The sequence below is a fragment of the Idiotropiscis lumnitzeri genome, chromosome 1, assembly GCF_059441095.1.
Source record: "Idiotropiscis lumnitzeri isolate Australia: NSW breed Sydney's pygmy pipehorse chromosome 1, RoL_Ilum_1.0, whole genome shotgun sequence".
Taxonomy (NCBI): domain Eukaryota; kingdom Metazoa; phylum Chordata; class Actinopteri; order Syngnathiformes; family Syngnathidae; genus Idiotropiscis; species Idiotropiscis lumnitzeri.
In genome coordinates, this window is record NC_142391.1 from 23,901,813 (window position 1) to 23,973,159 (window position 71,347).

A 71,347-nucleotide genomic window follows, 5' to 3' on the forward strand; every position below is an offset into this window, starting at 1 on the left:
TATATATATAGCATATATATATATATATATATATATATATATATATATATATATAGTTGCAACTAAGCCATATGTCATCTAGTGGTGAATGGTGATATTACAATTTGAAAACAGTCTACCCTGCATCCTTGCGATTTGCATATTTTTATTTTTATTTTCAGTTTAACCTCCCCTCAACCGAACATTGTGAATGTTTAGCTGTTTTAAGGATTTGTGGGGGGCAGTTGTAGGTTAAAACATCAATTATTAGTATTTTTAATGAATCAAGGGGCCTCTCAGAGTGTAGTCGGGGGCCGCCAGTTGCTAATCTCTGGCATATGCAATGACACCAAGACGACCTGCTTACTTGAATGATTTATAGTGCTAAAATCTTTCATCATTGTCATAATCACAGCAGTTTTTTTGTGCATGTATCTTTTTATGCTTGACAAGGTTAAATTGGGTGAATAAATGTTTATAATGAGGGGAAAAAACAATGGTATAACGTTCAGCAATATCGCGAAGACTTGAGGTTAGCCAGCAGTGGTTCATGGTTTCTTCCTTGATCCAAACCCCCGCAGTAATCATTCATGTCTGACAGTCGTTGCATCCACGCAGCTTAGTGAATGCGGTCAGTGTGTCCTCTCACGCGTCAAGCGGTCACACTTACTGCTCTTATGTAATGTTTTGTTGGCAAACGTCATTCTATTCTATCATGATTCGCCAGCTAACACAGCATCTGCAGTATCCGCATGTCATTTGCAGGTCCATCCCCCCAGCCCCACTCCTATGATTACAACCTCCGCTTCAAAGTAACGCCCGCATGCTACTCCCCCCCAAAAAAAGGCTTGGCCACGGCTGCCACTTTGAGTCGTTTTACCTTGTCACGGACTGGTGCAGGTGTCTCCGCTGACTCTCCCATTTTCTCTGTATCCTTAGCTTGGCCCGACAGGAGCGGCGGGGGTCTGCCAACCTACTACAGAGTGCCCAGTAGGAGCGTAGCGGTGATACAGTGGCGGCCATGTTAGCGCGCGCGAGTGCGCGCGTGAGCGTTGTCATAGTGACATACTAGCGGGAAGCTAATACATGCTAGGTACCGCGCTAGCTGGCATAAAAAGCTGGCGTTCATGCGCAACCGTGGCACACCGTCGTCTCATTTAGCTACGATTAAATATAATTACAGATACTATAATTATTATACGGCTGTGAATAAAAATTAAATGGTCACATTAAAATACTACCATAAATTAAGCGCACGTTATTGATTTATAACGAGTGGTGATTGCATTTGGCTATGTTGAGAGATGCATTTTATTAATTTGCTATCTTTTCGTTTGCTTAAGAAACCATTATAATATTACCCCAATTCACATATTGGTATTCAGTGCATTGGTTCAAATTTTATTTTTGACCATATGCCATCGACATACAGTGGGTAGATAGCCAGAATAATTCAATGCTTTTCCACAAAATTGAATAAGGTGCCTTAAATACATAAATCTATGTACATTATCCCCAACAGATATTTTTGTGTCATTTTTGTTGGGAGGTGTGCCAAGACATTTTTCGCCATTGTAAAATACCGTTTGTGCCATGGCTCCACAACGGTTTGTAAAATGATTTAGGCACAATAGTGACTCATTCCATTTTGTATTAGTGTCACATTAACACGACTTGTCATACTGCTAGTTCACATTTTAGACCAGGGGTCTTCAACCCTGTTTCTCGAGGAACTGTGTCTTGCCTGTTTTCCAACTCTCCGAGCAGCAACACACCTGTTCCAAATAATCAGGATTGTTATCTAGCTTCCGCAGACATTGCTGATAGTCTGATCGTTGGAATCAGGTGTGTGGCATCAAGGAGCGACACTGGCCCTCGAGGAACAGGATTGAAGAGCCCTGTTTTAAACAATCTCGAATAGTTACCAACCTTTTGTGACTTACTGATGTAGTTTTTAATCATTTATTTTTAAACTTTATAGAGCAATCGCATCTCTATGGAACGTCAGCTAAAGTTGAGGCTATGGAATGAAATTTTTTTAGTTTTTAGTGTACTTTTCACATCTTATTGTCTCCAATTATTCATAGTCTTGCTTTTTTATTACTTAGAAATATGTTTATTGTGATCCAAACATACGGGACAAGTCATATTCCCCCCACTAGATGGCAACAAATATGTTGCCTTCAAGGAATGCTATCCAAGTCATCCTCCCTGGAGCATCAAGTTTCCCCTCTGAACACAATTTTGCCAACATGATCAGTTCAAATGGCCCAGAGGACATTTTTATGTTGTCGTTCATTGCCCATGAGAAAAACAAAATGGCAATTCAATTATCTGGGTGGAACAATCCAGACTTTGATTATAGCCCACTGCCCCACCTCCCCCCCCAAAAAACAACCTTTTCAGCATGCACTATGTCAAATGGCACAAAGGTACCAGTCTGTTTTCATGTTAAAACAAACCTTATATTTTCTTATATTCCGATTCCCCCGCAACCCTCGTGAAGAGAAGCGGCTCAGATAATGGTGGATGCTTATTCTGATTCCAGCAGGTGAGCTGGACCACAACAACCATTTGCAGTCACATTCACAATGGCCCAAAAAATGAGTCATGAATAAACCTAACGTTCAAGTTTTGGGAATCTGGGAGGAAGTGGGATTTCCTGGAGAAAACTCACGCAAGTACAGGGCGAACATGCTAACCCCGCACATGTTCTCTCCCAGAACCCGTCCGTCCTTTGTGAGACAGACATGCTGACCAAAAGCGCACAATGCTGCTAGAAGTCATAAACTGCTCTTTCCAATGTTTGTTTGACTTGAGCGTGAGAGCAATGTCGTCCATTGTGAGGTCTGTTTGAGGCTTGAGGTTGTTTTGACAAAAAAATAACCACCACACCCCAAAGGCTTGCCTCGACAAGAGACTTAGTAAAGGATGCTGGCAGTATTTGTCCTTGTGTGCGCAAGTACAGTAAAGCAGTCGTGATTACAAAAACATTCATATTTCTCTTTCAGATGGAGATGTTGCAATGTTGCTGCTGAGACATACCAGCGGGACTGTACAGTTACCAGAAAGAACTCCATATGCCTTCAGAAAAAGATGAATAAAAAGCAGGTCAATTTCCTGTATCTTGGGATATTTTCATTTAGACAGCACTCACCTCACCCTTGTGTTTTTTGGTTATACGGTGACATCAGGGCCACATTAGAACGATGGAAGCCATTCCCTTTAAACAATTCTAGTAAACAGGGAAAGTTGAGGTTTGCCTGAATAGGAAAAAAACATACTGTTTTCCAAGGGCTTTATTCCCTCAAAGCCTGACTCATTTTTGCCCTTTGACAAGTTTGCGCAGACCAGCGCGAGCTTGTTTTTTGAACTTGGGATGAACGTGACATCATGACACATCACGCTGCTTCTTCATTTTAGCACCACATGTTGATACTACATACAGTGGGCCGTATCGACTCTATTTAGTTTTTTTAAACTTTCCCACCAGACTGAATCCAAAAAGTGAAATCACTTGGAAGTAACTAACTGTGAAGAAAGAACAACAAAAACAATACAGAAAATATTATAATAATGTAGTGCCATGAAGAGAACAGACACACAATTTCAAATTGTTCCGTCTTTGTGTTATCAGTGGCCAAAAGTTGTACGCAAGTCAGAGAACTGTTACTTTAGAATATTCATTAAAGTTTTGATATTAGCGATCATTTTTCTATGTACTGCTTCTAGTATAAATTGGTTTGGAATATGAAACCATCAAAGTTGAATTATTTTATATGGCTGTTCAAAAATGAAATATTGCATAAATCAACAAAGTTATACATTGCTCACAGTTTGACCCTATAATGGATTAATTCTATTTCCAGTCCTTCATTTAGGGATTAAACAACAAAATGTTTTTTTCCCTTTATATTCAACATAATTTAGCTTTAAGATCTATTTGGTGCACGCATTTTGGCTGAAGCTCCCGGCACGTTGGAGTAATTAGACGTCTCGCTAAATCCCATGTGGAACTCGCCGGCCCAACAGGCGTGGGTGAATACTCATTGAGTAATTTGTTCCACCCAACTTCTGAATGGAACAAAGTCATGTCTCAACAAGACACTGGCTATATACAGTGAAAAGGGTGGTTTATGCTTTAGCCATTTTTATACTTTGTGTTTGGGAATTAGATGCGTTAATATATATTTTTAAAATGACTTTGTTGTTTTACCCCCTTCTAAACAATACCGTCTTGTGTTCACCCATTTCCTGAACTGTTTTTATTTGTTTCTTTCACATAACATAGCGGTCTAGCAGGCTAATGGGATAGCCAGGTAAATGATGATGATGCACAGTGCCCACATCGGCCAAAAAGGCCAAGTGAGTACTTGCGTTTTGTTTCCACGACGGGCAAAATATAAAACGGACAACTGAAATGGTGAAAAGGACTTTAACACTATATGGGGTCTATTTTTGTATACAGGTGCATGTGCGCTCGGAGTAAAAAAATAGCGCATCTTCATTTTCGTGCATTGGTAAGTCTAGTTTACCGTGTTTGGGAATTTGGCCCTATGCCACACTGCGCGTACCGGTGGACCGAGGGGTTTTTCGAGTACACACCCCTGCGGCCTATTACAATTTGGTGAAAAAAAATAAACTCTAACTTTAGTCCAGTTGAAACCAGGTCTAAGCTGTGCCACAGGTGTTATAACACATCTTTAATATATTTTCAAAAGCACACCCGCCGCAGTACAACGGGTGTCCGTGTGCATGCACGCGTGTGCGTGTGCATGTACATGTGCGTGCACATGTTTTCGCGTGCGTGCGTTGTCACACACAGAAGCAACTATTGAAGTTGGAAGGTGTTCTCCAAGTGCTCACGTCACAGCAGCAAACTTTACATTATCCGCCAGTGGAGAGCTTCTTATGATTCTTCATAAACTCATTTTGCCGGCCAATCTCCTGCGAGTGTGTTATGCTTCCGCCATGTAAAGCGTGTGCCTCTCCTGCAATGAATTGAAAGGGAATGAGTGGAGTTACTTTAACTGTCCAGGAATCAAGTTGGCTATGTTCACCCCCACAACGGCGCAGACACCCATTTATAACTGTGCCCATTTATAACAAAAACAAAAGAAAACTCCACCCTTGCGTCAATTGTTCATGTGCACTTATCTCCAAACAAAAAAAATAACTATACATGGTCATTTATCAGCACTGACTTCCTGAAAAAATAATTAGAGCTATCCCCTCACTCTTAGAAATTCTAATGAGTCATGTAATTAGTGCAACGCTGACATTAATTTGCGCCTCTCGCATACATGTTACATTTCAAAAGTACATGCTGATGCCGTCTAGTCATCAATTTAATTGCTGCTAACCAACTGACCCCCTCCTCTCTCCTCCCATCCCACTCACACTGTTGTTAGCCGGTTGAACTGGTTACGTAACACAAGAAGCCCCTGCACACATGTCTGCTACTATAATAGCTGCACGGCACATTTAGCAGGATTAAACAACATCATTCATGATTATTACCACGATCATATCGACCCACTAGGTAGCAAAGTGTTTTGCAGCCTCTGTATGCTAAAAACGGTGATTTTCTTCCAGTGAATTGGATTCAATTCACCTCTACGCATTACATGTGGCTTTATAAAAAGATATTACAGTCGTTTTGCTCGTAATTATCAGTCCCCTGAGCACTCGAGCAGAATGACCATTCATTCTCCGTCCACCGCTGACGCCACCCCCCCCCGCCCCTCCTCCTCCATCCATCCATCCCAAAGCTGTCATCCCGAGTGTGCTCGCCTCAATCCCCTGAACGCCCGGATGAGAGTCGAAGCGCAGAGCCAGGCGGCATAACGCGGCGTCGGCAACATGGTGGCGTGAGAGAGGCTCCGAGTGAAGGGGGCAAACAGACATCACTCACCCGAGACAGAAGCGAAGCGGGGCGGGGGAGGCGACCGACCGACCGCTGGAATCTGTGAAATTTTTTCCACCGGAACCTCTACGGAGGGAACATACGGACAGTGAGAGAGGCGAGAAGTGGCGTTGAATTCCTCCAGCTTCGAGGTGTTCTCCTGTTTGGTCGGTAAGTACCTTGTCCGAGCTTACCTTGAACCCGCCATTGTTGCTAAGGGGGCTGTTTCTTTTATTAGAAGCTAGCTTGTTGTGTGTCCGCGCTGCGTTCAAGGAGGAACGGGGCCCTGGGCCGTGTCTGTTGCACGCGTGTATTACATATCAGACGCCGTGGCCCAATGTCACGCAGCTTTTCCTCCACGCAATGACACGTTCGTGTTGTATTTCGGGATGTTCTCTCTTGTGTATGTCCGCTTGTCCCGTGGCAAGTCAAGCACGCCACTACTGGCACGTGCGGGACTTCCCAAACCCGAGTGTGCGCCCACAAAACCGCACATTTTGGATAAAAACGCCGGCTACTAGGACTTGGACCGGCAGCCGGTCCGAACCAATGTGGTTATGCGAACGCTCCAAGCGAGGGCGAACGCTCGGCTAGTTTGTTTGTTGGTTCGTTTAGGGGCGCCTGTTCGCTTGACTGTTAATCACACGAGTTCATTTCACTCTGCTGGAGCCGCTGAGGGTTCCGCGACGACGAGGCAAGTCGAATTCCGCGCATGCGCCGTGTGCGCTAGGGCAGACACTCATCCCCCGCATATACGCGAAATCGCATATTCGCGCTTTTCCTCTGTGGAACATCTGTTGGCACTAGGTTTGAACGACTTTGAAAAATAATCAAATTACGATTTATTATGCATTTAGATTTTCAAAGTCACGCTTCACGTTGTTTGTTTTTAACAAACACAATCAATAACATATATTGCATTACAATAAACTGTAAACTGTACAATATACATTTTATATTAAGCATAAATATTCTGCTCTTATATGTTCGGCCTATGCTAAAAATAAAGGTAAATGAACCATAATTGCACATCACATGTTAAACCTATGACTCAGCATATTCACCAGAGCGTACAATTTCCGACGCCACCTCTAGATGTCCTTGTCATCAGACAAGTCATTCATCTGGTTGTTTGGTCAGAGCAAAACCTCTTACAACAAATTCCACTAGTTAAAATGTCCGTAGAAATCACACATTCATACATTTAGCAATCATGATGGTGAGTATGATGTTTACTTTTTTATGTTTTTTTTTTTTCATTTGATGAGATCAATATTGATTCTGAACAGCTCCACAGGATGTACATGGAACTGTTGGCGTATTTATTTTTAATGGTAAAGTTGTAAGATGAGGTTAAAATTATGTTGAGCTGCTTGTGGATCATAGAGTAATTGTTTGTATACTGTGTTGATGGATTCAACTCTTAATGATGGCAATTATATAGATTTTGTTGCGTAAGAAATTTATTCAATATTTTGTTATCTGCGGCTGGGCTTGACATTTAATGTAATTTTGGGTTAACCTGTTTTGGGGTGGTTTTGTGGGTTCAGGTAACTTCTTTTTTGTGACCCTGTGCTAGCATGCTCCCTATTTTTTTAATGGAGTCCCTGTTGCTGTGAGGAGCCAGACACTCATTATGTTCCTCCTACTAAAGAGAGAGCCAATCCCATTGTCAACATGATAGATTTTCCACCACACAAAAGGAGTGAGTATGCAGGAGGTGGAAAGAATAGCGGGAACACCCTTCAAAACAAATCATCTAACAGCGTCATGAAAAATCAGAAAATGCAGAAATATTACGGTCTATTTATAGCAGTACATTTATACTGTGTTGGATCTTATTGAGACAAACAACCAAAGTGGAGACATACTGTATCTAGTTCCCTACTTGCTGGAACAAAATTTAACATTTTCAGCTACACCCTTTGTTGGACACCAGCCAAAAGGCAGATTTATTATTTCAAGTATTCTAACTCGTTTCTGTTTTATTTTTCAAAATAAATTCAAACACAACCGCTCACTGCAGGGTGATGTTTCGATCGTATGACATGGAGCGAAATCCCATTATTCGGGATATTAAAAAAAAAAAAAGCAGTTCCACAATAGCAGAAGGAAATGGTGGTCAGCATGGAGTTTGTGAGTTAATAATTAATCATCTAATGATAAGAGAGCAAGAAAAGGCACCGATGGCTTTTCGTGTTGTTTGCACCCAAAGAAAAAGGTGTGCCTGGAACGACGAATGTTTTAGGCTACTTGGAAACGTTTCCAGAACTGAGAGACACAGATTGTTGATTTTTGTTAAGCCAAAAATGTTTTAATGCAGACATTATAGCACATTCTGATAAGACAGGTAGATGAATGACTTTCTGCTTCATGGGCACATAATGCAACCACACACACACACACACCCACCCCCACACACGCACACACACACATGCTTTATGCGATGGAAAGCGGTGCGACTGAAATTGATATGATGAGGAAAATACCACTGCCCTGCCCCTTTCATTTCCTGCAAAACATCCATCTCTTTAACAGCAGTTAAGACATGATGAATGTATTTGCATTCCCCACACCCTTTCACCCTTGTTTGTTGAGCGGATTTGTGCGCACAAGTGAAGTTTGTCGCTGCCGAGATTCTTTGTTCGCTTGTGTATGCTCATGCATAGATTATTTTAATATTCTGGTCGAACACAATTTATTACGGCCATCATGAAGTTTTTATTAACTGCAGGCCATTTTAAAAACATGTGCTTTACATGTATAAATATATGGAGTTAACCACTTGATATGTAAATAAAGCACTGAATCTTTAAATCACAATGCAAAGCATGATAGATGTAATAATAAGTTATTTGTTGTCAACTGGAAAATTACATGGTGAGTGATAAATTTCGCTAGGATTTTAGATTAGTATAGAAATTATATATATATATATTTTAAATGTATTCATTCATCAACTATCATCCAAGTCACTTTTCCTCACAGGGGTCGCAGGTGTTTTCGAGCATATCGCAGCAGTCTTCCAACCTTCTTTTGTGGAGTTTGCATGTTCTACCCATGCCTGAGTGGGTTTCTTCCGGGTACTCCGGTTTCTTCCCACATTTCAAAAACATGCCTGATGGGTTGATTGGACACCCTGAATTGCCCCATGGTGTGTTTGTAAGTGCGGATGGTTGTTTGTCTTTGTGTACCTTGCGATTGGCTGGCAAGCAGTTCAAGGTGTACACCGCCTACTGCCCGAAGATAGCTGGGATAGGCTCCAGCATGCCCGTGACCGTGACCCGTTTAAAAAAAAAAAATGTTGAAACCTTCACAATGAGCTTCAGCTGAGACCATGTCAATGGCAGAGTTTCACACGTGGGTCCTACAACATAAAAGTGAGCAAATAGCTTTCTTAGTCATTTTTGGTAGTTAATTGTAAGAGCCGTTAACGGAATGTTGACAAAAAATAAAGTCACTTTTGGGAGGTTCAGGTGATGAAAGTCCATTCTGTAATGTTCTCATGTTCTACGCAACACTGAGAATGCAGAGTCAGGACAGTTTTCATGGAGGTGAGCTTTCTCAGGACCCTGCATGCTGACACGTTGGAGGAACTTTCCGCCATGGCGGCACATTGCTTGTTCACTTAAGAAAATACATAGAATGCAATACTTGATTCCTGAAGTTGCTTAGAACCTGATTTAACTCCTGGCAAAACAGGCTAGCATGTTTGATAGAAAAATAAATTGCATCTTGGTGCACAAATTCTTTACTCAACCTTGGACTAAGGCAAGTCAAGGCATACAGCATATGGCAAATTTTATACACAACGCCACGAAATGCGCTTCACACAACCAAAAGCACAACACCTAAAAGATACAAATATCTATAACTGTAAATGTAAAGCAAAGAGAACAAAACGAGTTAATTAACAATTATCAAAAGAACGTACATTGACAGCAATGCGTTTACAAGTCTTTAAAAGCAAAGTTAAGAAGCTTTCTAAAATTGCACTCATTGGAAATGCTTGAAATACCTGAAAAAGAGTTTTTAATCCCAGATTTAAAAGCATTTCCAATTGTGGCTGACTTCACTATTGTTGACCGTTTATATTCCACTTGTGTGCAGCATAACTGCTAAATGCCGCTTCACCATATTTGCTTTGAAAACTGGGCTCCACTAACAGCCAAATACAGTTTTATACACTGACGTGCGCATCACCCACCAGGTGAGAGCCGACATTTCACGCATTCATAGTCACAAATACTGCAGTGTAAAACATGAGGCTGGCAAACACCAAGTGGGCCAAAATAACATCCCATGTTTGGTGCGCACCGATGATCGCATTCACACTTAACTAACCACACTCTCAGAGCAATCGCACCAGACTTTGTTTTAACAAAAACAAACTTGACAAGTGTGAACACAGCCTCAGACATTTCAACTTCGGCTCTTGACAACGGTTGTTTTCTATTTATTTCTTGCTCTGACAGGTCTTGCTTGTCCTGTCAGACCTGTGGCTCTTTTCCTCTAAAAGTGAAGCGGATACTTCCGCCTTGCCGTTGTTTAGGTGTGACAGCGGTATGCCGGTTGCACAACTGTGTTGGTCAAACTTACCCTGTGATCATTCTTTTGCTTTCTTTTTTATTGCACCGAATATTATCCAGTAGAGTCAATATCAAAATCAGATGCCTTTGGGTGTTCCCCTTTTCACCTCCCAAAAGTTGACATTTCCGATTAAAATTCTTATTCATTGAAGTAAGTCAATGTTAAATTGATTTGAAATGCATTTTGGTCAGCCCCCCCCCCACTTTTTCAACAGGTATGAAATCATCTACAGCAAATGAAAAAAAAAAATGAAAATGAAGGAAGAACATTTTAGAGAATTATCATTGTACTGGTGTTTGTGCAAATGTTAGTCTACTTATAATAAGAAGTCATGTTTTTATTATTTTGCTAAATTTCATCATGACTGAGTGATTCTAATGGGTACACCAGCGGGCACGTTATAGTGTCCCAGGAACTCCTGTGAGGAATAGTACTCTATTTCATATTTGCAATCCATCCATGAAGGATCTGATACTTGCATTCACATTAAAGCAACAATTTGTTTACTTTTACATGGAAAGGTTCTTGTATGATCTTGCATATTGGTGGTTTGGATCCTTTGCTTTGTTATCTTAACTCAAGGCAAAACACGGATGACCTCCCTCATGTGGACTGACACATTTAGAAGAGGAAAGAAAAGGAGATGTATGGAAAAGGCAGTGGATTTCTCTTCTGGTTTCCATGACAATGCTGCAGGATGCTGGCGGGCTTCTAGTTGCTCGTGTCTGGCAGTGTCACGGAACAGTCTGTCTCTCTGGTCGTCCCACCTCGTCCTCGGAGCACAATCCCGCTGTTATGTCTTTGCCTGTCATTGCGATGACAACATCACATGACAGCGTAGGCGGGGAGGAATTTGTCATGCCGTGTTTATGTTTATATACTGTATGTCTGTGCATGCGTACTTCAACAGTTGACAGCAGGAAAGGTTTGCTACAAGTTGAAGGAAATGGCAACAACCCTGTCAAAACAAACATCTTTTTAAATTGGTCAGTCAAACGTGATGCAATCCACACTACTAGAATGTTTTATTTAAATGTGAAAAAAAAATCTATAACAACACATTGAAGAAATGTCAATCTGCATGAAAAGGGATACACAGATTAAGTAACAGATGACCTTTCACACCTTCATGAGGTGATTATTTTGTCCAATAAGCGTAAAGAAACTCCTTTCCGGAAAAAGCATGAATGGTGAATGGTGGTTTTTAATTTGCAAACAATGCGTACACCAACGAGACAAGTAGCAGAAAACGGTAATTGCCTTGTCTTCACAAAAACAAAAATTAAAACAGATTTTTGTCACTACTGTTGACCGACTTTTGCTAAATGTCATCTTTTTAATGCAGTTTGAATAAAGAATAAAAAAAGAGTCCGAGATAGCAAGATTGCCAAACTTCTTTTTTGCATTTTATCTTAAGAACTGCTCACCCTTCCTTGAACCATATGGGGATAGAACGCTATTGACCAACTGCGCAGACTTTAGGAAAAGTCCAATTTTCATATGGTGGACCATCTTGAGATGCTGGCGCATCATGAAAGGCGCGATCTGTTTGCGGTGACAGAAAAAGGCTGCAAACACACAGTGAGAACTTGTAGCTTTTTTTTTTTATTTCACTGACTTCAGGGTCAGGGCATTAATAAAATTAATCAAAACCATTTCAGCAAATCGGTTGTTTAAAGGTCTCTGTTCAGCTTTGCCTCAGCCTTAAATTGGATCCAATGGGCTTTTAATACAGTTAAATATTTGTGGTTTCCGCATGCTGTTGCTTCCAGGAAAATCTTTTAAGTGGCCCGTTTACAATCATCAACACTGTTTGTGTTCCTATTACCGCTGTCATTGTTTTTGCGTGATGATTCAAATGTGGGTGTGTGTGTGTGTGTGTGTGGGGATGGTGGGGTTGGATTCTCTCTCTATCTATACCCCTCTCTCTCTCTCTCTCTGTACAAATAATACAATAATTAACAGTAAGGTAGATATGCGTTGTCATGCTGGCGACAGTTGGCTTCCTGTTTGTGTCCTGTTCTTTTGATTGTATTCATCTAGAGAGCAAATGTTTTCTTCTAAAAGGTAACTGAGCATGACAGGAAAGGAAGCTGTTTTTTTTTTTTTTCTCCCCCGGTTACATCTTTTCTTGTTGTGTGTTATTGGCTCAATTTCACCTTGTTGACTTGGCCCTGGAGAGCTGTGATGCCGTGTTTAGTGTTGGCCTTCTGGGAGTTGCACGGTCCACCATCAAAGCGTGCTCACATAGAGCGTCTCTTGTTTGTCTGCTGATGTGGTGTTAGCCATGCTAATGACAACCCCCAATGCTGAACCATGAGCCAATCCAGTGAGGATCTTTTTTTTAATTTAATTTTATTTTTGTTATTTTGTTATTTTTTATTTTATTTTATTTATTTTTTTACTCTTTTTGCTGAATTATATTTGCTCTGGATAGCCAAAGGCTTGGTTGACTCACCACTCGAGCCCTGGATCATTTTTATGTGGGAGGTTTGAGGGAGCGGACAGGGTCGGGGGCGACAATTTTTATGAAGAAGGCCGGAGAGTTGAGGCCGGAACAGTACCAAAATAGCGGTCGGATTTCGCGGGATTTATGGGTCAAGTGCCCAGCTCAGTTTTTAAATAATAATAATTTTGGATCTCACAGCGAGATGGATGGCGGTAATCCTTGTTCTGTGTGTGTGTGCTAGTAAATCGATTCTGATAGGTCCATATCTGAATCGCAATGTATCTATCTAAATATCGGAATTCAACCCCCACCCCTAATATTTGGTGCCTAAAAATGTATTTCTTTACTGGGCCTGTGTGAATACTCTTAAGTCAAACTCAGGTTTGTCACATGTTTGTTTTTAACATGCCGCTCTTGTGCGACACAAATGTGCTCTTGTGTTGTGTTATGTCGCCCGCCTCTTTTGGTTCAAACTGTCACGTTGGTACTGGTCCGGCCTGAATTTGACCGTAGGGCCAGGGCAGGGCTCCATGTAAGGATGAGCAGCTGGCTCGCTGGTCAGTGTTCATGTCACGCTGCTATTTCCAGCCAAATCATTCCTGCCGCCGACGTCTTTAGCAACGAACGCTAGCGACAGACATGCGACACCTCAGGCAGCGGCGGAGTGAGAAGGTGCGGTAGTTTGTCTGCTGAAATTCAGCAAGAGACAGTCTTGGAGGCTGGGATTAGCCTGTTCGACCGACAGCATGCTGGTCAATTTATTGCACATGACTCAAGATAAGGGAGGAATGAAGATATGCGGAATGCACTGGAGACTATACTTGAAATTTTAACATAAGCCCAACAAACAAATCAGAATTTGTCCCGCGAACTGACAGCAGAGATCACCTGAGTCATCCCCTTATTCAAACAGTTAAACTGTCCACACGTCCTCATATCACATAAGACGCATGTTACGGAACATCTGTGCCATATGGAGTCACTGCCTTCTTATGTTCCTACATGTTTATTTCTTAAGCCCTCACAACTGCACGTGAGGTGATTGAAACACAAACCGAAAAACAATCGTGGAACAGATGCTGCCAAGCAGTACTTCTGTTTTGCTGCGCAATTCCGCAAGAACTCAGATAAGACTTTATCCTGCCATAAAGATATGTTCAAATTAAAGAAAGATGCCGTTTTACAACATACAAGGGACAATAAAACACAAGACCAACCGTATGGTTGCATTTTCACCTTATCTGTTGGTCACAAGCTGTCTGTCTGTGATTCTTCTTTGACTTTATATTGTCGTCGCACAAATAAAAAAAGCGCCCTCCAAGTAACCTTTGTTTTCTTCTTCTTACTGGTGCCATGCAACCGAGAACCCTATTGTGATCATTTGCCAGCGCCGAATCATGTGATTAAGCTCTAAATAGCGGAGTCTATTATTGGCCAATTCTGTATTACTAAAGAATTAAGAGGGATATTCTTACTGAACTAACTCTATGATTAATAGACTATGAGTTTTTTGCCCTGCTCAATTAATGCTGTTAATTTGCACAATTTGACCTTTTTAGAGCAAGGATACCGCAAACATAGATATGAGAAGCCATCTGGAGCATTGCCTGGAAAATACAGTGATAGCCAAAATCTTGCTGCAACTGACGGTAACAGAGAGCACACGAGAGCAAACGTGTTTTCTTCAAATGTGACGGTGCTATTATTGGGCAAAGTTAGCCCGCTGAAGTGAGAGCAGTATTGAATGTCATGCAAGTTCTCCACGATTGCTCCCGTGCTGAACAGCTGATGACATCTCCATAATGTTTCACATGTTTTTATTGTGGCACCGCCGCTCGACGGGAAACGACCATAACCGCTAATGCCGCGGAGGCTTCTGCTTCAAGCCTGTCAACATAATGTTTACACATTAGCACTAAACGGAATGAAATTGTTATTTTTCCGTCAATGTGAGGATGTGTCGGAATGGCAACAACTGAGGATTTGGTTGCTAGCTGTTTGTTTTGTTCCCTGTGAAGATTATGGGTGCATGCCTTTAAGGATTCTTGTGCGATGGTGCCGTACTGATTGTGTCACCGGAGTGAAGGACTGCTATTGTGAGTTTCATGGGAAACTTCCTGGAAATGTTCATTCATTTATTTATTTATTTATTTGTACAGCTAAGGAGCAAGAAATGTATCAATTTGAAATCATATGCCTGAAGACATGATATAAAAGATCCTTGTGCTTCCTAATGTGCAAATATAAAAGTCCACCCTGGTCCGAGACGTCACTGTTAAACCAAGTTTCATTCTGAGCTGAACCAGATTTAAGAAGTTTAAATTTACTGAGTGCAGCATTCTGATTAATAATGCATTTGCGTAATATTGAGTTAAGCAGTAAAATCCAACTTTTTATTTTTGGCCAACTCAGGGCTACGCCATTTTGCCCCTTGCTGTCGACTGAAGATGACATCATTGCTCAGTGCTCAGGTAACGACCAATCATGGCTCAGTTTCAGAAAACGGGTGAACCTTAGTTGGTCGTTAGCTGAACGCTGCGCAACAATTTTCGGTCGACAGAAGTGACAAAATGGCCACCCCCCGAAATGGATGGATTTCACTGCTTAACTCATATTCCACGAGCACAATATTAATCTGAATGCTATCTTTAGACTCTTGACGGCGCAAAGAACATCTTCTTGCAAATTATTCAATTGGGTTGACTTCCCCTTTAAACTGTATTTTTCGTGAGTAAATAGACTTTGGTGTGATTTAATTTCATTTCAACTCAATGTGCAATGGATATAAAAAGTCTATACATCACTGACGTATTTTAGGTGCATAAAAATGGGTTTAAGATAAAGCCTATTAAACTCAATTTTGACAAATGTAATCTTTTTGATAAGGTAATGAAAAAAATAACTGGTTGTTAGCTGAGCCCTGAGCAACTGTGATGTAAGTTTCAGTCGTCAGAAGTGGCAAAATGGCCGCCCCCTGAGATGGCTAAAAGCTGATGCATTTTGCTGCTTAACTCATATTCCACAAACGCAATATTCATCAGAATGCCATTGCTTGACGAGTGGGGCTGCGTAGAATATATTCCTGTCAAGAATTTTTTGAGGTTGGCTTTCTCTTTAATGATGGAAAAAGTTTTGAAATCATTTATTTTGTTCTAATTTTTCATAAAAATTTCATTTGACCAGATGTGTGTACCCTTTATATCCTCTATAAATGCTTCCGATTCTTATATAAATTTAAATAGACCCTATCCAATAATAAAAATGACGTTGTGAACCAGGATAAAATGTACAATTCAAAATGCATTTAATGTGCTTTTAAGTGTGATCAGATCCTAAATTGCTCCCTTCGAGGACCTCTTCACATGACAAAAGTCCGCGGCTGCAGTTGTGAAATTCCTCTCCTTAATGTGACCACCACTAGTTCATTTGGCGAATGCTCGCTGCACGTTTCTGAGCATTACACTTAGTTTTTACCTTAAAATAACAAGCGTGCTGCTAATCGGCTGACTCACTGACTGGCGGACCTAATCCGTCCTGCCTCGTGCCTAAACGGCCGTGGGAAGCCTTTGCGCGCCAAAGTTAAATGCATAGTTAATACGGACCGTGCGTCTCCGTCTGATCTGAAGGAAGCCATTGCTGCAATGTACAGGACCCCGTGTGCTCCCACCCGCCTTGTCTCCCACTCTGTGCTCACAGCAGCAGGCTCTAATCAAAGCGCCCCCTAATACTGTTAGCTGGGTCATGTGCTGGAAGCCAGGATTAGGAGCAGGAGGGCACAGGCCAATATATCCATCTTAGCAAGAAACCTCTCTCTCTCTCTCTCGCTCTCTCTCTATCTTTCTCTTTCTCTCTCTCGCTCTCTCTCTCTCACTCTCTCTCTCTCTCTCTGTCACTTGCTCTTACTCTATGTAGGTGCCCACATCGGATGTCACAAATGACTCTCCAATTATCTAAGAATATGGTACACGTGGCGTTATCCTAAATGTGTTCCCCTCAAATGTGGCAAGGCATCTATAAATGTTTGTAGTATTAAGAGGGTAAATTTTTTTTCATTGTTGCGTAAAACCGACTTTTTCCACTGCTTGTCTATATGGAGTCCCTGCAGACCAAGTAAATCTGCGTGCGCGCACGTGTGTGTGTTTATCTATCTCGATAGATAAATACTCTAGATGGACAGATAAAGTTTGCGTGTGACAGGTCAAATTTAGAAAGCTTAAAATTCCATGGGAAACTTATGGCATTTCTTAGCGATATGGGTATTGCAAGGGCCATTGTTGCAATAATCAATATGTTTTCAATATATTGTGCAAGGACAAATTGGTACAAAACAAAACACTCGTTGATGCAGTTAACACACACACGCAAACGCTTCTGTTGTAGCATAAAATTGTTGTTGCACAGTTGCAGTACAATGTGAATTTAATTATTTTTACTATATTGCTGACTTTGTTTATGTTGATGGCTGTCAGTAAGCTCTAAATTATAAAAAAGAAAAAACCTACACTGTTCACATCCTTTTGGACAGATATTTAAATATAATTTATTTTTTCATGGACCCATACTAATATCGTCTTTGTATCGTTATCGGGATACCTGGCAAAAAACATTGAGATATGAAAATGCTAAAATCTGTAGCAATTATTTGCTGCCCCCTGGAATGCATTGAATTGAATATTCAATATACAATTTCCATGAAGAATTGGTTGAAATTGGAAAATATATATATTTAAAACAAAAATAATCATTCGAAATTCTGAGGAAAAAAAGAAAAACAATTAATATGCACGTGCTGAACCGCGAGCATGCCGGGTTTGACTGTATTATCTTTTAAACACTCCTCAAGTTTATATCCCTAAAATGAGCGATGAAAGAATGCTGATTTTTGTCATTGTTGTTGCTGAAATTTGTATTGCTGACATCACAGATATCCATGGATGATTTAATAACTTATTTGTTAACTGCCCAATTCCGTGTCCCTAAAATATGGTCAGGTATGCCGAGAGATTTTGGAACAAAGACAGAGCTTCTCTCCCACGCGTTACTTGCTAACTCTGTCGTGTTTATTTCAAAATCAGCAGTGTCAATCTGGTGCTCTTTTTAAAGCAAGACTCTGCTCACGCGGATCACGTTTCAGTCGCCTGGCTTCTGTAACATGACAGCCATACGTTAACATTTGTTAAAGACATTTAGGAGTCCCGTCTCATCAAGAAGTCGTTTGGCAGTTCCATGTGGAAGCAGGAACACGCTGGAGGGGATTCACTCCATCCGCCGAGCATTGCGATGAAATGTCATTATTCAATGTTGCACATCGTCTTCGATGTCCCTCGTCTTCAAGTCTCTCTGCAGGCCACTTTGCCCCACTAATGCACGCTCATATCGAGGCCTTGCCGATCCTAGATTACAGTGACGGGCCGTACATTTCGCGTTCAGAGAAGTTCTACTTAGTACGACTTGAATACGTATCCCTCGCAACATCATTTGTGACAAGGCACCTGGAGAAATAATATACAAACACACATTTACGCACGACTGAGTGTTGGACGACCTCGGCTAACGAGAGCTTGCTTCTCCTGAAAGGTCCGTGTTGAAAAAGGCCTTGCAAGTATATCTGCAATCAAATCCAGGGTTTTCCCGCCTTCCGCCATTGTGGGTTAATTAATCAAGAATTATATTTTAGATTTTCTTACGGTCTCAGAGTATCTAGTGTGGATTTGTTGATTCCGCATAGCACTCCCCTTTCACAAGTGATTAACGAATCTCTGGGCACGTTCGCACCTTCAATGAGAGGCCTGCGAGAAGGCCTTACTGTCTCTAACTCGTGATCTGATTGGCTATCGCAACTGTCTATCAGCTCTAAGAGCCCGCTCAATCACACTGCACAGACGCACACACATTTGTACTATGAAATCTGCCTAGCAACACAAGCTAGCTGAACTCTGATTGTATAAAAACTCACCTTAAAATACAACACAATATATATATATGTATATATATATATATATCTATATCTATATCTCATGATCATGATCATGATTTTTGGTTACGTTCAGCCAGCAGATGAGGCCTTCAAGGCCTTGACCGCCCACCACTGCTAGATTACCAGTCTCGCCTCTGGACAACCACGTTGGTATGTTGAACTTCCTGGCTCCACTGTACTTGTGAGGCCAGAGCCAGATTAACATTTCTCTGTTGCAAACAAAACCAACTCATGAGGGGGTAGCAAGGAGGATCGGGGGGTGAAGGCGTGAAGCTTTCCAGTTGGTACCGCTGCTGATTCTTGGAAGAGAAATGTTACTGGTCTGTGGCGACAGAGGCGAGGAAAGCAGAAAAGAGTTTGCAGGGTAAGATGACGCCGGCATGCAGGGACATGGAAGCAGGAGAGAGAACAAGATCAAAACTGGACACCCACCTTTTTTAGAAGCCAGAATTATTGGTAGGTATGATGTGTGCCAGTTGTCGTGGGAAAAGAACGGGGCCTGTACTGTACGTCAATATCGGATGTTAGCCGGCTTTGTTTTTAGAGGATAAGAAACTGCGGAACTGTGTTTTCATGAATGTGTGTGTGTGTGCTGACAAGTGACAGTGAAACTAAGCCATAAGCTGCACCGGTTTCACAATTCAGATCCAAAATTGAACTAAATATTCAAGAAAACTACATCTCCAAAGCTGCTCAAATTCAAGTTTGAGCTAAACATCTTGCATGGCCTTCACATATGTCGCAAGCAAATGTCACAAGACCTTGGCATATTTTGAGTGACCTCGGTTCCAAAAAACTTTACGCCACGTTTTTTACTTTTACTGTTTGTAAAATTGGTGCTGCATGAAATCCTTTACTGAATCGAAAATCAATCAACGTGAATCGAAAATCTATATCAAATCTGTATCAAATCAAATCGAGTTTGGAAATCTGAATTGATACCAAGCCCTACTTATCCTTATTATACATGTACAACAGCTAAAAATGTTTCATTTGTATTCAAACAGTGCGTGTCAGTAAATAAAAGTTTTATGAGGGCAACCATTTGAACCACAAATTTTCCTCTTTATTTTGTTCCCCTTTATGTCCGTTCGGAAAATGTTGATTCTAAATCCAAAACATTGAACGGCACATCGGCCCATAATGAGAGGTTACACTGTACCTTGTTTTGAATGCTCTTTGAAACTCGCTTTCAGACAAACAAACAAACACACGCACACACACCCCCACACACGCAGTGACGGGACAGCGGTGTTACTTGAAACAGTCGAAAGTGAGAAGCCACTTTGCCATTTCGGAACAGGCGACTGAAACCAAAGAGAGCTGACCTTAAAACACTATTTTAACATAACTTACTCAGCGTGTTGGAGCCAAGTTGATTGTTTGCTGTTGTAACAAGGTTGGCGTCCTTGTTTGTTGCTAAGGCTGCCGGCACTGGTCCATTGTTTGGAGCGTGACACTTCATATGGCCACATTAAAATCACTTTGAAATGTCTTTTTATTTATTTATTTATTTTTTTTTTTAAATCAGTACGCCGCTGGTTAGTGTGACCTGCTTCGCCAGTGTGGTGCACAAAAGCCCTTTAAAAAAACAAAACAAACAAAAAAAAAAAACGCAGCTTTGACAATCTCGAATTTGCGTTGTCTAAGATCATGATTTCTGTCCCCAAACAATGGCATTCTCACGTGTTCCTTAATGGACTTGATAGGACTAAGCACTCTCGAGCAATTCACCTCCAGATGCCAAGCAGCTTGTAAATGAAACAAAATATTAAGGATGATAATGGCCAATAATGGTGACTGTGAGACCGCTGCAACCATGTTGTTTCTGTACTCTGTGGTTGCTTTGTTTACCTGACAAAGGTGTTCTTGGAGTTTAAAGCTCATTTCCATCCATCCTGGCGCACAAGATGTTCAGTGTGGGCGTGTCTGAGTATGGAACAGTCAAAACAGTGATTGCGTAACTGCCTTCCCATCAACTTGTACATTTACTGCAGTGCTACAGTATACTTCAGAGTCGCATTACTCGCCAAAATCTCATTCATGTGCCACATATACAACAGTGTAAGGTATGCTTTTTATTTTTTTGCAGGTCTGTTTGAATGCATACTGTATATAGTTTTGATAACGTTGTCTCTAGGTGAAACTTTCATAAGGTCACTTACAACCCCGTGTTCGGTTGCGTTTATGTTAATACTCGTCCAGGCAGCAAATGTCCTTTCTTGCACTGCCATACGTACAAAAAGCAGGAGTTGTCAACAAAATGTTTGGGCAAAGTCAAGTGGCTGTGGTGAGACTAAGTGAGAGGCAGCTTGCATGTGTGTGTCGGTGTGTGTGTGTGTGTGTGTGTGTATGGAGGCTTTGGAGGTGGTGTTGAAACAGACATTCTCATTGCAGTCATGCATGCTGTTGTTGTCATTCTTGAACACCCCCCCCCCCCACACACCCGGCCCAAGAAAGCCACCACCACCCCTCCTCCTCCTGCACATGGAGTCTGACTGATCATAACACTGCACAGAATTTTGCGTGCGTCTGCGTGTGCGTGCGTGCACTTGGCTCGCAGGCAACAGCGCCCCCCCGCCGCTGGGGAGCACAGAGTCAGAGTCAGCAGGTGCAGCTGACGCAGAAAGGCTTTCGAGCAGGCAGGGCCAGTTGGGGCACAGAGAGGGAGAGGAACCACGGGAGCACCGGCTCACAACTCTTAGACACGCTGTACAAATCAATGTGCGTTTCGACGGCTGAGAGGCGCCAAGGGAGACTGGACCTCATGCAAATACCTTTGCTTCAGTCATGTATGTAAGTGACATTTGGGTTTGATTTTTAAGGATGAATTGGGGCGCCGTTTGGAAGTTGGGAAAGGATCAGTGAGGCGGAAATCATTTGATGAGATGGATTTATATCTGTCATTAATTGTAAAATGTTGTGGTCTGGAAGGGGGGAAAAACACCTCTGACTGGTTAGTTAATCTTGTCAGGTTCTCGCAGAGGCAGTGAAGTGTTCTTCTCACATTATTGTTAAGCATTAGCCAACCGGACTCTGCTTTTTGTCTGGAGAATGACGACCCCGCTGTGACTCAGACCCTGCCGGGTCGACAAAACGGAGCGACATAGAGGCCAGTGTGTGATTGAATTGAACAATTGTGGCGGAGTTGGTGTGTGCTCGTGTGCAATGAGGCTGTGTAACCAAGACAAGTCGCCAGCATCAGCATCATCACCTTCTCCGAGGGAGCTGATGTTTTAAGAATGCTTGTTGTCAGAATTTCAGTAAAAATTGTAAATAGTAGGGCTGCAGCCAATGAATATTTTTACAATTGAATAGTCCTCAGATTGTCCAAATTCGTGATCAAATTAATTGGATGCAAATATATTTACCATCGTTAGATGTGGATGTGAGGTGTGTCTATTAGCGTCGCTATCCTCACATTACACACGATAATATATGTGGCTATAAGTGTGTGTGTGGCTTTAAACGATGTGGTCTGGCCTGGTGAGTGCCGTGGGAGTCATCGAATGAGGTATCGAGTTGACGCTTGTGAGCTCTAGTTAGCTGTCAACTGGCTAACTGTTAGCAGGTCAGCGTCTGGATGTTAGTTGTGCCTGTATTACACCACTTTGGACCGGGCCGTGTAGATGAAAGAATAAAAAACGTACATACAGCACTTCTGGTTTATTTTGCATCTGAGGCTGAAAAATATTTTAGATGAACAGATTCTCTCTGTTCCATCCGTCTATGACGGACTCTTGATGCAGGTCAAGATGTTAATTGTTTCGGTTGCGTTATGGTGACTTATTCACATGTATTTTCATGCATCTTCAAAACACTTAATATAATGATTTTATGTTGCTTGGATCATGAATGCACTTGAGATTTGTTCTCTGCTGTCTGCAAATTTCCGTAGTGACCATATTCAAGCGATGTTTTTGTTCCCCTTGTTGTGGTGTTGAAGCTGCTTGTAAAAGTACATAAAAATACCCGTGCATTTGCGTTTGTTGTTGTTCCATTTGAGACTTATTTTTACACAAAGAGGTGTGTGAGTCTGCAGTTAGTCCGTAAAGTTTCGAGGTAGAGCTTTTTGGTAATCAAATTATTCGATTTATCCAATAATCGTTTCAGCCCTACTATGCTGTTTTTCAAGATGATATGGCTCTCTGGAAACCCGAGTTCCCTACCCCTGCATTAAGTAATAGGAAAATCTCTCTCTCTGAATGTTCTGAGCTCCTGTTTCCATTTTAGCGTTTCACTGAGCAGACTAATGCTACCCAGACTCATTGATGCTGCGCGGCTGAAGCGCAACCTCCCGTAGCGGACGTTTCCCTTTTTCTGGATGGAAACTTGCTGAATGAACAGTGTATCTGCTGGTTGCAGTTGCACTGCTGCTTTCAGTTTTATCCCCACGCCTTCGAGCTCCGCGCAATCAAATCGACAATTGCCATATCTACAATGTTGCTATCCTCATAGTGATCCACCTTTTATTTTTAGAATGAAAAGTTGCGGCTTTCAATGTCCTTGATCCAGCAAGCGCTTCGCTTCTCGCCATCCACGCAGACAATCACCTGACATGTTTACACTACTCCGTCCTCATTGGCTGCCTCCTCCTCTCACGTCCAGCCTCTCTGCACACCGACAGCCACTCATTGGCCGGCGTGTGTTCTCAACGTGGAGATTATCCTTTGGAAAGGCTGTCTAGACTCGCCTCGGTTTTGATTTTCTCTCTCGCTCTCTCCCTCTCCCTCTCTTTTCCTCTCTGTTACTTGGCCTCTCCTGCAACAACGCCACAACCTGCTGAAGTCTCACACTGTCTCGCCCGTCCTATCCTGCCTTCCTTCACTCCTCCTGTCATCAGCCGCTCTCTCCCCCCATCTCCTTTCCTGTCAGTCACACACACAGCCTCCTTTTGGGTTTTGTCGTCTCACCACCACCTGAACCTCTTTCCCCCCAAACGCTGCGGTATTCACCCGTGGCGCTTTCTCACAGATGTGGGTACACTTGAAGGTGAGTGGAATTGACTTTCACGATTGCTCTCTCTCTTTTCACCACATCCCTTCCGTAAGTCAGTTAGCCATCTGTTGCAATGTCCTTGGCCGTCAGGCGTATCACAACGGCACGTCGGCTCCGTGCGACTTCCGCTTCTGGTCCTTTCAGCGTCCGGTCACAGTGGAGCGAGGAGAGGCGGGGCCGTGCTGGACTTTGCCGCCGCGTGTCAATGCGGGTCCGAGCTCGTGACACGGTGTTTTGCGCCAGCTGTAGTGGCGGTGCTGCAGTGGCATCTCAGGCAGATTAATGAGCATTGTGCTGCAAACAGTGAGAGGAGGGATCGCATTGTTGGCGCGGCGCACGCTTCCAGAGGCTGACGTTGTAGCTTAACATGCTAGTCTGGGCTTCGGGACATTATTTTCCGTAAGGCTTGCACGCATTGTACAAATTATGATAAAATAGTTTTGAGCCTTTTTGGAATCGTGTTGGACAGTGGCGGGAACAATCAGCAATGTTTTAGCTCCCGACCAAGCTGTCAGCAGTGATGAAACAGTTTCCACTTATTTTTTCCAAACTTTGAGCCTTTTCCCATCACTGCTTCTGTATAACGTGGATGAACAGCAAGCTCACATCATGTTCTGACAGGTGTATTTATGTTTCTGTGTCTGCTTTGACCTCTAGGAAGAAATTGTCTTTGCTAAAAATAGGGCTTGTTGTCACTTTCAAGTGTTTTTTTTTTTTAATTCAGGTTTTTAGAACTGGATGACTCATGAACAAATTGCACCACTCCCTCATCAGTTTCCGTAGTGTAGTGGTTATCACGTTCGCCTCACACGCGAAAGGTCCCCGGTTCGAAACCGGGCGGAAACAGCTTTGGCTGCCAGGATGGCCGAGTGGTCTAAGGCGCCGCGTTCCGGACCCAGTCTCCCCAGGAGGCCTGGGTTCGAATCTCGTGGCTGCCAGGATGGCCGAGTGGTCTAAGGCGCCGCGTTCAGGACCCAGTCTCCCCAGGAGGCCTGGGTTTGAATCTCGAATTTCCCCATTGTGGGACTAATAAAGGCATTATTATTATTATTATGACATGCGATGTGCAAACATTGTCTCAGAAGTCGATTTTTAGCAACTGACTATAACTCAACACATGACAAATATGCATGGTGACACCAGGTAATGTCAATGACTGCACAATAATCAACTGTGCATTTTTGAACAGCTGCCGCACCTAACTCGGAAAGTTTGCATTGTGTCAACACGATTATTGTCAGCATCAGCACCTCGGACAGTGGTTGTGCGCAAAACGATGTTCGTTGTTGGATAGACACGGTTGGAAAGGTATACATTTAATGAGAGATTTCTTAATGTGGTTGGAGTGTGCGGGGCTGTTCATCCATCTGTATTGTATCATACGGAGGTGTTTAAGTACCATCTCTAGTGTAAATATGTGGCTTATGTTTTTGCCAGAGAGTTCATATTATCATAAATTACCTGAAAAAGTTGCTTCATTAGTGATTTTTCTGTGCCAGCTGAACTGCTACATGACATTTCTTAAGCCATAATTTTCCATGCTGGTGACTCTGATTGCCTATTTCTGTTATTTCGTTAAGGCTGCTGATATTTCACAAGCTTTTTATGAGTAGAATATCTATAAGCTTCCCCCTCACTCTATAAAAGAATGACCTTCTTGCTGGTTGCATAAGTTTGTATTTATCTTCTTTTTTTTTTTAATAAATTGTTTTCTAACAGTCATGAGTTTCCAGTGACTCATCAAGTTGTTACGCAACTTCACCTTGAGTTTGTTGAGGTTTCTTAGAATATTATGCAGGTTACACAGCAGGTGCAGCGCAATAAATTTGAGTTTCTTGAGCTTCATTTATTTCAGTACTTTGATTCAAAACAGAGTGAAATATTTTTTCCCTTTTTTCAAATATCATTTGGTTTATTTCCATTTAAAGCTACTTAAACACCAAATTCAGATCAAGAAATTTGAATATTATACAGTAAAAATAATAAAAATGATTTTAAACGCGGCGGCACTTTGGACGACTGGTTAGCACGATGGCCTCACAGTACTACGATGCAAGGTTCGATTTTGGCTCTGGCCTTCCTGTATGGAGTTTGCATGTTCTCCTCGTACCTGCGTGGGTTTTTTCCGGGTGCTCCGGTTTCCTCCCACATTCCAAAAACATGCATGGCAGGTTGATTGAACACTCTAAATTGCCCCTCGGTGTGTTTGTGAGCGTGAACGGTTGTTTGTCTTTGTGTGCCCTGCAATTGGCTGGCAACCCGTTCAGGGTGTGCCCCGCCTACTACCCTAAGATAGCGGGATAGGCTCCAGCACACCCACGACCCTCGAGAGGAGAAGTGGCTCAGATAATGGAGGGATGGATGGATGGATCTTCAACATGAAATTTCAGTATTGTGCCAAACACACTTCTAGGAAAAAGTTCAACATAGGTTTACAAAGTCAGCTGAGGCAAACTCTCCCAAAATCTCACAAACGCATATGAGAAAATATGTTCCGATCCGATAAAAACAGGGTTGAATTATTGGGGTGACATTCCAAAAGGTATGCTTTGACGTGTGGGGTGTCAAATTGTGGTCCTGGAGGGCCACTATCCGAACTAACTTTATTTGTGCCCAAATATTTGATGTTTGACAGCTTTCTATTGCTGGTCTTCAAAACTGTCACAAAGCCTGATCAAGACCTCCATCATCAATCCATCAATTATCTCCTCACGAGGGTCGCCTATCCCAGCTGTCTACAGGCAGTAGGCAGGGTACACCCTGAACTGTTTGCTATCCAATCGCAGAGCACACCAAGACAAACAACCACATGCGCTCACGATCAGACCTACCCATCATGCACATCTTTGGAACGTGGGAGGAAACCGAAGCACTCGGAGAAAACACACGCAGCCACGGGGTGAACATGCAAACTCCTCACAGGAAGGCCTGAGCTGGAATTGAACCTTTCACCCCTGAACAGCGAGGCGGATGTGCTAACCAGTCGGCCACCATGCCGCCCAGCGTTCCATCAATGTGGCGTAAACGCTACAATTCCCTAAAAGCAATCACATGGACCGCAGAGGCCGTCTCACCACCCTAATGCAATTTTCATTCGACTCACAGTGTCTGTATCACATGACCACAAATGTAGTTGCGATGATAAGCTGCAGAGTGTAGCTGGAGCCTGCAGGACAGCTGCCAGCATGAAAGACAGTCAAATGGATTGATGCAAAGAAACGTGCCCCGGGAGTTTTGGGCACAGGGAGGCCAGACACGCAAAAAGCAATGATTTCCGAGCGGCCAGGTGTAGTCTGCAAGCACAGATCGGCACGATCCAATAAAGATAGCAATGTTGGATAAGTCTGCCATTTCCTTGCCCGGTGGGAGCGACAGCATTCCGTCTTTCACAATATTTTAGCAGGAAGTGTTGTAACCTTGTCAAGGGAGCTGTATTACCTGATTGTAAATTATTAACCTGAAATGGTTGAGAGGCAATCACCTTGGCGGACAAGATTGCCATATACAGCATCTTAGAGCTCAGATCCTTTTTGATAATCCCTTCCGGTGGGAAATGTTAAGGCAGTTATTTTTTGTCAGTTCAATTTACAGCCTTTTTCGACATTTGACAGCAAACCCTGAGTATCCTTTATACAACCCTCGGCGCACTAGGGGCAATTAAATGCTTTAGATTTGACGTTAACTAAAGAATTAAATAGCCCTGTGCATCTGTCAAGATGGCACATACTGATCCAATGTGGTTTCACCCGGACCCAATCAAAGCCACTTAAGCTTTTATGGTGCGTGTGCAGCGCTCCAATGGGGGATAAAGAATAGTGAGTGACCTCAGTATTTCCAGATGGAGCTCTCCTGTGAGGAAGAAGGTAACTGCTTGCCCCCCCACTCGCGTTGAGCACAGCTCATGCTGAGCTAATCGACTTGTTTACATGGAATGCTCCCTGTGAACAAATGACACAACCATAGAAGGCAGTGGTGCATTATGTTCATGCTTCTAATTTTACATCCGCACCAGAATCATTGTCAGGATCTCCGTCATGATCATGCTGATTTGGGATGGACGCTGTAATTGATGAGCTGATGAATGGCTCATTTCAAATGTCGCTGTGTAAAATGGATTGGTCAAGCAAAATGGTGTACACTACAGAGGGTGCTTGTTTTTTTTGAAGGAGTTACATTCCTACCGTGTCCACTTGTATTTGTACGCAAGTTTATCACTGACCTACGATGTTGAAGAATAAACATCTGTAAAAGGAACCGGAGTCTCTTATTCAATCAATGGGCGGCATACCTACGCTAATGCAGTAGCAAAGAAATAATTGCCCTCCGATTAAGAAAATGTTGACCTCTAACACTGTCTTTAGGTCACATTCTCAACCCATGCGCTGCAGCACATTCATGTGGAGCGTAGTGGGCAATTATCCCATTTTAAAGAATTGTCTTGAACTATTGTTTCCTACAAATAGTGTACATAATTTTTTCTAGCCTTCTGATGTATAGTGACAGACAGAACAAATAAATACTGACGCACTAGATGGCAGAAGGTACAAATAACCTGTGGCGAGTGTTGTCATTCATACCAGTGGTCCCCAAACTTTTTTCCAGAACTTTTGCGGACCGGTAACCGGTGTTGGAGGAGCGGGTGGTAGTTGGTACTTGTTGCTAATGCTAACAGCTAGTTGCTAGCCAATAGTAGCCATCAGACTTGTGTCGTGTAATACAATAACGGCGTAGTTAACTAGTGCTTTGCTCGCGTCATATATTAGCGACTGAATATGATTTCAGGATGGCGTTGCGTTAGTGTTGGTGGCAACTATGTGATGTCAATTAAAATTGCAATTAAGCAAGCCAAAAGGTCGAAAACGGAAGTCCAGATAGCCGCTATGCCATCACGAGGGACAACTTCAAAGTAAAAGTTTACTAAGGTTATTTCATTGGCTAAAATGACTCAATGTATTATTTGTTAAGCTGTATTTTGTAGTTCGCCATTGCGGAGGCGGCGTGTTCGTTGATTATGTTTGCATCTTCCTTGATCCATGTGGGGTTTCAACTTCTTCTGCTGCTATTATAGTAATTGCGGATTCATCATGTTGCCTTAATGTGATTGCGCACAATTTTATTTTCACCAGCCATTCCGCTGATCGTGCTCGGCCCAAACTATGGTGCTTGATCATATGGACCATGGGTCAAAGATGATCCGTTGCACCAGGATTCAAGAATCCATCATAGAGAAGCCTGTCACTTTTCAAAATAGGGTATTTTTTAGGGTTGCGGACCTCTGATTCATACAGGAATACGTCATGGCTTCTTGCCAGTAGATCAGCTTGTTTTGAACTAAACAGGTGCTGATTTCACACTGAGTCAGTCAATTTGTGAGTAAATTGAGACAAGGTCATCATCATTTGATATTTATTATGGCTCAATAAAGGATGAGAAACATTGATCTGCGGTGTTTAAGTGTTCTGTAATAATGTTGGAGCCGTCTGGACATCTCTCAGAGTTGTTGGCACCGTTATCCGTGCCAAGGTGTGGTTCCAGAACATTTTTACGGATCATCTATCGCAATTCTGAGCTACAGTGGTCACGTTAAGACGGATATGTGTCATTGCATCATCACTGATTAATTTAAAATGTACACTTCTGCTCGATTCCTTTCAGCTTTTTTTGGTTAAATCAAAAAAGGGGTTGTTGACACAACCGGTCTGAGGCTGTTCCAAACAAGTCATGGTTTTCTCTCCTCTCTTGCAGGTGAGGGAACGTGCGGACAGGCTGTCTCACATTAAACTATGGAATGCTCTCTGCACCCACCATCACTAGTCTCCAATCTTTGGACTCAACTCCAAAAGCTTAGTTAACAGCTGCGCTCCACCCCTCCCGCTCTTTCCGACCAGGGGACGAAGAAAAAAGTTTTTAAGAATTTCATTCTCTTCTAGTGTGCGGGTGAAAGCAACTCAAAATGGATCTGGATTCGTATTTGTGGATGGTAATTTTTGGCTTCATCATCGCCTTCATTTTGGCCTTTTCGGTGGGCGCCAACGACGTGGCCAACTCATTTGGCACGGCCGTGGGTTCTGGTGTGGTCACGCTGAAGCAGGCCTGCATCCTCGCCTCTATTTTTGAAACGCTGGGATCCATGCTGCTCGGGGCCAAAGTGGGCGAGACCATCCGCAAAGGCATCATCGATGTCAACTTGTACAATGACACGGTGCCTGTGCTAATGGCGGGCGAGGTCAGCGCCATGATCGGTAAGTTACCTCAGATCTAAGGCTGCAACTATTTAACCGTGAATTACTTTAATACCCTGATGTGGCCAAAGACTCAATTTGCTTGCTGGGTTGTCGAGGTTTTCATTTCTGTTGGCGTGCGGCAATTCTCAACCAATCTAATAGAAAAGATAATAATGTTCCGTTTTGATGAAATGTCCCTATTGCGCTGTGGATAAACTGTATGCAATATAGGTCAAACGTTTACCGTTTATTTTTTTATTCAATAAATGAACCCTAATATTTTCTTAGCAAGAATATGCCCCACTAGTCGAAACATGGCATTCTGATTATTATTGCTTTTGTGGAATATGAGTTAAGCAGTAAAATCCAACCGTTTTTAGCCATCTCAAGGGCAGCCATTTTGTCGCTTCTGTCGTCTGAAAATGACATCACAGTTGCGCAGGGCTAAGCGAATGATCGATCATGGCTCAGCTTCAGAAAACATGTGACCCGTGATTGTTGATTTTACTGACATTTTTGCCCTGAGCAACTGTGATGTCATTTCAAAACGACAGAAGGTGACAAAATGGCCGCCCCCTGAGATAGCTAAAAGCTGATGGATTTTGCTGCTTAACTCAGATTCCACAAACACAATATTCATCAGAATACCATGTTTAGAGTAGTGAAGTTGCCTAGAACATTTTATTGCAAATATTTTTTGATGGTTGACTTCCCCTTTAATAAAACACTTTTGTAGTGCCGATCAGGAAAAAGGCAAAGTAGAACAACTTGTTGAAAAATGTACTTTTCTAATGATCAGCGCCACACCCAAACTGATCACCTCAAAACTAAAACTCACACCGGTTTTAATAAGCATATAGGTAATAGCACACATCTACCCACGTGGTTTTCTTTTATACTTTACTTCCATCCATTAACGTCTGTGTCTTTTTTACAGGCTCGGCAGTATGGCAGCTCATCGCCTCCTTCCTCAAACTGCCCATTTCCGGAACCCACTGTATTGTGGGCGCTACTATCGGATTCTCCATGGTCGCCATCGGCACCAAGGGCGTCCAGTGGATGCAGTTGGTGAAGATTGGTAATATAAATCCTCTCAAAAGTGTTAGATTAGATGTTGTGAAACTCTCCAAAGTTTTTTTCTTCCATTGACAATCAGCCAAGTGAGTTGCTAGATGTGGTTTAGCGCAAAGGGGAGGTATACATAGTCGTTGGGAAGCACTGCTCTTTTCAGAGGCGTGGGGGGGAGTTGAGTTGAGTTCAAATGGGCTGAATAGAAAGACGAGTACAAGTCGATGTGACACAAAAAACATGTTTCAATTGGTACCTTTGGGTGTGTGTTGCTATTCTGACCACTTTTCTTTGTGTGCAGTGTCGTCGTGGTTCATCTCGCCCTTGCTGTCTGGACTCATGTCTGGAGTCCTCTTCCTTCTTATTAGGAATACCATTCTCAACAAGGTGGGTTGTTGGTATTAGTACACAGTTTCTCAGGGCTAGGATAACGACCAATCATGGCTCGGCTTCAGAAAACAGGTGAGCCAGGATTTGTCGTTAGCTGAATCCTGAACAAGTGTGATGTCATATTCAATCGACAGAAGTGTTAAAATGGCCGCCCCCCGAGATGGCTAAAAGCATGTGGATTTTGCTGCTTAACTCATATGCCCCAAACACGCTAAAAATGACAATTGTCTTTTAACAAACGCACTTTGAACATATTAACTTTTAAAATGGGTCCGTCACCACAATTTGAGAAATTGGTTTTAACAGTTACATGAGCTCGCCTCTGGTGAGAAGCTATTATTTCTATAAAAGTGTGGTCAATCAAATCCGAATGTGTGTCATTTTAAGATCTTTTCTTTTTTTAAACTGTCACCCTGACTTAGTGTCTGAATAAAAAAAAGTGTACACACAGGCACGCACGTGCACTGCTGCACACACACAAACTTGCTTCAGCACCGATAAAAATCAATTTGCTTTGGCAACACCAGCGCATCTCGCATTATATAACAGGCAATCTCTGGCAGGCGAGGAAGGAAAACGTGTGGCGGCTCACTGTAAGGTCACGACGGCGTGATCGCAGGATAAATGACTCATAGGACGATTGGTTCAATCAGACTGACTGCATCGGCGGGTCAAACTCAGGATGAGCTTGTCTGTGTTTTGGCCAACTGTGCGCATGATAGAAGGGGAAGATTTGAGTTTTAATATTTAATTCTAATATTTGACTTGTTGAGAGTTGTTTTCTTTTTAAGGCTTATTATAAAAGCAAGCACGTTTTGCATAAGTTGTCAGCGGTTGCTTGACGTCAGTCATGCCCTGTCATCACAATTTCACAACTCCTTTAGTTATTGCGAAGGGTGCCAAACTTTCTCTTTCATAACATTTGTATGATGTCGTACGAGTATGATGTAATCACATTCCTAACTTAACCGTGGCGATCTGGTTGGAGTTTTACCATTTGGTATGCTGTTAATGTAGTGTTGCATTTCACGATATACTGACCTTCGTATTTCCTATAGTTATTGAATTAGAAGTCAGAAATTGAATGTACATGCGACGACCGACTCTCACGTGGTGTGACACGCAGGCTGGAGGCAGAACAGCGGCTCTGTGTTTCAACAATAGCAGGTGGCTAAAAGAGTCCAACTGGCAGCGATATCAGACAACTATTTGCTAAACAACTCTGACATCGGAGAAGCTTCTCATCAGCTGATCTGAGTCAGCAGAGGCGGGATGGTGGGGGATTCCGCTGGGGTCGCCATGGCGACGCCGACGGCTTAGGTGACAGGGATTGTTGGGCTCATCAGTCTGGTTGTTTTGATATCATGAATGGTGGGAGGTCTGAATCCCAATGATATAATTGATTTGGCAATAGCCGTTTTACATGGACTACAATGGGCATGGATTTTTTTTTTGTTGCCATTGTCATAATGACATTCAACAACACATGGACCCAACTACTCGCGGGGGAAAGGGATCGAGCCTTGCCACAAACAGCAAAAATCAGTGAACCCCATACAAAGATTTGTAACAGGCTATAGATGCCACAAGATGTCAGCAAAGATGTCAATCTAAATGTTTGACTTCAATATGATTGGTTCCATGATCATCTCATATCAACTTCTGTCATTGAACCTAAAGGGCATGCCAATTTTCTGTTGATTTCTTTTTTTAAATATCTCTTCCTTGAAGGGTTATAAAACGGCAACATTGATGCTATCTGCCCATTTATGGCATTTTGCATTAGCTGTAAGCTAACGGACTTTTCTAAGGCAGAGTTGTGCAGTGGACAATGTGTAATTGTATTTGTTTCAGATTTAGTTTGACAGTAAACTTCAAACGTTTTTTTTCTGTATTTTTTTATTATTATTACTGCTGCTTGTTGTTGTGCAGTAAGTTGAGTGGAATTTGCAGCAAGTCAAAGCAAATAATTGTCCAAGTGACGGCTTGTATCCTGAAAAACCTTGAAGTCGGGCCACTTGGTAGTCAAAGTACCATTGTAGTTCTTTGGCCCCAAAGTGCACAAGAGTGCCACAACGTAATATTTATTGCTTTGGCCTGATCACCAAAAAAAAACAAAACAAGAAATAGGTGTGTTTTACACAGTTTGACGATAAAATTCTGCGGATGACAACAATAAACCCACATGCTAAAGTTAGCTAAGCCTTTTTCCTGTGCTTTAATTCCTAACACTGCAGTCTTAGACTCCACAATAATTTCTTACAGCAGCTGCCCTTCTTCTTGTTTCCGTATGTTTGCCAACAGGCACATGCTGAGCAGTAAAGTGTACTGTATACAAGAGACCCTCATTCTCCTCGCTTGTTGCTTGTTAGCAGTTTCCCACGGTACTATGTTGATGTAGAAAATGCGCCATACGTGTCAAGCCGCTGCTGTGCTGTGCTGTGTTTCCTCAAATTCCTTGCTCATTGTCTAAATCCTATAATGATAAATCAAGACGACCACATGACACAAATCATATCTTCTGATCAAGAAAATGTGCCTGTCTTTTCCTCTTTAGGAAGATTCCGTCCCCAATGGCCTGCGAGCGCTGCCCCTCTTTTACGCCACCACCATTGGGATCAACACCTTCTCCATCATGTACACTGGAGCTCCATGTAAGATGTGCATGTAGTCTGACACCAACGTACGATCAAATTATCACGTCAGGCATAAGAGGCCATGCCGCCGCTGTAATCCGCTCGCTCAAAATTCCTGCTGCGGGTGTGACAAAAATATTGCTGGAGTAAGATAATGGTATGTTGGCGCCATGTTCTTTCCTCCTGACTGTGGCATGCGCTCACCGGTTGCAGTGCTGGGGATAGAGATGCTGCCAGTGTGGGCCATCTTTCTCATCACCTTGGCAGGATCGCTGGTGTGCGCAGCCCTAGTCTGGATATTCGTCTGTCCCTGGATGAAGAGGAAAATAGCAAGTAGGTGTACAGAGTCCGCTGTCGATTCGTCAGCTTCTTGCCAAAGCAGTTTATTTTGGAGTTTTTAATGCAGTGCTCTCACATCACGGTTAGTGTCCCTCAGTAAATTGGAATACTTTGTGAAAGTAAATTCATATCTGTGGTTCAATTCAAAAAGTAAAACTGAATTATTTTAGATACATTTGATTTAAGATTTCACAACCAAATCACAATGTTTTTAACAGAAATTTGTTCAATGAATGTGTATACATGTATTACCTTTGGTCATTGTACTACTGAAATAAACATTTCTACAATATTCCGATTTACGGAGATGTACAGAACTTGCACGTCAAGTGAATATTTCTCCCTGATCAGAATTCATGACTTGCCTTTAACCCTGCACACGAGGCCAAGTATCCAAACACACATTGTGACCTGGATGCCAGTGAGGATTATAGGTGACGTTAATCAGGTCATTACTACATCCGCCTAAAATGAATGAGTGAATGGCAGGAGGTTGTGTTTGGTTTGGATGTTGTTTGTGAACTTGACAAGGTTGTTGGGGGAGTATTGCATTGGAATTAGTTGGCTTTGAGCCATCTGAAGGCTGAATTTGTGTACTGTACTGTTTTTATTTTCAGCAGGGAAGCACTCCATAGTTGAACTGAAATTCTGTTCAGGGCGTTCATCTTTTTTTCTCTTTGTGCAGGTCGTCTAAAGAAGGAGCAGGCTTTGTCCAGGATCTCCGACGAGAGCTTGGACAAGATCCCTGAGGAGGAGGAGGAGAGCCCCGTCTTTAAGGAGCTACCCGGGGCCAAGGGCACAGATGAGGCTGTGCTGCCGCTCACTGGGGGCAGCAGCGAGAGGAACGCGCGCACCTCCAACAGCGAACTCACCAATCTGACCAACGGAGGCAGCGTCATGCCAAACGGCCGAGTTTACGGTACAAACCATTCAGTGCAAAACTTGCAAAAGCCACTTGACTGACTCCCATTTTGAATATCCCCATGTAAACAGAGACACTTGACAATGTGGTGACGAAAATAGATGATAACATTTCGACAGGAATAAAGCAGTCAGGTTCCTCCTCGCTCCAAAAGTGTGCTGAGTCTCTTGAGTTTTGCCATGAATGTTTGCCTTGGCAAGTTACATGTCAGATGGACGGACTTGTACACACCAATATGAGTGTATATGCACATGTCATTTTTCCATAGAGACAAAAAAATATAGTGAAAACGCAACTGAGAAATCAATGTTTTCAGGTTGGGCTTGCTTAGCGAGCGTCAACATGAGACGGCTTCGGATTTAAAAAAGGGAAATCCAGGGGTTTTATACAGGTTTTTAAAAATCCGTATAAGAGTCTTGTCAGACACTAAAAAGTGTGGTTTTAGTCTGACTGAACTAAAAATGTATCTTCTAATTGTGTCTAATGGCGTTTGTCGCCCACTTCCTGTTTTATCATGCAGGCCGCACCCACTCAATGACCAACGGCTGCCTCAAGTCGCCCGTCTCTAACGGCAGCTTTAGCTTTGACGGTCACATGCGCAGTGACGGCCAAGTATACCACACGGTGCACAAGGACTCAGGTCTTTATAAAGACCTGCTGCACAAAATCCACCTGGGCCGCATGGACGACAACGACCGTTCTGGCGCCACCGCCGGCCCTCCCGATAATAACTACCGCCTGCTGCGTCGCAACAACAGCTACACCTGCTACACAGCGGCCATCTGCGGGATGCCCGTGCAGCCGCTCATGCGCACGGAGTCTCGCGACGACAGCGAGAAGCTGGTCGGGGAGGGCGGCGGCGGCCGCAGCAACAGCGTGTCCTACTCCAAGAAGCGCATACGCTACGATAGCTACTCGTCGTACTGCAACGCCGTGGCCGAGGCGGAGATCGAAGCAGAGGAGGGCGGCGTGGAGATGAAGCTGGCTACGGAGCTTGAGGGGGTAGGGGAAGAAGGGGGATCCGCACCTGTGCCTCTGGATGACCTGGCTGAGGAGGATCACGAGGAGAAGGACAAGTCGGAGGTGTTTCTGCTTTTCCACTTCCTGCAGATTCTCACAGCCTGTTTCGGCTCCTTCGCCCACGGAGGCAACGACGTCAGGTGCTAATATTGTATATTTATATAAATAATATGTAAATATACCGTTCCGAGTGACCATTGCATGAATCACAAGTGTGGTATTGCCAACTTTTATTGTGCCAAGGCACGTGTCGTGTTCCCCCTGCTATATTGTAGTTCACATGTGAGGTTGCAGGTCCATAGTCGAAAAGAAATATTTTTGTGCAATGCCTCCGGTTGACTTTAACAGTAACCGCTGTTATGTTGGGGAAATCTTTGGTTTATAGCAATTGTTTTTTACTCAGTGTGGTGCCCTCACAGGCAGGAAAGGAGAGCAATATTCACCAAATTGCTGATCGAAGGGTTAAACAGGAGCTTCGGCATTCCACAACACACCACCAGGCTGACGATGATGTCTATTGGCACACAACTATGCTGCAGCACAGTGGTTACTCGTGATTACAGCAGCGTGACTAACCTGAAGCTCCCTCCTGTGCAGTAATGCCATCGGACCTTTGGTGGCGCTGTGGATGATCTACGATCAGGGCGGTGTGATGCAGGACGCCGCCACTCCCATCTGGTTGCTGTTTTACGGCGGCGTGGGCATCTGCGCTGGCCTGTGGGTGTGGGGCCGCCGGGTCATTCAAACCATGGGGAAGGATCTGACTCCCATCACACCGTCAAGGTGAGAGAGGATGCACAGGGGTGGGTTTGGGAGGAGTATTTGGCCAGCATGTGTGGGTATATTTATAAGACATCGGATGGCCATATTTACTGTTTTTAATTTGATTGTGTCATATATATGGCGTGGAGGGTTTTTTTTTTCCATACAGATTATTTACTCAAGATATGACTTTACTTTAGCTTACGTTAGTGGGAGAGTACATACTCGCTTTTCTTTTTCTTTTTGGTGTTTTGCACATTTCTTGTCATTATAACAAGATAGATTAGTGATAGACGACAGTTCTTGGATTTGGGGTCTTTTCGAGCCGCAGGAATGAAACTCATAAACAGAGGAACCCACGTATTCAATTGTGGCTGGTATTATCACCAATTCCAAAGTGGCTTTTAAGATCCTCACGTCAAGATAATCAATCAATAGTCACTCTGTTAAAAGAGAACCATGACTCACATTTTCATTATAAAATGAAAGACTTGAGTTGAATTGAGTATGAGAAATCACATAAATATACACTGTTGTGCTTGGAACCTAAATGAGTCTGTTTTAATGTTACGATTTCAATTAAAGGTCACCTTTAACCATTTTTTAAATAGGATGATTGATGTGCATTTCTAATGAAGCTGCACTAGTTTGTGAATGTACGCTTAAACCTGCAACATTTGTTTGGCCTTCAGACCAAGAATGAAGCGGGAGCGAAATGCTTCATGTTGTTCTATAATACTCTTAAATATATCGGAAGGCCGCAACACATGATGCTCACTCTGTACTGAGACTGAAACACCTCCTTGACCCTGTGTGCCTGCAGGCTCTCGATCGATGTCTGCTTTGCCTTTTACCCTTGCCCTTGTTCGTATTTGTTGGGTGTCTAAATTATGTGTGCCTGCCTCTAGAACATTCTTGTCCAGAATCTTTTAGCCTGTATGTGCGGTAAAAGCAATATGTGTTTCTTAATGTTGACAATTCTTCTTGTGTATGTGCTTTTGTGGGAGCATATTCTTTCCTTAACTGGCTTTATAATTTATACAAACTAATATCTATTATTTATTTACTGTTGTAATTTGAGAAATATGTGCAGTGTAATTTGATGGACCGCTCTGGGCGCAGTTGCTAACTCTCTATTAAGCATGTTGTTGCCTTGTTCCCTCGTAGTTTGCTCATTTGTGCGGTATGCGGTTGCACATCCCATCTTTGGCCTTCCCGTTAGGAGTTTGCATGCTCTGCTCACGCTTACGTGGGGTTTTTCGGGCGTTCTTGAAAGCGTGCATTGCCGACTCTAAATTTTCAATTGGTGAGTTTGAATAATTTGTCAATGTGTCCTACGATTGTCTGGCAAACAGTCCAGGGTGTACCTTGCCACTCGCGCCTAAGTCAGCTGCAAAAGGCTCCAGCTCACCCGTGACGCTGATGGGGATTAAACCCTACGGAAAATGGATGGGTGGTTAGATTTTACTACCTGGCAGGAAACAACAATGGACGCAGCTAATTCAGGCCTAAGGTTTGTTGCTGCCAAAATTGAATGTGACTATAAAATTTAAACTACAACATGGAGTGATGGAAAATAATTGCGGTGAGGTTTCACAGCCATGGGAAGTTAGCGCATTAACATGCCAGTTTTGGGCTACTATCCACTTGGGTGTTTTTAATGAACGATCATTAGGTTGCTTGAACATGCTGGCATGATCACATTTCGCATCAATAATCACAAAGTTGGATTTACGCATCTAAATGATTTATATTTTTCTGTACTTAATTTATTCCTGAACTAGAGATTTTACTGTGGAAAATGTCTTTCCTGCAGTATAATTCTGCACCAAGTCAGTCAATTTTCCCTTTCATCCATCAAGGACATTTCTTTGAATGCCCAGCCCATTAGTCATGAATGTTCAAGGATTCTTTTTTGGCGTGTGCATGCTTGCGTGTGTCGAAGCATCACGAGGGGCTGCAGGAAGTACTTTGGCCTTCTGGGTGAAATAAAGTGTACAAGTGAAGGAGGCCAGGGTCACCACAGTGGCAACACTGGCTTCAGTCCACGTACCAGACGCGGGACGCCAGCCCGACTCGTCCTTTTGTGCTTCCCACTTTTCTTCATTCCATCATGCCCCGACCATTAAATCTCTTAAATCTGCGCTTAATGTTCTTTCTTCTCCCCTCTTCCCTCTTCCCTCCTCATCGGTTTGTCTTGTTTTGTTTTCCTCGTGCCTCACCTCTAAATCTCGTTGCTTCCCACATCGTCTCGCAGTCATTCTCACGGCCTCGCCGTCTCATCGTTTTCCCCTCTTTCTCCATATCTCCTCTTTTTTTGGCAACTTCTTTCCTTCCTTCCTTTTCTTCCCTAATCTCCCCCCTTCCATCAGCGTCACAGCCTGTTGCCAGCGCGCAAAGACAAATTTGCTCTGGTTGGGTGTTCTAAAGGAGCTCCTTCCTCCTGTGTCTGTTTCCATGCCTCGCTGTGTGGGAGCCAGGGCAGGCCAGTGTGTTAATGTGCTTGACTGGTTGTGCCTCTATTATGCGGTTTCGCATTTGTTTGTGCGGACACTGGAGATGCACATTGCAGCTTTATAAAGAGTTTAATAGACGGAAACATTTATTTTCTTCATTGTCAGCAACTGTTGCCGCTCCCACATGGCTTTGCCAGCGAGCCACTGGGAGGAAGAAATGCTCAGCACTTGCACTCCTACAGTTGAACGACAGGCCTTGGATAGATTGTATTCATTATGAAACAATGTTGCTGTGCCATAAAAAGAAAAAAATGCTGCCTTCAATTGATTTATTTTATGACAGCAAGCCATGTATTTCAGTTCAGAAGGTCAGTGTGTCAATGCCTTGCAGTGGTGGAATATCTGGGGAAACTCTAACTTCATCCTACTCAATATTAGCTGCTAGTGTTTGGGTCCATGAGTTTCAAGGAGACGTGAGACGATAGATAACTGAGGAAGGCGTCATGTGATTTGTCATGGTCTATTTGGTGACCAAGTGTGAATACGACGCAAGTGTGAATACGACGCAGACAAGTGTTTTCCGACTGAGGCTTTCTTTGGAATAGCCCACAAAAGCAACATTTTCACCTAAAGTTACGGGAACTCAGTTTGTCAGTCTTGTAGTTCACGGAAGTCAAGCATTCTTATCAAAAAGTATTTTCTCTGCTGTAGACGCCACTCTAAAAAAGCAATATTACCAAAGCAGAGTCGTCTTTCGACCTTGATAAATTGCCCTGGAACTAAATTAAGACAGTCTAGAAAGTCCCTCATTTCTGTGTGATGAAACCGTCTTTTTTCCATCCATCCATTTTGTGAAGCACTTATCCTCTTAGGCTGGGTGAACTGGCGTCTTTACTAGCTGACTTTGGTAAGGATTTGTTTGGCTTGAGAGCCACTGACTATAAATGTGACTGATTGTTGCAAAAATGCTGTTTTATTTTATTTATTTATTTTTTTTAATGTTTCTCGTAGTACATAGTGGAAATGCATGAATCATATGTGAGCTCATAGTGCGCAGAGAAGGGAAGTGGTAAGCTAATCTCATTTTCTCTTAATGTGTGTGTTCAACATATTTTAAATAGCAATTGCGCGACTCACCATGTTCAGCGTGCATGCTTGGAATGTGGTCAGACGGTGCCATCGGCAGCCCCCCTCAACACCGCCCTCAACCCCACACGCTGCGGGCATTTTCAATAAAAAATGTGTCTTTGCTCCTCCTCCTCTCTCCCCCCTCCACAGTGGATTCACTATTGAACTGGCGTCCGCACTCACAGTCGTGTTGGCTTCCAATATCGGAATCCCTGTCAGTACCACACACTGCAAGGTATGACAACCCAGTGGGCCTCTCTCGCTGGCCCCTCAACTCAACCCTTTGTCCTTCTGCAGGATTTGTCCAGGGGCGAGGGCACGCACGCACTTCGTCCTGGGTCACCAGTCATTAGGCTCAAAAGCACACAATTTCAGCCCAAACTACTTTAGCATCATTTCAGGTGGATTGGCTTGCACTTAGATGTTGTTTTTTTTTCTCTTCAAAGTGGAACTTCCAAAGTTTAACACAATCCAACTGCAAAACGTGAAAACAGTCAAACAACTCTGCCCAACAACTTAAATTATGATTGAAGACATGTGTCTGTCACATAACTAGTGCATGGGGTGGGCACAGAAAAATGTAGATGAGGTCTAATTTTTAAGTTTCAGATCGGGTTGATCTAGATCCCTCCCCTTAGTATTTCTATGAGGGTGCATAAAGGCCATTTTGTATAAATGAATGTACATGAGATTAAAAAAAAAATAAGTGTGCAGCTGGAGTCTGGCAGCCCATCACAGATGTGCGTACGGCCCCTCTCCTCTGCCTCTTAACAGGAATCTCGGATCCAGACCGGACCATCCAAGACACCGCAGGTCATCCTTGATGAACCCAGTCCCCTTAAAAAAAAAAAAAAAAACAGCATGGTGTCTCAACCTGTCTCATTCCTCTTTTCCATTTCTCCTTATCAGCACTCGCATGGTTTGGCGTCACTCCTGTGCTTGACTGCGAAGCAGACCCTCCCCCACCACCAAAAAAAGACTACCTTCCCCTACCCTCCCCTACCCTCCCATCCCCACCGCATACCCCACCCTGCCCACCTATCACAACTTGTTTTCCACTTTTTTTTTACCTCTCCCATCTCTCTCCATTTTTTGTCTCTCCCTCTTTCTCTCTCTCTCTCTCTCTCTCTCACTCTCTGTCTCTCTCATATCTGTCTTCACAGCGGATTTTGCATTGAAGTAATGAGTGCGCTAACAGTGCTTGTTGCATCAAATGTGGGCATCCCAATAAGCTCCACCCACTGCAAGGTATCCCAGCCTCTGGTCGTGAAGCCGCGCTTAAACAGAGCTCGGCGTCACGCGTAGATGACAGTCGCCAATCAAAGCTTCACAGTTGCGGTTTTGTTCCTTTGTGCAGTTTTTCCTCAAGACGGCAGACAATTACTGACTGACGTGAATGAAGAGATACTGAGCTAAAAATGCAGAAGTGAATGTGAACTGCATCAAGAATAATCAGACATTTTGTATGTAGCAATAAAAGAACTACATCAGTAATTACACATTTACTAACTATTAATTTACTGTACAGCAGATTGACAAGTTTACATGAATGACACTGGTCAACAGCATGTTTTAATCGCCAAAAACGTGAAAACTCACAAAAAAAGTCAAAAATGTTTGTACTTTTTTGTAGCACATCAAGTTTTTGAGATATTTGCATGTTTTATTATTAAGTTTGACCTGTAAAATTGGATTTTACCATCTATATATATATCTATATATATTTTTTTATAGATATATATATAGATAGATAGATAGTCCAAACAAATTAGGCATTTAATGGTGTTGAACGCTTACACATTTATAAATTCTTACTCAACTAGAAAGGGAAAATTGGACGCTTTTATAAATGTAGACAAGCGGGGGCAAACTGCACAAACGTTAAAACTGGTAGCGGTTAATAGAGCACTAATACGTCAATTTATCAACCTCATCACCTCTCTCACATTAACATTCTTTTCTCATTCCTTAATACACACTTATGGCAAAATGCTTCACTCTTCTGATGTTTAGAGTCATATTACCGTGATTTAATTGATTCAATGATTGTGTCTGGGGAACGCGCTGAAGTTGTCAGACTGAAAGAGGAACGTGGATAATATTGATTTTGTTTTCCAAGCAGCCAAACATTATTTAATTTAATTTAATTTAGTGCCACGCAATGTTGACAGCTTGAGTGGCCGTTCCCCAGGTGGCTTCGATTGATGTGAGGCCTGGAGCTGCTCCATGCTGTGATGATGTGCAATGACCGCTGGCAGGCCGTCAGCGGCACCAAGGTCATATTAGGTTGACGCTTCATCGCCGCGTGCTTCAGATAAAAACAAAATCTTGTTTGGCCTTTGTCATTGCATCAACACATACTGGCACATTGATCCAAAACACAAGCGGCGTGCCAGTGTACACATCCTCCTTGGCTTGTGATCACACCCGCGGTCATTGCACATTCTGGTCATGTGACTTCTTGCATTTGTAAATTTGAATCATTTGATTCTGTGACGGCAGAAAAAAAAGGTGAGTGGATATAGTCTCAATGGAAGTCTGACATGAGCTGCTTGGTGTTGTTATATAATATAAAATAATAAGAAAAGACTGCAAAAAAAAAAACTGAATTTGATGCAACAGAGGTGCTGATTTCAGACTTCCACATTTTACATTTTTACATGTGACAAATTATTTAACCAGCTTGCTCAAACTAACCAGCATGTATGAAATTTAAGTTTGGATGCAGGCTGCGAGGTGTGTACTTTTGTTTTAGCTGAATAAGTAATTATCTTTTTAAAACAAACAAATGAAAAATAATAGTTTTATTTTCATTTTATATGTCATATAATATTTGCACAAGTTATTTATTCATTTAAAAAAATATTTGTTTTTCATTATTACATTTTTTTAATAGACTGAAAATCGCAAATTTTGTTAGAAAATTTTGAAACGCTGTTATTAAGCATGTGAGGGAAATAAGCATTAATTAAATAAAAAATAATTATTGCATGGCTACTGTATAGATTGATAGAATGCAGATGCATTAAATCAGAGAGTGAAATCAGGGATATGTCATTTGCATTGCTAATTACATCTTATTTAAGTTATAGAGAAAAGAAAAAAAGAACAAATTAATTTTAAAAAATTGTCGAATAGGTAAATACTAATACTGAAATTAATAATATTCCATTTTTTTTTAACATGGAAGTTAAACAAAAACTAAGAAATTTGAATGATCGACCGTCACGCCTTTGTTTTATTTCGTAAAGGTTTTAGTGTGGGTAAAAAAAAATTAAGGTAAAAATCTGAGAGAGAAAAAAGCCAGCTTTTGGACAATTTTAAAGGGGATAATATCGGCCAATTAAATCGTCCAGCTGATTAATCAGTTTGGCCATACTCATAATTCTGATTTAGTGTCTCATCATTATGGGACAGTATTTATTTATGTGTTTTAATTTCTCATTATTATGTCTTAATAACTCATAAAATTCACTATAAAAAAAGAAGACAATTTACTTTTCCTATTTTTTATTTATTATTATTCTGGCAGAAACAGGCTACCATAGTAAACCAGGCCAAAATGATTCCAAATTTATGTGTTTCAATATTTAATGTACTTTGTATTTTGATATCAAGATAAAATGTTTGCACAATTTTGGCATATACAGTATTTAAATCGTGCGAGGCCAATTGGTTTTCTTTCCGTTTTAAAAAATAGCAATAGTTAAAAGTAAATTATTTAATAAGGAAATCTGCATCAGTTTAAAGTGTAAAATGTAATCAAATACTATTTATTTTTAAAGGTGAGACTAAAAAGCAACCTGGAGCTCTGTGTGTTGTGTTTGCTAAGCATGTTTCCGCTTTCCATAGCGTGACGGCTGATAGCGTTTTCTCTGGCACCTTGCCTCCTGGTCGTCCTGCAGGTGGGCTCTGTGGTGGCCGTGGGCTGGATCCGCTCTAAGAAGGCAGTGGACTGGCGCCTTTTCAGGAACATCTTCCTGGCGTGGTTCGTCACCGTGCCTGTGGCAGGCCTGTTCAGTGCCGCCGTCATGGCCGTCTTCGTGTACGGCATCCTGCCCTACGTGTGAGGGATGGAGGCGCTGCCGCCGAGGAGGAGGAGGAGGACCTGCGAGTCCGAGAGGAAGGCCACAGAGTTGCTCGCTTACTGGGTTGCTTGAGGTAAAGAAAGCAGGGAGGGGGGAAAGGCTGTGAGGAGGGTTGGTTCACAATCTACAGTACTGTACATACAGCTCAAATTCACATCCCTAAAAATACAAAATGTGGTTGAAGCAATTATTACTCCCACAAACCAACTGTACATAACATTCATATCATTATACGGGATTATGTGTGCTCAACCAACCAGTCTCACGTTAGCCTGCTACAAGTGGAGGAAGTGATTAGAATGAGTATGGAGAGCTGATCAGACTTTCTGTGCTTCTTTATTTTCGATCACGATACCATACAAAAAAAACATGATTCACTACAGAGTTGATTTTTTTTTTGTGTGTGTCTGTTTGTATGGATTTTTAATTGATGTACTACACCATGAATCTGTACTGTAAATACTGACCTTCAAGAGTTTGAGGGTGCGTGGGGTGAAGGGGGAATCATGTTTTGTCATGTTTTTTTTTAAACTGTCGGGAAATGGGTTCTTCTCTGCACCTTTTATCATATTCAGAGTATATTTCAAAACGATATTTTTCTGTGAAATTAATCTATTCGAAATGAGAAGAGAAAATTTCCTCCTTGGTGTAATACCAAGGTAGCCCGATAGGTTGCGGTAGGGCGCCCCTTAGCTGGTTGCCAACCGCCAATCAAATCAAAAGAAGAGGACCTATTGGCTGCGAGTGTAAAGGCGGCTGTATTTGAAGAATATATATAAAAAAAAGAAAAGGTGATTCGTTCAAGACTCACCGTGCCAAAGTCAACTATTTTAATCGCCATGACGACTTTTTAAAAGGTAAGGTGCAGCGAGAAGCCAAAACGCTACAAAAATGCTTATATCTGCCTTGTTCTCGTTTTTTTCCTCCTTTCCGTTTGGTATCACGTGACAAATGTGCTCAAACGAGATGCCTCAATGTGTCATATCAAAACGATAGTACAGTATTATTTTTATGATTAATATGAATATTAATATGAGAGCTTACTGTATCTTATCACGTGTGTAGCTCCTCCAAACCTGCTGTTTGACTTCTAACAAGTAGAATGACCTCACCAGTACTGATCATCACCAGCTTTTTAACTGGGTCACGTGACCTCTAGATGAACATGAGCGTTGATATTTCGTTGTTTTTAATTTATCTGAACAAAATCAAGTTGCTTGTGGTGTTTTTTCGTTTATTTTATTATTCTTTTTGCTTCTCTATTCCGATTTTATTTCCGAATATGAACAAATCTTTGCTTACGTGGTAGCCACTTGCCTTTTGTAACACGCCGTGTTGCTCAATATTTTCGTACTATGGTGTTTACATTGTAAACTACCAACGAGTATTAGGGCCTTTCTGAGAAGAAAAAATATATAAATATATATATATATACATGTATATATATATATATATATATATATATATTATATATATATATATATATATATATATATTATATATATATTATATATATATATTATATATATATATATATATATATATATACATATAATCACACTACGAGATTGAAGTCATAATTTTACAAGAATACCGTTGGATATTTTTGTAATCTATAAGAGACACTATTCAAAATTTAAAATACAGTAACAGTACACTAACTATGACTTAGTAAAAAGAAATGTTGCATTTCTCAGAAATATAAATAATTTATCACTTATATGACTTATCTCCCATAGAATTACAACATAAGTATTGAAAATAACTGACTTTACTCTTGGAAATATCCAACTTTTTCTCAAAACGTTTGAAAGACAATCTAACTTTTTTATTGTCCAACTTTTTCATTGTCCAACTTTGTGATAGTATTATGCCAATAAATATCCAACATTATTTTCATAATAAAAATACTTCTAATAACTTTTTTTTATATACACAACCTTATATGCGTAATGTTAACAGCAAATCTAAAAAACATACAACTTTATTCTTGTAATCTTACAACTAGAACTGTACTTAAAATTTGGAAATATACTTTTAAAAATTTACCATTTGAACAAAAGAATGTGACTTTAGAACAACACATATTGCGACTTTAATTTAGAAATGTGACTTTTTAACTAAAATATCCAAATTTATTTTTGTAACCTTACTTTGATCTCAAATGAACACCTTTTCCCTCATATATATACAACTTTATACTCGTGATATTATGTCTTTAATCTCGAAATTATACAACTGTTTTATATAAAAAATGCAAGATTGTAATGTCTAATCTTGTCTTGAAAATATACAACTTTATTCCTGAGTTCGACTTTTATTTCGTATTGAAATACTTTGTTTGGTTTTGGCAGTTTGGCCCTATCACTCGTTGTTGGTATCCATTTCATGACTGGAAAAAAAAAAAAAGAAAATATCAAATTGCCTCACGATGCCATTGAGCGTTTTCACACGAACCAGAAGTGTCTAGCGAGAGAGAAGAAATATTTGTGTTATTTTTGTAGCTGCCGCGCCACTAACCATCCCCACGGCACTTGAAAGTTGCAACTAAAAGAGTTTAATGAGAGCGCTTTCATCAAAACTATATATTTTTCTACAATATTTTAACCAGGGACGCGCGTCAGCTGCTCATAGTTTCAAACGGAACCTACCATGTTTGTGTTTGGATGTTGTGGACGATGACTTACTTTGTAATTTTGTTTCCCTCTTGCATGGGGAAATAGCGCAGGCCTGCGACCATCTTGCTAGCATTAGCCACTTAGCCAGTGGGACAAAAATGGAGAGTAAACAGTTACCATACATGATGATAAAAGATAAACTGGAGAGCGGACACGATATTTTACTGGCCGTTACTGATTGGTGTGTGCGTGTGTTGGGTGTGGAGGGGGCGGTTCTGTAATTACAGCAATAATGGAACTGAATGGTGTGGCACATGTAAAATAAAAAAAATACACAATATGGGAAAAAGTTTAACTGGACCGTATGAGTTGGGACATAACCTTTGTGTGTTTTTGTGCGTGTGTGCATGTGTGTGAGGGGTGGAGAGGCTCAAATACAGCAATAATGGAACAGAATAAATTGTCAGTCGCGTGGTCGGAATTAGTTAGCATTTGTAAAAGGACATTTGTTTGCCACCAACTAGCGTAGGCTCATAATAACATGCTAATATCCCCCCCCCCTTTTTTGTTTTGTTTTTTGTTCGTTACTCCCACAACCATTTGGTGATTTTGTCTTTGAGCAATGTCAGCCTTCAAAAGTCTAACTGGACGCATGGCCTAATCGGCAGTAAATATCGGCCTCTGGTGGCACCGTGCGATAAAGAGAGCCGAAAAATGAAAAACTTCAGAGCAATGAATTTTTACAAGAAACTGGTACTGTGAGCACTCAGAAAATGTAACACACATTCATTGATTTTTAGATTTTTCACACATTTCTCCTGAAGAAAGGTTGAACATTCATCATTGTAAAAAAACAAAAAAAACCAATACTGTACAAATCATGTTTAAAAGAACATTTTTAGTGAAAAGATGTTCCAAAAGTTATAACTGCCACAATTTTTAGTGGGTTCTGGATTTTTGGGGCATATTATTTTACATTTCGGAATTCAAATCCAACAATTTATTATTTATTTATATATTTTTTTTACTTTAAAAAAAAAAAAGTAAAACTTGTGAAACCTGTTTGCGAAGGTGATTAACTGATTACGGGCAGGTTTTGTCCCACTGTTTTTCAGTTGTGGATTTTTGGACATTTCTTTGGAAATTTGAACAGCGGATCAAATTTAGATTAACGGCCAAAACGGGGAAAAAAAATAATACTTAGTGACACTTTATGGGAAGTGACTGTTTACAAGTGTCACATCTAAAATCAATTAGGAAAGAAAAATCATTGGGATCTGGATTTTTTTTTACACATTTTTCCATGAAATATTTCAATTTGACTATTTCAAATTCCTCGTTGAACCTGAAAACTGAAAAGAAATTTCTACAAAGATGAAAAGGAGAAAATGAACTATTTTGTCTCATCCTCACAAAGTAAATTTTTTTTACCCCAGATTTCGAGTTTTATTTACTTGTGGATTTTTTAAAGGATATTTCCCCTTTTTTTATTTGTTTTTAAAAATTTAAATTTTAAGGTCTGAGTGTTCATTGTCTGAGCAAAATAACACAAACTAACTCTCGAAACAAATGACTCGGCTTGGTAGAAATTAGCACTCGTCTCATATGATCACCTGTAGAGGGCGACATTTCACCGGTGCGATCTCAGTAATCTTTGGTTGACCTCAAAGTCGAACAACCGGAGGGACGGAATGTGCCAATTTTTTTCCCTTCTGCTTGCTCGAAAACGTTGCTCGCTCCTAAACGCGTAGCTCCGCCCATCCCACAGTGATAGACCCTCCCCCCTAATGTGTGTGTTGCGTGTGTGCGCGTGTGGGGGTGTGTGTGTGTGTGTGCCGTGGAGTTGCCAATTTGAGCGTGATTGACATGTGTGCATTGTCGTGGTAAAACGTGATGGTCCCGTCCCAGTTCTCTGCCGGCCTGCGGGCTTTTCCGGCTCCTTGTCGTCTTTTGAATGTTTAGCGCTAATTCCTGTCCGCTCGCTGCATCACGTCTAATGTGTGGATTTAATAAACAACAACAAAAAAAGAAAACTGTAGCCTGCTTCAACAAAATCTTGCTCTGATTTGCTTCTATCGTACTGTAATGTCTTTATTTAAGATTTTAGTGAGGAAAAACAATGTCTGCATTTACACTAAATTATGGGAATTAAAATTACAAAGAACACTTAGATGTTACCGTTGTGTGTCTTTCTTCTTTGTGACTTCTTACATGCTGTGATTTCCCATACACCCTGCACTGGTCAACAGCCAATCGCAGGGCACATCAGATAAACAATTATGAGTCCTTAGATTTGCATTTTTTTGTATTTTCGTGGATCTTTCCAACATAGTTACTTTAATAGTTTTCTCCCATCTTGCCAGAAGACTGTTCAATTATATTTTTAAGAATTAAGTTTTGTGCGATATGAAGGCAAAAAAGAAAAAAACATGAAAATGTTCTAAAGATAAAGACTTAAAATTAGAATAAAGTCATAATTTTAGGAGGGGAAAAGTCTTATTTTGTAAACGTCTTTTTTTTTTTTTTACATTGTGTGAAGTATCGTTACATTTTTTTTACGAGAAATGTGATTTTCTGAGAAAAGTCCTACTTTTTGAGATACGACGTAATATGAGGAAAAAGTTGTAGTATTACAAAAATTAAAAAGCTTGTGAACTGTGGTGCAGGAGTTGGTATTGTGGGCAAAAAAGAGCTCAATATTACAGAAATAAATTTGCATTAAGACACATTACTGGAATAGAGTCATATCATGAAAACATATAGCAATAAATTTGCCATATGAGGGGAAAAAGTCTTATTACAGCAATCAAGTCATAATATGAGAAAACTCGTAAAAAAATAGTCAGACAATATTGTGAGCAAAGTCTTGTAATCGAGTAAGAAAACTATATATATTTTTAAGATGTACTTTTACCAATTAACGTTGCAATAGCACAAAAATGCAACCTGGCAAGAAGGAAGCTCAGACATAAGAGTCGTGAATATGACAACGTCATAACAGATGAGACGTTACGATTACAAAGTTTTTGAAAACGTCAACATTTTACAAAGAAAATTGCAATATGACTTATTTCTCTTGATGTAAATGTAAAATGAGTAAAGATTAAGAAAAGATTGATTTCATTAAATGCTACCGATATTTCAAGCTGATGTTATGAATTATTCAACCACGTCTCACATGGTCTGTTTCTCCTGAAACTATTTCACTTTTAAATCGAGGTGTATTCATGAGAGGAAGCCCCCAAATGCATTTAAACGGCACTTTAAGACAAATTGCACTCGAAGTTCAATATGAAGGATACATTTACTTTTCGGTTGCATTCATGTCTGAAGTTCTGTTTTAGTGAGTCATAATTCATGTGGGAAATGAATCTTGCAGGCAGGCGGCGATTTATAAGCATCAGCCCACACATCTTCATGTTTTTTAATGCACCCTTTTCGCTGACAGAACTTTTGGAGTTGATATACTTTGTGTCCACCACCTCTTTGCTTATATAATGATCCATTTAAATCACTAACAGGCCATTGAAGCGTAAAGGTTTCTGGGAAATGGAGTCCTCATAAGTGGAACTTCAGCATTCGCGTCACCTACTGCACTGGCCTTGTACGATAAATGTAAAATTAATATGCTTTATGACACACACACACACACACACCGAACACACTTCCAAAACCATATGCACACACAGAGTGAGAGTGCGGTATTTTGTTAGTTGCTTTCCATCCAAAACATGTTTATTGTGGTCCACACTGAAAGGTCGCCTGAGCCCGCAAGTTCATACATTGCACGTCTTCTTCATGAGGCCTGACACACATCCATCGGAGAGAAGTTAGCAGATGGGGAGGGATATAAGAGCATACAGGGGGGGTGTTCCCTTCACTTCCAGGCGTGGAGACCGCACACACACACGCACACACAAAAGGTCAGAGTGAATGGTTGTTTGATAAAAAGTCTTTTAGTGTGTCCAGTCAGAAAGCCGGGTGTCACAGGAAGAGGGGGACACAGGTGCGGCTGTCAATCAAAGTGTGTGTACATGAAGCTTGATCATGCGTATTAGCTTGTAACAGCAGTTTTTTTCTCTGCCTCCTTTCGTGGCCAGCGTGTAGTTAAGTGATTATCAGCTTTAATATAGATTTGTTTTGCTTTTTTTTTTTTTTTTTTTAATAGATTTATATAGTTCTCTCACATTCACTCGTCTAACTCGTATTTCACGTACACGGACAAGGGAGAGGGAGGGGCCGAAATGACAAAATCAGTGAGGAGTAAAAAGAAACAAAAAAAAGGGTTTGGGAGATTTCAGTTTTTTTTGTTTTTTTTTTGTTTTTTGCTCCATCAAAGGGATGGGGCGGGCGGCTCTTTCTTGGGAGGGGGGGTGGCGGCACTGCTCTCTTTGAGGTTGAGGTTCTCCAGCGCCACGTCCAGCGTCATCACCTCCACGCAGCCCATGGACTGAAAGTCGGCAAAGTTGCACAGCGACCCGGGACGGCGGCGGCGGCGGTGGTGGTCGACGATGTCGTCGTCAATGTCGTGGTGGTGGTGATGGTGGTCTGCCAAAAGCGTGGACAGCAGCAGCTCCGTCACAAACAAGCTCCTGTCCGCCCACTGTGCCTCGCACGCCTGACGCTCCGCCTCGGACACGCGCGCTTCGCTCAGCCTGCGGACAGAATGGAGTTCATAAAATAAATAGGAATACATACTCGTCATACTCTTAACTTAGGGCAATAAATCCTGTTCCTCGAGGGCTGGTGTCCTAAGGGAGTTTACCTACATCAATTAGAGAAGTTTCGTAAATTACACTTGAGAAAATACCAAACACGTGTGACGTAAACATAAGTCGGATTACATCAGTAATGGAAACAAAAATCTGTTGCTTTATCGCATCAACGTTTTCATCTACTTCACCTCTTAAGGACTGAATTTATCCAGACATTATATCAATAAATATATTTAAAAAGTAAAACCTACTGACCAACCAACATGAAGCAGTTTGTTTGCATACTACTTCCATTGTGATTTAAATTCAATTCATCATTTGTCTCTAATGATTAAAAGAAGCTGACCTGCTGAGTAGAAAGTGGGAGCTGTGCGGCGTGTGTTGGGCGGGGCTCTCCGAAGGTCCGGCGTTGGTTCCGGTGTTGCTGTTGTGGTTGGCGCTCAGGTTGGGATTGTGGGCGGCAGCAGTCGAGTTGGCGTTGAGGATAGCAGTGGCGCGCCCGCCACGAGTGGCATTGCGCGCCATCTCTAGCTGCTGGCGCGCCGCCTGCGCTTGCTGCCGCTCAAGCTGGAGCTGCATCTGGAGCTGCTGCAGCTGCGAGGCAGAGGGGCCTGAGCTAAGTTGGCCGCCTGCCGAGCGCCGCACGCCCGACAGCTGTGATAAAAGCTCTGCGGGGAAACGGAAACAATTCGTTGAAATGCGCAGGAATTTATGGGAATAAACCAGAAATGTACACATTTTCATAGTTGGCATTTAACAGTAACGAGGAAAATTAGTCAAGTAAAACGATGACATGGCACCCCCTTTTAATATAGAGACCAGGAAGCAATTTAATGCAGGGGTGGGCAAACTTTTTGATTGGCGGGCCACAATGGGTCCTAAAATTTGACAGACGAGCCGGCCGGAGCAGATGGATGGAGTGTTTTGGTAAACTCACCTCATCGGAGGAAAAAAATTCATTTAATTTAAAATGAAAGTGAACAAAAGCATTATAACAATATGTATGTCTTTGAAAAACCACAGTAAATAGAAAAGAAAACATTAACAAGGTTTATTCATTGAATTTTTTTCAAGTTCGGGGGGCCAGACTAAAGTGTTTAACGGGCCGCATGTGGCCCCCGGGCCGTAGTTTGCACATGGCTGCTTTAATGGCTAACTGTGATCGCTTGATGGCAGCAGTTGGCCTCTTTGAATAAAAACAGGAAGCAGAAGAACAACAGAGGAGAATAGCATGGTGAGAGAATGGCAAAACGAAAGTGATTGAAAAAATATAAGCAGCTCACGATCGAGTAATGCCTTCGTCGTGTACACCAATTATTGGTGACAACAAAGGCGAAGAGGAATCAAGGGAAGTGGAGATTTTTGAAAGACTGCTCGTCATCTGGGAAAGACTAACCAATTATATGACGATGCCGATTCAGATTCATCGGATGAGTACTTTCTATTTGCATCATCTGATAACATCGCAGCGTCATCCCCAGAAATATCCCCAAAAAATATCATTATTAACTTCCTGGGACACTAACGTGTAGCATTTTGCAAATTGTTTCTGCAAATCGAGTGCTGACAATTGGATTATAGTATCGATGTGATGCCGTGAGAATTCAATGACTTGGATGGATGGGAATATTCACAATCATGCGTCTGCTTGGAATTGGCTGGCACTTGAAGGATTGTTTGTCTTTTCGCATAACGCTTGGCACTGAAAGAGTTTATACAGAACTAAAATATACATTTTAGCATAATCCTGATTTACAGTAGAATATCTGCACTATTCCTAATCAAACGCACAGCATCAAATGAGGCACTTCTGAATAACAGTAGACAGAGTTTGACATCCCCGACTTCCCTTTGACACGTTAAGGTCATGTGGACAACATGGCTCTGCTGCTGCATTTGGAATGACTTGAAGAGGCAGCACACAATACACTCTTGCTCAATGGCTCAGCGGCTGGCAACGAGTCCCATGAGCCTCATGATGGCTGCCCTGGCGTGCACAGGGAAAAGTCCAGCCGCTCACCCCCGACTAAAATTGATTCCTGCTAATGCACCAATAAGTACATGATGGTTTGGTTTGTGACGCACCTGCGATGGGGTCCATGGCCTCCCGGCTGTAATTGGAGCTTTGAGAGGAGTTCTGACTGGTTGAGAGCCCTCCAGTGGTGTTGCTGGTGAAGTGCATGTTTGACCTGCGGGCGCGGGGGCCGCCCAGTCCGCGCCCAGGGTGGAACATCCGCCTCACGTGCCGCACGCCGCTCGACTCGTCGTGAATAGCGCAGTTAAGGAAGCATTGAAATCATTTGCTTCCCTATTCTTAGTTGGATGCTGCAAAGTATAATAGTAATTGTTGAAGAAAAAAAAAAGTCCCGAACAAGGTTTGGATTTCAGTTGCGCTTTTGTTGTGTTTGAGGAATGATTTACTTGTTTTGCAGTTGACCGTGCCCCTGGTCCAATATTTTTATATGTTTGTAGCATAGTACACTAAAGCCACATCCTGTACTGCGGCAAGAGCTAATGTGACACTGGCATCGTGATGTTCGTGCGTGATTTTCTTATAATACTCTTTACATTGAACAAATCTCAAAAGTGCTATATTGTGATATTCACACAGTCGTTATCAGTGCATGATTGAACATGACAGCACAAGGAGGAATTTGCCCTAATTCTCTCATTTTTCTGTTCCACAAAGCGTTATGGTCCAAAGATGGCAGCAAACGGGCGATTCAAATATCCTCTGTAATTTGGTTGACTGGAAGATGACATGCAAAAGACGTGATCAGTGATGAGTCGACTTCACTCTTTAAACGGTAAGGGCCATAATCGTTAGGGATTTTTGTTTCTGCTTAGATTTTATTTCATTCTGCCTTTTTAAATGTTCAAAATGATCTGTTTTGGTTTAGTATTACTATTAGTTTTATTAACAGAGTTTTTGTCAAGTGCAAAATGAAGAAAAAATTTTTTTGTATTGTTCGTAAAGTAAACTCCAATTCTCAGACAACTGTTTGACCGTTCTTCTGTAGCGACGGACGGAGAGAGCGATAGCAAAATGAATGAATTTAAAATTAACCTGAAAGCTCATGCATGATAATTAGTTTGATATTTATAAGTTTCATAAACCTAAGCTGTAGTTTTAGTTCGGTTTTTTTTAAATGCATTTTCATTATTTAATTTAATTAACAATTACTTAACTTTATTATTTAATTAACTTTATATAATTTTTTTCCCTTTAATTTTTATTATTTATTTATTTATTTTGCAACCATACAGTGATTTTAAAGACGTCACGCTCACATTGATGCGGTACAACCAATCTTTGGCGTTATTTTGCACTATCCACATTTGGAACAGGCCCAATTGACATCTGAAGCTATCCAAAGCCATGCAGATTTTTTTTATGACTTTAGAGAAAAATATATACATAATTCACTTCATGCAGTGTAAATGCTGCTTTAAATACAGTTTGTAGCTGTTTAGCTTGTGCATCTGACTCATTCCAACAAAACTTATTCCGCATTCACACACTGAGTTATTCGCACAGATCAACACAGTAGCTCGGCTTGCTCTTTTAATGCTTCGCCACAAAAGCATTTTTCCCGCTGCCGCATCTAATTCAAAGCGCTTTGATAAACAGACTGCCACAATGCAGCCCCCAGAGAGGAGCACTGCCACGCGCAAAGCAAACGCAGACGAGTTGAGCCTTCAAAGTGATACAGACCGATGCTTCACGTTTGCATCTGCAGGATTGACATGATCTCTCTCTTTCTCGCTCTCATTAAAGCCTTGTACACCTGTGGGGGCATTTCAAAATATTTTTATTTTTAAGTAGCAGTGATGGGCTATATGAAATTAGATAACATCATCATGCTGTTGCTGTCACCTTAGATCAGTTTGCAGTAAAACTTATAACGTTCACTGTCTTTTACGCACCCTTTCCTCCTGGCTCACTGCCATCGCACCAACTTACTTCTACAAAGAGTGGCGTGTGAGTTTGTAGTATCTAGCACTGACTTTTTTGAGAATCAAATTATTCAAGTCGTTTGATTAATCCCTCAATACTAGTATGAACCATAAATAAAGCAAAGGGGCTCACACCTAAATATTATACTCGCCATACATACCACAGACAGTAGGACCCGTCGAAATGCTGTGGTGGTGGTTAAAAAAAAAAAAGGATATCAGGTCTCGGGGTGCTCGGTGTTCAAGTGTGAGATGAGCAGCAAAATCGTCTGTCACATGATTGGGGTCTCCGCCGGGCAGTGCTGCACATATGGGACAGATCTGCAGCACAATAAAAAAGACGTGAAGTCAATGAATGAGAGTACCCATGCTGCTAGCTTTAATAATTGTGAATCGCTGTGACATTTCGAGGGGATTTTAAGATATGGGATTGACCATCACCAGGCTGCCTTTACATAAGAGACATGTTGAGAAGCCTGCTGTTGCTCGATTTAGTAACAGGTGGCTTGTCCATTTCAGAGGACATTTCCTTTGGAGATACCTCTGCTTTTAAGTGAACGCCAAAATAATTGGTTCATTATCATTGGTTACAAACAATACTTTACATGCACATCTTGACTTGTAATATATTCCATGCAGATGGAGGAAGGTGTCTATGACAGGGAGGCCTTTACTCAACAACACATTTGGAAGAAGATTAAACAATGTCAGCAGTATGTTGTTATATGTCAAGTGAAAGTGGAAGAACGACATCTTTAAACGGAGATAACAGTTAGGACCCATTTATGACTTTTTAACACAAGTACACTCATCTCAAGTAAAATATGCTCGCTAAAGAACTCTTAAGAGCAATGTGCCATCGATGTCAAGAAAAAGGCTAAAGTGTGACGCACATTGACAACATACAGTGCCTTCTAAATCTAATCCACATTCTCAGACTGGTGTTGTAACTCTGCAAGGGAAGATTACGTTCCACTCTGTGAATTGCGTCTTGAGAGTGCCGTACCACTTCAGTGGAGGTCTCCGTATGCTCCGCGGCCACGTGCTCCTGCAAGGACATCTCGGTGTAGCCCATTCGGCCACAGTACGGACACGTGAAGGCCTGGGGCTGCTCCACCGAGAACGCTTCTCCGCCGTAATACAAGTCTGTAGGCAGAGAGGACGAGGCGTTATGGGTCTGTTCTCTGCAGCCTTTTATTTGTTCATTCATTGACTTGATGATGCCCCAAATGAGCAACACACACAGAGTACGTATTCAAAACGCTTAACAACAACAATCTATTCCAAGACACGCCCACCATACTGTCACGTCATAAACTTACAAACTAATTCCCAATTTTAGGACCGACTGACACATTCTGCCGCCGCCTAATTAGACAGCATGCCGGCGGTACTCACCAAAATCGACCCGTGTCAATATACACTGCATGGGGTGCTCCGTGGTGTGTCTGGTGGTGGTGGCGCCGCTCTCATAGCACGACGCGCACAGGTCGTAGTCGTAGCAGATTAAACATTTGTAGCGTCGTCCCCGGAAGTTGCCTTTCAAACACGCATCGCAGCTCACGCCTGAGGACACAAACATGGAAGGAAAAACCCTATCAGGTTTTTTTTCTCCAACAGATTTGAAGACCTATTTGAAGCAAATCTTTTAGAAATAATGACCATTTTACCATTCATGCGTTTTTATTGTTGATTTATCAGAAAAATACAGGCTATGTGAAGAAGCCCCATTAAAATAAAGGTGGACATCCGCCGACCAAGCCACGGTCAGGCATATCGAAAGCAGCCATCTTCAGGAACAGTATTTATTACACATTAACACATAGGTGGATTATATTATTGTCAATGTTTTATGTTATGTGTTCTGTTGTATTATTGTTGATATTTTTATATTATGTTGTGTCAAGTGCTTTGTTGCAGCTGCAGCCCTTGTGAAAGTGCTATATAAAGACAGATGGATTGTGTTGTATGTATAATAAAAGGCAAAGACATTTAACCCCCACCACAGAAAAAAAATAGGCCACCATTTCTCTCTGCTGTAAAATTAAAAGTACCATAAACCATTGAAATGTTCTGTCAAATTATCAGAATTGTTAAGGCACCAAAAATACAAGTTATTTTGTTTAATGATAGATAGTTTTAATTAATCATCCGATTAATCATTTAGCTGAATTTTATTCTGCCTAATTTATCAGAATGAACCGACAAAAAAAATCCTGATAGAGCATGCTCTACAAATAATGGCTCACAAACAATACAAGATATCAACAACATCCAGCGCAATTAATGTACAAAACAAATCACGCGACCCTTGACTAGACCAGCCGAAAGTCACCTTCTTTACATACTGTAATTGCTGCCGCATGCGGACAAGGACAGCCACAGCATTTATTAACCTTCTACCAAATGCTGGGGGGACAATAAAACATAAAGACACTCACAGAACTCACACAGAAGTTGCTGTCAGCCACAGCAATATCAGACACTCCAGTACCAAAGGCAGAAAATCGCTATACAAGTGACAGCCCATTTAACAGATTTTCCGAAGTCACACGCCTCCCTGCCTAGCCCCGCCTCTTAAAGGCATATGCATGCATACAGCACAGTACATTAAAGACTATTTTAATACACTAATATTTAAAAGGGTACAACAAGAATGTTTTTATATAGTCCAGACATGGCTGACTTTAACTTCTTGCGGGTGAGTCGGGAAATATGTTAGTTATACCTGCAAAAAGAAAATGAACACATTTAAAATACAGACAGTTTTCATGGTGATTATTCCGACATTGGGTCAGAGTTTGCACATTTGCATTGCACATTACTGTATTTATAACTTGGGTTTAGCTGAACTGTCAATGTCCTGACACTCGGAGAGGAATTCAAACAGTGTACACGTTACTTTAGAGCCTAAGTAAGCGGCCTTACAACAACTAAAGTCCCAGGTTGCGATTTCCAATTCCACTTTTTTAGAATTTAAAACGGCTCCCCTCGTCATGTGAGTCGGACTGGTGTAAATATTACGGCCAGACTTTTTGAAGCCCGGGCAAGGTTGGCCGCAAGGGCATGCTTGTGCTGAATATCTGCCACACATTAGCTCTCCAAGCTGAAGGTATTCGAGGGCCAACTTTATAAGCGTAGGAAGGCGACTCGATATAAAGCGAGGCCAGCGACGTGCGAGGAGCCTCGCCCCCCAATCGCAGCAGCCTATTCTCGGCATTCACCCCCGCCTTTCCCCCTCCTCGCAGCCCAGTGTGGTGACCATAACCAACCCGGAGCCTGGCTTCTATTAGCCGCCATGCTAACGAAAGCGCGTTAGCGCCACTTAGCAAGACGTTCTATGGCTTCTTCCGCCTATTTGACAGCATCTTCTCCGGCTCCAGTTATGATTAAAACACACACGTCGGTCATAATTTCGCCATTAAACTTGGGGCCATTCGTGTCTACTGGTTAGTCATCACGCGTCCGCGCTGCTAACATTGCCCCAGCGACTACTAGTAAAGCATTCTCGGTTAGCTTCGCTTAGCCGGTGTTGCTTCCCCCCCTCCACCGCACCGTCAACGTTTTGACAAACGCCGACCTTGCTGCCTAAATCGGCGCCGAGTTTCTTACCTTCATGACGGGACATTCTACGAAGCCGAAAGCGGCCCCGAGCTCGGGCCTGACTCGCAAAACTGAAACAAGGAATATATTAGTGAAGAGAAGGAGAAGCCGGGGCTGGCTGGCTGTCCCTGGCCTCTTCCCTCATGAAGGATCCGGTGAGCTGCTGCCCTCCCTCCGTCCGCCTCCTGCTGTGTCACCGCTCGGCTCATCGTTCATCCGGACGCAGGATGGCGATGTTGTCACTGCTATGGAACCACAACCTACCGACCGCCATCAACGAGGGACTAAGCCATGCTACAAATAGAATAGAATCCGGAAAAAAGATGGAGAAAAAATAAATATTATACAAAAATATTGAGGGGAGAAGGCGGTGGGGGGCTGTCCTCTAATATGCAATTCAAGGGTGCCAAAATGCGGCAACTGTAGTTTTAAGTTGTAATATCACCATTCACCACCAGATGGTAGACATAGCTTAGTTTTACCTACACCGGACCTATACTGCAACGTGAGTACAACCTATTTTTTTTGTTTTGCGGATTGTGACTACTATGCAGGACACACATCTATCCATCCATTATCTGAGCCACTTCTCACAAGGGCCGCAGGTGTGCTGGAGCTTATCCCACATATCTTCGGGCATTATGCAGGGTACAACCTGGACTTGTTGCCAGCCAATCACATGGTACACATAGACAAACAACTATTCGTGCTCACAATCACACCTAGGGGCAATTCAGAGTGTCCAATCAACTTACCATGCATGTCTTTGGAATGTGGGAGGAAACCTGTATCTGAAAGAGATGCATGTAAGCACGATGAGAACATGCCATCTCCACACGGGAAGACCGGAGCTGGAATCAAACCCTGTGCATCTGTGAGACGGACATGCTAACCAGTCACCACCGAGCCACAAACAGGACCTCATTAATACGTATAGCAATTTGGAGTTGACTTCTGTGAGAAAAATATGTAAAACTAGTAATGATGTTGGGTCACTGATGGGCAACGTTTCCCGCTCAGTGACGGTGTCAGTGTGTGCCCTGCGACTGGCTGGTGACCAGTTCAAGGTGTAGTCTGCGTTTCACCAAAAGTCATCTAGGATAGGTTCCAGCACCCTCCTGCGACCCTGTACGGATAAATAGTGTTGACAATGACATGACTTTTTGTTGGCTTGCTGTTCGGCAGTTTTGTGCTGTCAGTGAATAATAATGATTATGCACTGAAAAAAAAATCCCTATATGGAGTTATTTTGTTGTTTGCGTCAAACCCTTTGTTTTTGCATTAGATGAGGACAGTGGCTCTTTAATATATGTATTGTTAAATGTATTATAAAAAATGGAATACATTATGAGCATGTATTTTGTCCATATTTAAAATAGCATTTTTATCATATATCCGGTTAGGAAATGTGTGGTCCCTGAGTAGCTCTGATGAAACATTGTGGCCCCCTCCACCCTTTACCTGATAATATAATATCACATTATGTCATGTTATACGTACGATTATGACAAAGACCGCTAGAAAAAGGCTCATTCGCTACCCTCATGAGGACAAGCCGTATGGAAAATGGATGGATGACCAAATACTGTAAATGTTTAAAAGTTAAATTTAACTTAACTGTACTTAGGCAGGGATCCTTTTGCTTACACTAGAGGGAGCCTGCATACCACACTTAATGAATCACTAATATATACATATATATAATTAAAAATAAAATATACAAATTGAAATAGTGATAATTCAGTGTGAAATTAAACATGCCTAAAGCTTTTTGTCATATTTCTTGTAGCTTACGCGAGTGAAGACAAAGGTGCTTGAATAATGCTTTAATTCGCTTTTTCCCCTCTGACACTCCAGCCTGTGTGCTCTCTGTCTCGTGGCACGTCTGAGTCTTAACCAATCACCGACCTTGTCGCGCACGACAAGAAGCAAGAATTCTTACTCAGAATACCCAGTTGGTGGACGGGAAACCTAACAAAAGCATTTTAACTTGACGCAAATGAATGTCTGACATCAGGTCATCGGACCCCAAAGGGGTTTTCTGTTGAGCAGTGTGGCACATCTCTAAAAAAGTGACCCTGCATGTCAGAAAGAAAATGTCTCAGCTTAATCTAATGTCTGCATCATGTGGAGAACGCAAGCATGTGCTTCTTCCATTTGTTTTCACTGTAAGAGTGTGGATTGGCTCGAATGTCACGCCTCGTTTCATTGCATCATCTTCGCCTCGTGTCAACCTTCTGCAGCGGTACAGTAAGCGTGCTCATGCTGCTAACATTTCACAAGCCGTAAGTTCTATTATTACATTCGCTCTTGACCCTTCCGTAAATAGGGCACATTATTTTGGAATCTGTCTCATGTTCTGGAAAAAGACATGTTTCATCCCAGTCAAAATGCATCCTATCAACTGATGAAATGCTGTTTTTTATCCCCTCGACTTCTTCTGCCAGCATCACTTATGCTTCTTCTCAGCCGGCATCACTAAAGTCTTTTGCCAGCAGAGCCTCTCAATTTCCGCTTCTTTTGCCAGCAGAGCATCAAATTCTTCTTTTTCTAGTATAGCTTCTTCTTTTCATATTATCTCTCAATTGCTTCTTTGCAAGCACAGCCTCTACATTTTCTTTTGCTAGCATCTGCTTCTCCCTTTCTTTTTCTTTTTCTTCTTCTTTTTCTCTTCTTCTTCCTCTCATATTTTGTTAGCACAGCTTCAACCCATTCTTTTGCCAGCATCCCTTCCTCTGTTGCTAACATCCCTTCGTCTTCTCATTTTGCCATCATCCCTTCTTTGTTCGACTTTGCTTTCGCCAACGCAAGCTCTACTTATTCTTCATTTGCCATTCTCTCTTTTTCTACGACCAGCTAGAACCAATGACCTCCAATGACCTTCTTTACCATCTTATGTCTGGTGTTGGTCAAAATGAGTCCAGATTAAAAAAAAAAAATCTCATCACAACCACAAACACATTTCCTGAACCAGATCTGTGAGTGAGATGCAGGAACATTCATACCACACAAAGCTCGCTTTTCCCCCAAATTACAGTAGGATTGCATAAATTTTACCACAAAAATTGAGCAAAATTGAACAATCCAATTTCTGAAAACAAGGCACTGTGTGTGGAATGCCGTGTCAGTCGCCTGAACGTCATCCATGTAAGCCCTCCCCACCCGTCATGATGTAACGATATTTGTTCAATGGTTTTGTGCCAACTCATGTATCCAAAGAGATAAAGCAACTTTCATCCTCATTTGGCACATTACAAATTGGACCAACAATTAGGCCGTAAGAGCAGCGCACCGCCATGGCGGCAGGTGACACTTCCCCGCTGGTGATTGATGATGCACGCACGTGCACCCACACCCCCATGCACACACACACACACACACATGCTCAGTACTGTTGTTATTATAGCGCCCATTCTTGGACTCATCAATTGAAAGTGAACTAAGCTGATGGTTTGGCAGAGAGCCAAGAAAAGAAAGGAAGAGGATGGTGCTGTTTTTTTTTGTAGTTTGGGGGGGGGCTTTCATGGGGGATGGTGCCCCAGGGTACCCCCCTTCCAAAAAAAAAAAACCACTTCACTCCAGCAGCACTACCACCACCCAGTCTACTTTATTCGGAATGAGCCTTTTAAGACATTCCAGTAAAGGTGTAGGTTGCTGTTGTATTCACTAATAGAACCTAATGTTAAAAGCATATTGACCGCCCCAACCTCCTCACCCTCCAGCCATGTTCACGTTCCAATTTTTTGGAATTGAGGTGAAAAAAATGCTTGATCCTCATTCAAGTGTTACCCTTCCCTTCCCCTTTCTGTGTTTGCGTGTGTGTTACGAGTGCACACAAAACACTTCTTACTACGTCTTCATTCAACGTAGGCCACGCCCCCGACGTAAACAAATGGGGGCTTGACCAATCAGACGCGCGACAGATCAGCCCATGATCAGATGACTGAACCCTGGAGGAAACTATTTAAAACTCCAAAGAGCGCCTTGATGCTGGTTCATACATTTTTGTGTTGGTCGCCGGAGTGAGGGCGCATCGCATCGCTTAGCATCGCGTCGCACCGAGCCACCATAACCGCCGCCGACTGACCGACAAGGACGCACCAGGGCCGGCTTTACGTGCTTTTGTCACCGAGTGCAGGAACGCCGCCACCACACAAAGACGCTTTTAGAACAAAAAACAAAAACGAAAAAAAAAACGGCTTTCAAATGAATCATAAAACCCAGTTGGTGTGGATTCTTATCCTGTGCGCGTCTGCCTTTACGCGCGGACAGAACGGTAAGATTTGATTTTGTATTTTTTGGTGTTACATTACTTGATCAATCCGTGCCTGTATTTTTATATTTCCAGTAAGTGTGTCAAACAGCTCGTTTCCGCTTTTGTTATATTCCAAGGGCGAATATTGAATTAGAAACGGAGCAAGTGTGGCGGGTTGAGTGGAGCAGAAAAACGGGAATGGATTCATTCACATGCTAATAAAGCGACGTGTCCTTTTTTGGGGACAGGTGCAATGAGGACACGCCACGTTTGACACACTCAAGAGGAAATGAGATTTCTTCCCAGATAGCTAAAGATGTTAAATCATTGTTGAATTAGAATTAGGAAGGTTAATTTTTTTATGTATTTATTTTAATACTTTTTTTTATTGTTCTTTTTTTGGGGCGGGGGTTTAATTGAAGACTGATGGTTAATCAATGTTGGTTCAACAACATTTTGTCAACAATGACGTATTTGATTCAAGGATGCTGTTCAATCTACATTGTATTTTTGGTTGAAATCTCAATGTTTAGTTGCGACGTAGATTCAACGCTTAAGCCGAAGCATATTGCAATGTCGATTCACCCATACTTTGCTATCAGGGTTGCTGCATCCACGTTTTACCCTGAACTTGTTTTGGCTTCTTCGTGGCGGGGCCGTCGAGTTTATTGGACCAATTCAAAGCAGTTTGTCTAACAAATACAAGTAGTGTATATTTTCATAGTTAAAACAACCCAACAGCTTGGAATATTTCTAATCGCACCACATTTAATTTGATGCATTTGCATAGAGAGTCACTAATGTCTTTGTATTTCCATATTTTATCTTTATCTCCACCATGCTCTGCTCTCACATTGCAATTATAATGCATGGCACGTATGTCAGTGTCATAATGATGTGTAATTATGCAAAAATATAGCTGTTGCAGCTCTGTGAATGATCTGGGTTTTATTTCACCCTTAGTGTCTTTAGAGCTGCGGGTGGGAGACACACACGGCCTGCTCAAGGAGCCTTTGATCCAGCTGGCCAAATTAATATGAGAAAATATGCTCCTTTCAACCTCTTTTTTTGGTGGCTCGTCCTTTTAAATGACCATTAATTTTCATGTAATGCTCCACCCAAATTAGATGGTGTAGGTGTAGAAAAAAAAAAGAACCATTCTGCCTGCTTGACTTTGTTGTATTTGGGTGTCCCAATCTTAATATCACAAAGATTTATCAGACACTACTTTCTGGATATGTTTCACCTGCTCATTGAGCGGAAGGACAACTAGACAAGGGCATGGATTCCTGAGATTTTTTTGGTGTGGCATATTGTGATGGATACAGTGTGTCTGCCAAATTCCATGTTGACCGGTAAGACTGGTGTTTCGGAAAATCCACAAAATTTCCCTCCAACTTTGACACCATGCTTAGCAATTTGGTGTCACCCATCTATCTGGTTTACAAGATTTCAAATGAGGCTCATTTGGCAACATTTCTTTCTTGTTTGCGCTCAAGCATTTGTTCATGAGACGGTTTCATACATCCTGTCATGATAGACATGAAACTGGTGTCGGGCTATTATTTTTATTTTTTTTATAACAATGTGACAATCTTCAAAGATTTGCCATTTCAAACTTAGCATTTTGTCCAAAATGATGCCTTCAACCCAATATGGCGGACATCCATTAAGATCTCATTCATGGCTCCTTTTTCATGTCGATTAGGTGCATCTGCCAGCTGGGGGTTACTTTGCAGGGAGCATTAGTCAAGCCAAATTTATTTATATAGCTGTTAATCACAGAAAAGTCCCAAAGGTCTTCATGTGCTCACAGTTGACAAATATTAATGACATCACCTGATATGAACCCATTGGAGGCAAGGAAAAATTAATAAAAAAAAAATCAAATAACATCAGGGGAAGAAATGAGAAACCTAGACAAGGGGCTGCAGATGGGGGGATCCCCCTTCCAGGAAGACCACGCTGAGGCCCACCAAATAGAGAATGTGATTATTCTATCATTTTTCTTCGTAAATGAGCATGAGCATAACGCAGCAAAGGTACCGCCTGTGTTCTACACGCATTATTGGATCACGAGGCATGTTTGTAACTTTGAGCTTCCACTTAGGCGGAGATGAACCTGCAACCGAGGCCATCGACGTCACCGTCAAGTACAACATGAGGAAGAGTTTGGATCTGGACCAGGAGGGCTGCTACCTAAATGCTGGAAACAAGGAGTGTCTGCAGCAATGCGGCTTCAACACTACAGCCAAGACCATCTTCATCATCCACGGCTGGACAGTACGTTGAAACTTCTCTTTTTTTGTCAGAATATGTCTAACAAAAGTGTGAAATGACACTGAATTAAAAGCTGTGCGTGTCATCTTACCTAGATGAGTGGTATCTTTGAGAGCTGGATGCAGAAACTGGTGGCCGCCGTCATGAGTCGTGAGAGCGAGGCCAATGTGGTAGTGGTGGACTGGCTCCTCATGGCCCAACAGCTGTACCCAGACGCCGTCAACTACACGCTAACCGTCGGCCGGGACATCGCCGCCATGCTCGACTGGCTTCAGGTACTTGTTCCTTTGAGAAACTCCCAAATAAGTGCACTGGAAAGCTGGCAAAAATGTCACCTGATGAACTGGAACTTCAAACTGGAATGACCAGGAAGGCCTCATGTAGACCAGCTCCAAAAACGAGGGTTGTGTAATAAAGAAACTCTGAATAAATACGTGAATCTGAAAGTAGACAAAATGATGAAATTAAACTGGAATTCCCCTGAAAGTCCTCATGCAGACCGCCTCAAGAGTGCAGCACATGTATGAAGAGTCTGAAGTTCCAGGGAACACAACTCATTGGGTACATCTGATGAGAACCACCATCCTCAAATGGATTGCGGGAAAAAAAAGTATTGACAATGGCATGGTGGACACGTGGTCAACACAACTGTCTCACAGTTCTGTTTGAAAGCTTCCGCCTACATTTGTCAAATGAGCGTGTCAGTTCTTTGAAGACTCTCAAATTGTCCATGGCTGTGAATTTTTTTTTTTTTTTTCTATACGTGTACCGCGCTATGGTTTTTGACCAGTCCAGGGTGTACCTTGGCTCTCACCCAAGCTCTGCTGAAATAAGCTCCAGGAAAGGTATAGCAAATGGACAAATGGATGTCCTCTCTCTTGAAGTGCCATCACATGAGTTCGCTCAAATTACAGCTCTTACTGGCCGAGCAAAATGCTGCTTTGGTACCATATTCAAACAGGACCAGTCCACGAAATTCGGAGCCAGAAAGAGATTTTGGGCTGCTTCCATGTTTTAAGGCTGGACAAAGAGTCTTCCGCCGAGACAGATGGCAAAGGCGGCGTCGCGTGGAAGAAAGCCTTGTCCAAGTTAACTGAGCGTGGCTGGCTTACAACCAGCGTTTGTTCGTTGGAGCAGCTGCTGATGTCGTCATTTTTTTTTTAACAGGATGAGCTGCATTTCCCATTGGAGAAGGTGCACCTGATTGGCTACAGTTTAGGGGCTCACGTAGCGGGCTACGCTGGAACACATGTCCGAGGATCCGTCGGGAGAATCACAGGTGTGAGGAATGATGACGTTGATTTCATGTCATAAACAAAGAGTGTCTGGCTTGGCCGAACTCTGTAAATATTGACCTCGTTCTGAACCACTACGGCTGAGTTAAAAAAAAATAGATATATCGATTTTCTTTTTCATAGCCCGATATTGATTCATAAAACCATATATCGAAACTTTTAATAACGTTTTTCCCTCATAAATTTCAGTGATTTCTCGTGTAGCGTGAGCTCTTGTCATAACGCAAGAGTAGCCTTTCAAAACTAAATGGCGGAAGCAGTGAAGTCAGTGCTAACAAGCAAGAAGGCAGACGCATTTATTTTAGAGTTTTGATAAGATCATGTGAAATAAAAAGTACGCGATTAATGTAGCTGCACTGTCTTCAATTTATGTAAATATGACTGTTTTTCTAATGCACCTAGTTTCATAATTAAGTTTGTACGAATGGCAGCATTGGTTCTTCTGAGAATGCCTTCCGCACACACGGAAAATTGGTACTGCATGAAATCTTTGAATCGAAAATCAATTGGTTCTTGTCCTAAATGAACCTAATTGTGACGCATGGTTATTCCAATTAGGTTTGGACCCGGCAGGGCCGATGTTTGAGGGTGTGGGGGAGGAGAAGCGCCTTTCGCCCGACGATGCCGACTTTGTGGACGTCCTCCACACGTACAATCGGGAAACCTTAGGGGTGAGCATTGGAATCCAACAGCCCATCGGGGACGTGGACATCTACCCCAACGGAGGCCAAGTCCAACCCGGTTGCTCAGTGGGCAACGTGCTGAGCTTGGTTGGAAGTAAGTCATCCAACTACTAAAGTGTGACTCCCTTGTCGATGTGCTTTCAATGACGCCGTCTTCCCCGCTTTCTCCAGACTTCATGGAGGTGATGAAATGCGAGCATGAGCGAGCTGTGCATCTTTTTGTCGACTCGCTGATGAACCGCGAGCATGTGAGCTTCGCGTACCAGTGCACCGACCCGGACCGCTTCAAGAAGGGCATCTGCTTGAGTTGCCGCAAGAACCGCTGCAACAACGTCGGCTACGAGGCCCGCAAGATGCGCAAGAGACGCAATAGCAAAATGTACCTGAAGACGCGTGCAGACACTCCCTTTGGAGGCGAGTCACCACCTCCTGATATTACACTCAGCAACTAATCATTTTATTACGTCGTGTTAAAACAGGAAGCCACTGTTGCAAGTTAAAGTACAAATTGACGGTCAAAAATGTAGAAGAATGCTTGTATTTTGTATTCTATTTCCACTTTTTTTCCCACCATTTGCTTCTTTTGCCAGCATTTTTTCTTGGAGACTTAATTTGCTCTTATTCCTTCAACTTTTTTTTTTTGCCAGCATACATTTGACTCATTCAGCCAGCATTGCTTCTACTTTCTTTACATTTGGCAATTCAGCTTTAACTTCTTTTTCCTGCGTTGCTTCTTTTTGTTATTTTAATTTTTATTTTTATTTAGTCAGCCGAGCAACATTGCTTATTTTTTATTGTTGAATTAGGCTGTTTAAAAAGCTTTCTCAAAATTTTCCATCAACAATCTGAGCGAGATGGCACAACCCCCTCTTTTATTGCGTCTTGTTATTATTAACCTAAAGTGGCGTGATTGCATATGAATGACTTGTTGAATCATTAACCCACCTGCATTTGTCTTAAAGGTTACCACTACCAGATGAAGATGCACGTGTTCAACAGGAAGCAGGCGGACAACGCAGACCCAACCTTCCACGTCAAGTTGATCGGCGCGCATAATGACACGGAAGACATCTTTGTTGACATGTGAGTACAACGTTTAAAGTGCCTCGGTGGCAAGATTTGGTCTAACTTTGTCCCCTGTGTTTTCCACGTGAAGGCTCGACAACTCCATCGGCTTGAACCTGACCAACACCTTCTTGGTTTTCACCGAGCAAGACATCGGCGACCTGCTCAGGATCCACCTGAGCTGGGAAGGTGACGGCGAGTCCTTGTACTCCGTATGGAAGAACATCAAGAAGAGCTTCTGGGCCTGGAATGCCAAGCCTTCCAAACCCGTGCTGGAAGTCCGACGGATTCGCGTGAAAGCCGGAGAAACGCAGAAAAAGTGAGTGGTGGTGGATGAGTGGCGAACACGCGCTTGATGTCAAAATGTTTGCTCACAGGTTCTTGTTTTGCAGGTTTACGTTCTGTGCCCAAGACCCGTCGAAAACAGAAATTTCACCCGGTGAATCGCTAACGTTTGTCAAGTGTCGTGACGGCTGGGAAGTGAAACCAAGAAAACGGTAAGAAACCAAAGATGAGCCTTTCTCAAACGTTTTATAGTTTAGCTTCTGCTTATTCATTTACTAGCATTGTTTCTTGCGCTTGTTTTTCCAGCATGCTCATTTTGCAAACAGCGCTTGTTCTTGCCCATTTTTGCCAGCATCGTTTCCTTACCCATGTGTAGCGGGCAACATCTTGGCAGTTTGCCGTCTCCGTTTCTACATCTTCTTTGCTGTTTAGTTTCAACTCCCTCTACTTTTGCCAACATTGCTTCTAATTCTTCCTTTACCAGTATTTTGCTCTTCTTTCACCAACTTGGCGATGGCTGTAACTTAATTTGCCAGCACTGCCTGGACTTCCCCTTCTTTTGCCATTGTTACGTCAACGTTTGCCAGAATTACTTCTTTTTTTTTTTCCTTATGTCAGCATGGGTTGTAACTGCCAGCATTGATTTTGACTGCTGCTTCTTTTGCCACTAAACTCAAATCTCTTCTATTTCTGCCATCAAAGCTTCTAATTTCACTTTGTTTCCTGGCATGCCAGCTTCTTCTACTTTTTCTTTTATTATTAGGTATTGTGCAAAACATTTTGGAGTGTATTTTGGCTACTTTTTTCTTTTTTTTTTTTAATCGCACAGAGAAGGATGTTGAGAGGAAAAGCAATGGATTATTGTCTCTCCACTCATGATTTTTTCCCCCCCCTTCATCCACACAGGCTGCCCATGTAAAGCTCTGACAACTTGATGCACCATGACCACGGGGACCCAACATGGCTAAAGCGAGAAGCACTGCCTTCGCTTTATCTGAGCACTTTTTCAAACGGAGGAGGAAGGATCAGCGCACATTGGGAGGGGTTTGAGGTGTGAGACATTTTGAAAGGACACCTGAATGGTTGCTTCCAGGAAACTTGGAGCGGGTGCTCCTGTGTTGAGAGGCCAGGCGCGGGACTGAGGTCAAGGCGGTCTTTAAAAGATCACTCGACAGAGTTACGGAATGTTTCTTTAAGTGAGGTAGAATATCTGTCAGCTATTGTAGTCTTTGTACTGTACATTTTAAATGCGTCTTTTTTTTTTTTTTTTTCCTTTTTCTTTTTTTTTAATTTATGGAAAACAAATTTGAAGCACTGCAAGACCAATGTTATTTATCATAACACATCCCATAATCGTGTTGAATGGCTTCCTAGATGCAGTAATTGTATGTGTGGGGTGTTTGTGACCCTCAAGTGTGCCTTCCTGCTGCTGAGTGAGATTACTGATACACTGTATATTTGGAAGAGATGCCGATCTCATTGCACATGGCTTTTTTTGTGCAGAATGTTACTGTATGTTCTGTGGGGTGTGTTTATGTATATAATGTAAATAACCTTTTGGAAATAAAACAAATTCTCCTGTTATTTCTATTAGTTTGCCTCCTCGTGAGCGTCTTCTTTTCGTGAATGATGAGGGTTGGATTCTTTCTTCTTCCTCTAT

General features: G+C 42.1%; 4 protein-coding genes, 1 long non-coding RNA gene and 1 other non-coding gene across 11 annotated transcripts in view; 3 read left to right on the top strand and 3 right to left on the bottom strand.

The window, feature by feature from the left end:
• LOC148343867 (bifunctional methylenetetrahydrofolate dehydrogenase/cyclohydrolase 2, mitochondrial-like) overlaps positions 1-1,024 on the bottom strand; it is an 11,382-nt gene extending 10,358 nt beyond the window's left edge. Inside the window, exon 1 of the mRNA XM_088290739.1 lies at positions 860-1,024. Within this exon, the coding sequence (XP_088146865.1) occupies positions 860-1,002 (143 nt within the window). The 5' untranslated portion in view covers positions 1,003-1,024. The remainder of the gene's footprint in view (positions 1-859) is intronic.
• Positions 1,025-4,665: 3,641 nt separating this feature from the next.
• LOC148343868 (uncharacterized) lies at positions 4,666-6,590 on the bottom strand. Its single transcript, XR_015842529.1, has 3 exons — positions 6,079-6,590; positions 5,773-5,971; positions 4,666-4,970 (listed from the first exon to the last, which is right to left on the bottom strand). It is a non-coding gene; the product is annotated as an uncharacterized LOC148343868 (long non-coding RNA).
• On the top strand, positions 5,746-46,143 carry slc20a2 (solute carrier family 20 member 2). 6 transcript variants are annotated; one of them, XM_088290776.1, is made up of 11 exons: positions 5,746-6,055; positions 29,644-30,140; positions 31,060-31,200; positions 31,492-31,577; positions 34,138-34,234; positions 34,430-34,549; positions 35,241-35,474; positions 35,998-36,637; positions 37,095-37,280; positions 40,994-41,078; positions 44,749-46,143. In XM_088290776.1, exons 2-11 carry the CDS (start codon positions 29,852-29,854, stop codon positions 44,911-44,913), a joined length of 2,043 nt encoding a protein of 680 aa, XP_088146902.1. In that variant the 5' UTR covers positions 5,746-6,055; positions 29,644-29,851; the 3' UTR covers positions 44,914-46,143. The 6 variants fall into 6 exon arrangements, with proteins under 6 accessions (XP_088146902.1, XP_088146946.1, XP_088146937.1 ...); XM_088290820.1 differs by lacking the exon at positions 40,994-41,078 and adding an exon at positions 42,007-42,091; XM_088290811.1 differs by lacking the exon at positions 5,746-6,055 and adding an exon at positions 19,229-19,356.
• On the top strand, positions 24,672-24,744 carry trnav-cac (transfer RNA valine (anticodon CAC)). Its single transcript has one exon. It is a non-coding gene; the product is annotated as a tRNA-Val (tRNA).
• A 5,540-nt stretch (positions 46,144-51,683) lies between the features above and the next one.
• LOC148343871 (E3 ubiquitin-protein ligase KCMF1-like) lies at positions 51,684-60,083 on the bottom strand. The gene is made up of 7 exons (XM_088290839.1): positions 59,834-60,083; positions 57,620-57,787; positions 57,228-57,367; positions 56,441-56,542; positions 54,350-54,530; positions 52,611-52,932; positions 51,684-52,204 (listed from the first exon to the last, which is right to left on the bottom strand). Exons 1-7 carry the CDS (start codon positions 59,847-59,849, stop codon positions 51,883-51,885), a joined length of 1,251 nt encoding a protein of 416 aa, XP_088146965.1. The 5' UTR covers positions 59,850-60,083; the 3' UTR covers positions 51,684-51,882.
• Positions 60,084-63,785: 3,702 nt separating this feature from the next.
• On the top strand, positions 63,786-71,280 carry lipg (lipase, endothelial). Its single transcript, XM_088290852.1, has 10 exons — positions 63,786-64,100; positions 66,190-66,362; positions 66,455-66,634; positions 67,527-67,638; positions 68,213-68,431; positions 68,509-68,751; positions 69,300-69,420; positions 69,494-69,721; positions 69,795-69,899; positions 70,594-71,280. The coding sequence occupies exons 1-10, from the start codon at positions 64,031-64,033 to the stop codon at positions 70,604-70,606; spliced, it is 1,464 nt and encodes a 487-aa protein (XP_088146978.1). The 5' UTR covers positions 63,786-64,030; the 3' UTR covers positions 70,607-71,280.
• Positions 71,281-71,347: the final 67 nt, after the last annotated feature.

Excerpts from the sequence above, each read along its gene's own strand:
- slc20a2 (XM_088290776.1), top strand. The coding sequence starts at position 29,852 with ATGGATCTGGATTCGTATTTGTGGATGGTAATTTTTGGCTTCATCATC. Across the intron at positions 36,638-37,094 it reads CACGGAGGCAACGACGTCAG|TAATGCCATCGGACCTTTGG; the intron begins GTGCTAATATTG and ends CCTCCTGTGCAG. Across the intron at positions 41,079-44,748 it reads TCAGTACCACACACTGCAAG|GTGGGCTCTGTGGTGGCCGT; the intron begins GTATGACAACCC and ends GTCGTCCTGCAG.
- LOC148343871 (XM_088290839.1), bottom strand. Across the intron at positions 54,531-56,440 it reads ACCGAGCACCCCGAGACCTG|GACGAGTCGAGCGGCGTGCG; the intron begins ATATCCTTTTTT and ends TGCGCTATTCAC. Across the intron at positions 52,205-52,610 it reads TCCCACTTTCTACTCAGCAG|GCTGAGCGAAGCGCGCGTGT; the intron begins GTCAGCTTCTTT and ends TTCTGTCCGCAG.
- lipg (XM_088290852.1), top strand. The coding sequence starts at position 64,031 with ATGAATCATAAAACCCAGTTGGTGTGGATTCTTATCCTGTGCGCGTCT. Across the intron at positions 66,363-66,454 it reads TCATCATCCACGGCTGGACA|ATGAGTGGTATCTTTGAGAG; the intron begins GTACGTTGAAAC and ends CATCTTACCTAG. Across the intron at positions 67,639-68,212 it reads ATCCGTCGGGAGAATCACAG|GTTTGGACCCGGCAGGGCCG; the intron begins GTGTGAGGAATG and ends TATTCCAATTAG.